The 72,089-nt window shown below is 41.7% G+C and overlaps 3 protein-coding genes and 1 long non-coding RNA gene across 5 annotated transcripts; all 4 read right to left on the reverse strand.

The window, feature by feature from the left end:
* Positions 1 to 15,155: 15,155 nt before the first annotated feature.
* On the reverse strand, positions 15,156 to 16,659 carry LOC118938700. Its single transcript, XR_005035943.1, has 2 exons — positions 16,486 to 16,659; positions 15,156 to 16,033 (listed from the first exon to the last, which is right to left on the reverse strand). It is a non-coding gene; the product is annotated as an uncharacterized LOC118938700 (long non-coding RNA).
* A 12,909-nt stretch (positions 16,660 to 29,568) lies between these two features.
* eif4ea (eukaryotic translation initiation factor 4ea) lies at positions 29,569 to 33,451 on the reverse strand. Of its 2 annotated transcripts, none has more exons than XM_036943044.1 (7): positions 32,921 to 33,187; positions 32,720 to 32,820; positions 31,764 to 31,859; positions 31,598 to 31,661; positions 30,789 to 30,902; positions 30,310 to 30,449; positions 29,569 to 30,201 (listed from the first exon to the last, which is right to left on the reverse strand). In XM_036943044.1, the coding sequence occupies exons 1-7, from the start codon at positions 32,969 to 32,971 to the stop codon at positions 30,087 to 30,089; spliced, it is 681 nt and encodes a 226-aa protein (XP_036798939.1). In that variant the 5' UTR covers positions 32,972 to 33,187; the 3' UTR covers positions 29,569 to 30,086. The 2 variants fall into 2 exon arrangements, with proteins under 2 accessions (XP_036798939.1, XP_021417060.2); XM_021561385.2 differs by lacking the exon at positions 32,921 to 33,187 and adding an exon at positions 33,321 to 33,451 and having other exon boundaries at positions 29,572 to 30,201.
* A 552-nt stretch (positions 33,452 to 34,003) lies between these two features.
* LOC110488919 (alcohol dehydrogenase class-3) lies at positions 34,004 to 41,779 on the reverse strand. Its single transcript, XM_036943045.1, has 9 exons — positions 41,645 to 41,779; positions 40,411 to 40,512; positions 39,638 to 39,779; positions 37,734 to 37,821; positions 36,750 to 36,969; positions 36,198 to 36,458; positions 34,683 to 34,818; positions 34,359 to 34,497; positions 34,004 to 34,223 (listed from the first exon to the last, which is right to left on the reverse strand). The coding sequence occupies exons 1-9, from the start codon at positions 41,660 to 41,662 to the stop codon at positions 34,199 to 34,201; spliced, it is 1,131 nt and encodes a 376-aa protein (XP_036798940.1). The 5' UTR covers positions 41,663 to 41,779; the 3' UTR covers positions 34,004 to 34,198.
* Positions 41,780 to 42,394: 615 nt separating this feature from the next.
* Positions 42,395 to 47,592, reverse strand: LOC110488920 (H/ACA ribonucleoprotein complex subunit 1). Its single transcript, XM_021561387.2, has 7 exons — positions 47,436 to 47,592; positions 44,611 to 44,803; positions 44,230 to 44,384; positions 43,981 to 44,040; positions 43,425 to 43,545; positions 43,191 to 43,313; positions 42,395 to 43,078 (listed from the first exon to the last, which is right to left on the reverse strand). The coding sequence occupies exons 2-7, from the start codon at positions 44,789 to 44,791 to the stop codon at positions 43,068 to 43,070; spliced, it is 651 nt and encodes a 216-aa protein (XP_021417062.1). The 5' UTR covers positions 44,792 to 44,803; positions 47,436 to 47,592; the 3' UTR covers positions 42,395 to 43,067.
* Between the last annotated feature and the right edge of the window lie 24,497 nt (positions 47,593 to 72,089).

Here is a 72,089-nt window from a genome sequence, read left to right on the forward strand (position 1 = left end):
TTTGAAAAATGAGCAAGAAAGATAACATCGCGTCAGTGGATAGCTGGGTGTTCGCAGAGTTTTGCTTGCGCAACAGAGTGGGGCAGCCATTGTCTCTCCCTTGATATATTATTGATTATATATTTTAAAAACAACCTGAGGATTGATTATAAAATACGTTTGACATGTTTCTGTGAACATCACAGATAGTATTTGGAATTTTCGTCTGCGATCTCGTGACCGCTCGAGCCTGTGGATTTTGGAACATAACACGCAAAACAAATGGAGGTATTTTGGATATTAAAATAATCTTTATGGAACAAATGGAACATTTATTGTGTAACTGGGAGTCTCGTGAGTGCAAACATCCGTAGATCATCAAAGGTAAGCGATGTAATCTATTGCTTTTCTAACTTTCTACTTGGCTGCTAGTGTTTGTAATATTTTGTCTACTGAGAGAGATGTTTTTACATAAACGCTTGTTATGCTTTCGCCGAAAAGCTTTATTGAAATCTGACACGCCAAGGTGGATTAACAACATGCTAAGATGTGTTTTGCTATATTGCACTTGTGATTTCATGAAAATTAAATATTTTTAATAATTTAATTAGAATTTGGCACCCTGCAATTTAGTGGGTGTTGATGAAAATGATCCCGCTAAAAGGATGGGTGCGTCAAGAAGTTAACACACAGAGCTGTCTATATTGTGGAGCTACGGGACATTTCTTAGCTACCTACTCATTAAAAACACAGGCTCATCAAGTAGGTACGAGAACGCTGGTGAGCCGTACAGGGAGTTTCCCATCCTCCATTGCTCGTACCCCTGCTCATTGACTCTGGGGCCGACGAGAGCTTTATGGACGCTACCCAGGTGTCGGAGCTGGGAATCCACACACAAGCCCTCTCCATTCCCATGGATGTCAGAGCGTTGGATGGGCGCTCTATTGGCAGAGTCACCCACACTTTGTTTCCCATTAACCTGAGACTGCGCCATCGACCACTACACCTCCTCGGGGTCCGGAGACCAAAGCGATGGAAGGGTAAATTGAGGACTCTCTCACTGCTGGGTTTATGCGTCCCTCTTTCTCCCCCACCGGCGCAGGGTTCTTTGTTGTGGAGAAGAAGTACAAGACCCTGTGTCCGTTTATCGACTACCGGGGTCTCATTACGCTTAAAAAACATTACCCGCTACCACTCATCTCCTCAGACCTTCGGAACGCCTACCATCTGGTTCGGATACGGGAAGGGGATGGGTGGAAAACTGCCTTTAACATGGCTAGCGGGTACTACAGGTACCTAGTGATGCTGTTAATAATTACCAACGCTTCTGCAGTGTTCCAGGCCAAGGTCAATGATGTGCTCCGAGATATGTTGAACCATTTTGTGTTTGTCTACCTCAACGACATCTATTCCTGGTCAGCTCAAGAGTACATCCTCCATGTCCGACAGGTCCTCCAGCATCTCCTGGAGAACCAGCTGTTCGTCTCCCTCCTAGGATACGTCATCGCTGCAGGGAGTGTTCAAATGGACCCTGACAAGGTGAGAGTGGATTGGCCTTAACCCACGTCCAGAGTGCAGCTGCAGCATTTCCTGGGGTTTGCCCATATCTACCGTCGTTTCATCCGGGGTTACAGCACCCTTGCTTCCCCCCTCTCTGCACTCACCTCTCCCAAGGTGCCGTTAATATTACTAGCCTGTTCAACCTCTCCTTCGTATCATCTGAGATCCCCAAAAATTGGAAAGCTGCCGCAGTCATCCCCCTCTTCAAAAGGGGAGACACTCTAGACCCAAACTGTTACAAACCTATATCTAACCTACCCTGCCTTTCTAAGGTCTTCGAATGCCAAGTTAACAAACAGATCACTGACCATTTCAAATCCCACACCTATGCAATCTGGTTTCCAAGCTGGGTCATGGGTGCACCTTAGCCATGCTCAAGGTCCTAAACGATATCATAACCGCCATCGATAAAAGACAATACTGTGCAGCCGTATTCATCGACCTGGCCAAGGCTTTCGACTCTGTCAATCACCACATTCTTATCGGCAGACTCAACAGCCTTGGTTTCTCAAATGACTGCCTCGCCTGGTTCACTAATTACTTTTCAGACAGAGTTCAGTGTGTCAAATCGTAATGCCTGTTGTCCGGACCTCTGGCAGTCTCTATGGGGATGCCACAGGGTTCAATTCTCGGGCCGACTCTTTTCTCTGTATACATCAATGATGTCACTCTTGCTGCTGGTGATTCTCTGATCCACCTCTACGCAGACGACACCATTCTGTATACTTCTGGCCCTTCTTTGGACACTGTGTTAACTAACCTCCAGACAAGCTTCAATGCCATACAACTCTCCTTCCGTGGCCTACAACTGCTCTTAAATGCAAGTAAAACTAAATGCATGCTCTTCAACCGATCGCTGCCCGCACCTGCCCACCCGTCCAGTATCACTACTCTGGACGGTTCTGACTTAGAATATGTGGACAACAACAAATACCTAGGCGTCTGGTTAGACTGTAAACTCTCCTTCCAGACTCACATTATTAAAATGTACAAAATCATATTACAAAATTAAATCTAGAATCGGCTTCCTATTTCACAACAAAGCATCCTTCACTCATGCTGCCAAACATAACCTCGTAAAACTGACTATCCTAGCGATCCTTGACTTCGGCTATGTCATTTACAAAATAGCCTCCAACACTCTACTCAGAAAATTGGGTGCAGTCTATCACAGTGCCATCCGTTTTGTCACCAAAGCCCCATATACTACCCACCACTGCGACCTGTATGCTTTCGTTGGCTGGCCCTCACTTCATATTCGTTGCCAAACCCACTGGCTCCAGGTCAGCTATAAGTCTTTGCTAGGTAAAGCCCCACCTTATCTCAGCTCACTGGTCACCATAGCAGCACCCACCCGTAGCACGTGCTGCAGCAGGTATATTTCACTGGTCACCCCCAAAGCCAATTCATGATTTGGCCGCCTTTCCCTTCAGTTCTCTGCTGCCAATGACTGGAACGAAATGCAAAAATCACTGAAGCTGGAGACTCATATCTCCCTCACTAACTTTAAGCATCAGCTGTCAGAGCAGCTCACAGATCATTGCAGCTAACCGGATGTTTGTCCTGGACTCTGCCTGTGCTCCTGTTTTGGAATGGGACATTCCTCATGACTCACCTGTCATCCTGGTTCCCGTTAGACCTTGGATTGCATCTGACAAAGTGTTTGGTGGCCCAACATGGTTCCGGATGTTCGTTGCTGCCTGTACTGTGTGTGCACAGAACAAGACTCAGCAGCAAGCTCTGGCTGGCCTCCTTCATCCACTTCCTGTCCCTCACCGCCCCTGGTCCCATGTATTCTTGGACTTCGTCACGGGCCTACCGCCGTCTGATGGCAACACCACCATCCTTACGGTAGTGGACTGGTTTTCCAAAGCTGCACATTTTCTTCCCATTCCTAAGTTGCCCTCAGCTAAGGAGACGGTTAGCCTGTCATGGTGCAGCATGTCTTCTAGAACCATGGACTGCCGGTCCACATGGTCTCCATTTGCGGTCCCCATTTCTCGTCCTGGTTCTGGAAGGTGTTCTGCACCCTTATTGGGTCGTCGGCCAGCCTGTGCTCTGGTTTTCATCCCCAGTCCATTCAGGTACTGGAGACGACTCTTTGTTGTCCCGTCTCCACTAATCCCACCACCTGTAGCCAGCAACTTGTGTGGGTGGAATATGCTCGCAACACCCTTCCCCTTTCTGCTACGGGCCTCTCGCTTTTTGAGTGTTCCCCAGGTTATCAAACCCCGCTCCTGTACCTGTCTGACTCTTACCTGATCACGAACCCATGCCTGTCCTCGACCTGCCCTTTACCTGCCCCGTGTTTTCAATAAATAATCTGAGAACTGTACTATCCACCTCCTGTGTTTGCATCTTGGTCATATCCTGAGCGATGATAAAATCCTTGTATTGCTACCGCTGTATCATCAAAGGAGATTATCTAAGTGAGTCTCATAAATGGCTAAGATATTAATGTTATCTGATGTTAGCAAGTTATTGATTTCATGAACCTTATTTCTAAGGCTTCATTAATATGGGCTATTTTCAGCCCTTTCCAGGGTAGCTTGTGGAAAACAGCAAACAAAGCAAGATTTTTTTCAGCAGTCCATTAATCAGTTGGTGTGTGTGTGCTCTGGGGTTGAAGCTACAGCATTTGGGAGCGAGGCTGGACAATTAGCCTACCATAGCGGATGTAAGTAATGTCCCCACCAGTTATTTGTCTCTTCTGGCGCACAGCTTTAATATAGTCTTTGTTGAGGAAGATGTACGTTCCTCTCAAGTTCTTGCCTCTTTCCAGAACAGCTACCTTGTCCTTGAACCTCAAGAACTTGATCACTATCGACCTGGGCCTGTCACCGGGCCGGAAGAGGGGTTTCCAGTCCTGTCGGCGCTCTTCACCTGTCTTCATATGACCTAACAAGACATTTGCCAGGCCGTCCACAGTCGCTCATGCATCAAAATGCCGTTGCAAAACAAGGAGTCCATCAGTGGTGGCAGCGCATCCACAATTCATAACCAACACCAGCAGGTTGGAAAATGCCTATGTGGCACTTTATTTTCCAAATGATAAAATCCAGTGCTGCTGCTCATCATGATCCGACTGGATGGTTCAGAGAGGAGGATTTGGGATGAAGCAATTATTAAATATGAATGGCTGCTGTATTTGGAACCAACATGGTGGTGGCCCATAAATCTTTCATGTGACATGTAATGGAAAAGTGCCGACACGGGAAACCTAAAATTACCTTCTGAGAAACGCCTGAGGAAGTGGATGGTAATGACAAAAAAGTTATTGACAAGGCTTCATGTTTGAGGACAGTTGGAACCCCCAATGTCTATTTATCTAGACATAAAAAGTCTCAGAGTTTAACACATAAAAAATACCTTGTAACCATATTGTTGACATCTACCCTTAAGTTGAGTCATGAGAAATGAGCCCCATGAAAGCATAGTGTTACATCACAAACAACAACCAAGTTAGTAGATTCACAGTGGATACTAATGACAAAAAGTTGAAGGACAGGCTTAAGGTGTGAGGATAATTGGAACTCAGAATGTACATTTTCTTCACTTAGAGTTGAACAAAAGAAAAGCAACTTGTAACATTGTAAACCTTGGCTGTCTGAGCCCCACAGGTGCAATGCCTCAAACAAAACCTCTAACAATGTATTATCATTGGTGATAAGAACCAAGTCTATTATGTTACTCAAGGTGATAAGCTCACAAAACAATGTTTTACTTTTGAGGCAGCTCTGCTAAACACCAACATAGTTAACGTGCCTTGGATTATTGGCCCATACTCTCTTCGACTTCTCCACAGTAACTGTTCACCAAACAGTTGATTATATTGTAAATTATGAATATATTCCTGTTTTGCAGGCAATCTGTTAGCATGTCAGCATGTACTGCAGTAGAGTTAGCCTCCTCTACAAATAAAAATGTATTCCGCACGTACACATTTTACAGCAGATAAAATGTGCAGCAAAATGCGTGTGCTCCCTCAACATTGCAGTACAGTAATCAAGAATCAATATCAATAATAAGAATCAAGTAAAATAATCCAATAAGTAATTGAAGAGATAGTATGCCTGATGTGTACACAATAGGATATGCAGAATAGATCATGTACAAGAGGACATACATAATAGATATTGAGCAACAGGATATACAGAATAGATCATGAACAACAGGATATATAGAAGAGATCATGAACAATAGGTTATAGAGAATAGATAATAAACAATAGGATATACAGAATAGATCATGAATGTGCTATTTCAAGTATGACTGTATTTACAGATCTAATGTGGGTAGTGTCTTGGTCATACCTTAAATAAATATGATATACTGGTGTGTGCGTGTTTGTGTGCGTGTGCGTGTGCGTGTGCGTGTGTGTGTGTGTGTGTGTGTGTGTGTGTGTGTGTGTGTGTGTGTGTGTGTGTGTGTGTGTGTCCAAATAGTCTCTAATGTGCAGGTCTGTTTATGGAGACAACCAGGTTAGATGTTCAGCAGTTTGATTGCCTGGTGGTAGAAGGTCTCAGAGCCTGTTGGTTTGAGACCCAATGCTCCGATAGCGCTCACCAGATGGTTACAGAGTGAACAGTCCGTGGCTCGGTGACTGGAGACCTTGACGACCTTCCAGGCCTTCCTCAAACACTGTCTGGAGTAGATGTCTTGGAGGGCAGGGAGCTCGCCCCCAGTGGGGGCTGTCCGCACCACCCTCGGTAGAGCTTTGCGAAGGAGGGCGGTGCTGTTTCCATACCAGGCGGCAATTCAGCCCTTTAAGATGCTCTTGAGGGTTCAGTTGTATAACTTATTGAGGATCTTATGGCCCATTCCAAATTTCTTCAGTTGCCTGAGGTTGAAAAGGCGCTGTTGAACCTTCATTACTACAGTGTTGGTGTGATTGGTCCATGTTAGGTCCTCTGAGATATGCACACCGAGGAACTTGAAGCTTATGACCCTCTCCTCTGCATACCAGTTAGCTCCTTGGATTTTTCTGACGTTGAGAAAGAGGCTGTTTTCCTGGCACCACTCTGCTAGGGCTCTAACCTCCTCCGGGTAGGCATGCCTGTCACCGTCAATGATCAGGCCCACCACCACTGTGTCGTCGGCAAATTGTATGATGTTGTTGGAGTCCACGACTGGACACTCGTGGGTTTACAGGGATTAGAGGGGGCCGCTGAGCACACACCCCTAAGGGCAGAAGTTCCTCTGTAGGGTTCGTCTTCATTCAAACTTTTCTGTGTGGCTGTTAAATGAACTACAGGTGTAGCACACAAAAACACCAGTCAACAACACCTCTGGGGAAAGTGAAAAAACATAATTCTAGTGGCCAACAGCGAAACCTATTTTAACTCTAGAATAGCCTGCACCTCTCCATTCGTCTCACAACTGCTCGCCAAGAAGCGGAACGCCTCAGTGGCCTTTCACCTCACAGACAGAAAATAAAGGAATTCCTTCTTTAAAAAGGCTAGAACAAGAAGAAACAAGACACTTGAATAATCAAGTCATGTCTCATTGGAAAAGTGCAAAACACTCACTCTGCAAAAAGTAATATTCTAGTGGAAAAGGTCAGAACTGTCATTACCAGTAGAGCATGGGCCCGGGACACATAGTTACCTTTTTAATAGGATTTTACTCTGTAACTGTCAGAACTTGTTAAGCCTTTACACTCATGGGAATTGGCCTATATGGATAGGGCTAAATTCAAATGTTTCTTACAGAAGAAATATGAAAAGCATTTGCATAACCATGTTAGCAATTGAAAGGGAACAGTTTGGAGTTAATGGGAAAATTATTAGACCAAAGGTGAGTACACAACAGTTCACCTGACACAACACTGAATCCAAACATTACACTGTTGATTTTATGTACATTTTACATTTACTGTAGTCTTCACAGCATTTCTTGATAACAAAATCTGAAAATACTCTGTAACATTCAGTAAACCGACGGGGGAAAAATTACCGCCACCCAAACTAATTCCCGTGGCTACGCATAAGGGTACGAGTGTAAACGGTTAATCAAGTTAACAGAGGTGAAACAGACATGCTGTTTGGTGGTATTACTTGAATACTGTCTACACATCTATCAGCAGCAATACAGTCTACACATCTATCAGCAGCAATACAGTCTACACATCTATCAGCAGCAATACAGTCTACACATCTATCAGCAGCAATACTGTCTGCACATCTATCAGCAGCAATACTGTCTACACATCTATCAGCAGCAATACTGTCTACACATCTATCAGCAGCAATAATGTCTACACATCTATCAGCAGCAATACAGTCTACACATCTATCAGCAGCAATACTGTCTACACATCTATCAGCAGCAATACTGTCTACACATCTATCAGCAGCAATACTGTCTGCATATCTATCCGCAGCAATATTGTCTACACATCTATCAGCAGCAATACTGTCTACACATCTATCAGCAGTAATACTGTCTACACATCTATCAGCAGCAATACAGTCTACACATCTATCAGCAGCAATACTGTCTACACATCTATCAGCAGCAATACTGTCTACACATCTATCAGCAGCAATACTGTCTGCACATCTATCAGCAGCAATACAGTCTACACATCTATCAGCAGCAATACTGTCTGCACATCTATCAGCAGCAATACTGTCTGCACATCTATCAGCAGCAATACAGTCTACACATCTATCAGCAGCATTACTGTCTGCACATCTACAGTATCAGCACCAATACTGTCTACACATCTATCAGCAGCAATACTGTCTGCACATCTATCAGCAGCAATACTGTCTACACATCTATCAGCAGCAATACTGTCTGCATATCTACAGTATAAGTACCAATACTGTCTACACATCTATCAGCAGCAATACTGTCTGCACATCTACAGTATCAGCAGCAATACTGTCTGCATATCTACAGTATAAGTACCAATACTGTCTGCACATCTATCAGCAGCAATACTGTCTGCACATCTATCAGCAGCAATACAGTCTACACATCTATCAGCAGCATTACTGTCTGCACATCTACAGTATCAGCACCAATACTGTCTACACATCTATCAGCAGCAATACTGTCTACACATCTATCAGCAGCAATACTGTCTACACATCTATCAGCAGCAATACTGTCTGCACATCTACAGTATCAGCACCAATACTGTCTACACATCTATCAGCAGCAATACAGTCTACACATCTATCAGCAGCAATACTGTCTGCACATCTACAGTATCAGCAGCAATACTGTCTGCACATCTATCAGCTGCAAAACTGTCTGCACATCTATCAGCAGCAATACAGTCTACACATCTATCAGCAGCAATACTGTATGCACATCTATCAGCAGCAATATAGTCTACACATCTATCAGCAGCAATACTGTCTGCACATCTACAGTATCAGCACCAATACTGTCTACACATCTATCAGCAGCAATACAGTCTACACATCTATCAGCAGCAATACTGTCTGCACATCTATCAGCAGCAATACTGTCTACACATCTATCAGCAGCAATACTGTCTGCATATCTACAGTATCAGCACCAATACTGTCTACACATCTATCAGCAGCAATACTGTCTGCACATCTACAGTATCAGCACCAATACTGTCTACACATCTATCAGCAGCAATACTGTATACACATCTATGAGCACCAATACTGTCTGCACATCTTTTATCAGAAATACTGTCTACACATCTATCAGCAGCAATACTGTCTACAAATCTATCAGAAGCAATACTGTCTACAAATCTATCTGAAGCAATACTGTCTACAAATCTATCTGAAGCAATACTGTCTACACATCTATCCGCAGCAATATTGTCTACACATCTATCAGCAGCAATACTGTCTACACATCTATCAGCAGCAATACTGTCTACACATCTATCAGCAGCAATACTGTCTGCACATCTATCAGCAGCAATACAGTCTACACATCTATCAGCAGCATTACTGTCTGCACATCTACAGTATCAGCACCAATACTGTCTACACATCTATCAGCAGCAATACTGTCTGCACATCTATCAGCAGCAATACTGTCTACACATCTATCAGCAGCAATACTGTCTGCACATCTACAGTATCAGCACCAATACTGTCTACACATCTATCAGCAGCAATACTGTCTGCACATCTACAGTATCAGCACCAATACTGTCTACACATCTATCAGCAGCAATACTGTCTGCATATCTACAGTATAAGTACCAATACTGTCTACACATCTATCAGCAGCAATACTGTCTGCACATCTACAGTATCAGCACCAATACTGTCTACACATCTATCAGCAGCAATACTGTCTGCACATCTACAGTATCAGCACCAATACTGTCTACACATCTATCAGCAGCAATACTGTATACACATCTATGAGCACCAATACTGTCTGCACATCTTTTAGCAGAAATACTGTCTACACATCTATCAGCAGCAATACTGTCTACAAATCTATCAGAAGCAATACTGTCTACAAATCTATCTGAAGCAATACTGTCTACACATCTATCCGCAGCGATACTGTCTACACATCTATCAGCAGCAATACTGTCTACACATCTATCAGCAGCAATACTGTCTACACATCTATCCGCAGCAATACTGTCTACACATCTATCAGCAGCAATACTGTCTACACATCGATCAGCAGTAATACTGTCTACACATCTATCCGCAGCAATACTGTCTACACATCTATCAGCAGCAATACTGTCTACACATCTATCCGCAGCAATACTGTCTACACATCTATCAGCAGCAATACTGTCTACACATCTATCCGCAGCAATACTGTCTACACATCTATCCGCAGCAATACTGTCTACACATCTATCCGCAGCAATAGTTGAGGAAAGCTGTTGATTCTGACTTTTAACAAAATACACATTTATTGACCTCCACTAGATCCAGAGTCCAGCTTGCAAAATGCACAAACACTTACGCTCGCAACCACCCACCCACAAAACCAGATGCTTGCTCTCACAAAATCACACACTTGAACGCACACACACTAGCATGTGCACAGATAGGGCTCAACCTGTGCAGAGCACATGCCACTTTGCCCGTTCAGTCTCTAAAGTGCCCTTTTCATTGGTGGTATAATTTCACCAAATGTTTTTAGTCATTGTGGTTCTGAACTAACTAAATTCTCGGGGGAGAAGAGCCTTGGTCGGGGTGGTAAACAAGAACCTGATGGTCACTCTAATAGAGCTCCAAAGTTTCTGTGGGGATGGGAGAACTTTCCAGAAGGACAACCATCTCTGTAGCACTCAACCAATCAGGCCTTCATAGTAGAGTAGCCAGACGGAAGCCATTACTCAGTAAAAGGCACATGACAGCCTGCTTGGAGTTTGCCAAAAGGCACCTAAAGGACTCTCAGACCATGAGAAACAAGATTCTCTGGTCTGATAAAATCAAGACTAAACTCTTTGGCCTGAATGCCAAGTGTTACATCTGGATGAAACCTGGCACCATCCCTACAGTGAAGCATGGTGGCAGCATCATGCTGTGGGGATGTTTTTCAGCAGCATGGACTAGGAGACTAGTCACATTCGTGGGAAAGATGAACAGAGCAAAGTACAGAGATCCTTGATGAAAACCTGCTCCAGAGCTCTCAGGACCTCAGACTGGGGTCAAGGTTCACCTTCCAACAGGACAACGACTCTCTAAGCCAACAACCAAGACAACACAGAAGTGGCTTTGGGACAAGTCTCTGAATGTCCTTGAGTGGCCCAGCCAGAGCCTGGACTTGAACACGATCGAACATCTCTGGAGAGACCTGAATGCACAGCACGCTCCCCATCCAACCTGACAGAGCTTGAGAGGATCTGCAGAGAAGAATGGGAGAAACTCCCCAAATACAGGTGTGCCAAATTTGTAGTGTCATACCCAAGAAGACTCTAATCGCTTCCAAAGGTGCTTCAACAACGTAGTGAGTAAAGGGCCTGAATACTTATGTAAATGTGATATTTCAATTTTTTTTGTTTTTTTAAATATTGCAAAAAAAATCTACAAACCTGTTTTTGCTTTGTGATTATGGGGTTTTGTGTGTAGATTGATGAGGAAACTGTTTTAATCCAGTTTAGAATAAGGCTATATAACGTAACAAAATGTGGAAAAAGTCAAGGGGTCTAAACACTTTCCGAATGCACTGTATATCCCTAGCTAATATTGGCTGCTAAAATGAATGACTTTCAGCTCCAAAGGCAGCTGTAAAACAGTTTATTTCTGTAGCCTATCTTGTGTTTTGAAAAAGCATCACGATTTATGGCTGTAATTACATGCTACATTTGCTCAGCAATTGTGTGTGCATGTTCACGACCCCTCCTTTTTGGGGATCACGGGTCAAAAAGTTAGAAAACATTGATAGTTTAATTGATAGTGGCAACAAATAGAGTTGGGTGGATATTGTCATGATAGGCCACAGTATTTCTGACAATCTTCTATTTTGACTGGAATTGTGTCGATCATTGTTAATAAGTGCCGCATTTATTCCCATTCAAAATAGTCTTGCAAAATAATTTACTCATCAGATTGTCCTACTTTCCCCTCTTCCTGTAGTAATTGCTCAACGAGCAGCAATTGTGGGAATTGTGGGAATTGTGACAGCAATTATGGGAATTATTTTTTTGGGGGGGGTGCCCTTTTTTTTGCTTGAGCACTTCAGTTCTGACCATCGTTCTTGTGTGTTTTTCTTGTTTTAGTGTTGGTCAGGACGTGAGCTGGGTGGGCATTCTATGTTGTGTGTCTGGTTTGTCTATTTCTATGTTTGGCCTGATATGTTTCTCAATCAGAGGCAGGTGTTAGTCATTGTCTCTGATTGGGAACCATATTTAGGTAGCCTGTTTTGTGTTGGGTTTTGTGGGTGATTGTTCCTGTCTTTGTGTCACCAGATAGGACTGTTTTGGTTTTTTCACGTTTCTTGTTTTTTTTTTTTTTTTTTTTTAACATTTCTTGTTTTGTAAATTGTTGTATTTTCATCTTTATTAAAGATGCACAAAAATAACCACGCTGCATTTTGGTCCGCCTCTCTTTCACCAGAAGAAAACCGTTACAAGCACATGCCCCCCAAAAGGTCTGTGCATGGCCCTGCACACACACTTACACCCTTACAAACACACTAGTGCTGAGCAATTAACTGACATGTATGCTATTTCTAACAACAAATTGACCTACATCGGTTCAATCAATTGAATTCATTTTTTTTTTTTTAGCTCAATGTACAGTTTCTCTAGAGATAAATCAGATCAAGCCCGAACTGTGCGATGTAATAGGGAGTTATAGTTTCCAACAGGCCAATGTTCTACATAATTTAGTGCAGAAAACGTGGTAATCAACTACAATAATGATAATCCATTGCACGCTGGTTTGTGTGGACACGGAGAGAGCAGTTGCTTTGTGAGGTATCTGTATCTGAAAATGCCTTTTTCGCTTATTGTACCAACAACTGAATTTTGCTAAAATCCCTCAGGAGTAAATGTCAGTTGGCTTTTCATGGCCGAGCATTCAGAGGTCGAGACAGCAGGTGCGGTATAGAGAGAGTCAAAAACAGCAGGTCTGGGACAAGGTAGCACGTCCAGTGAACAGGTCATAGTTCTATAGAAACAGGCATTAGCACGACCAGGTGGACTGGGGACAGCTAGGAGTCATCAGGCCAGGTAGTCCTGAGACATGGCCCTAGGGCTCAGGTCCTCCGGGATGGAGAGAGGGATTTTAGCAGTCATGTGCATCTTACCAGTAAGCCTAAGGTCTCATGAGTCATAAGTAACCCCTGTGGATAGACGAAGTCCTAGTAGACTACCCCTGGTTAAGAAACACTGATCTAAGTGATTGATAGTTGGTATTCAGCAGTCATAAAAGTATGCCTTATTTACCATGAAGAACTACTACAATTTGATTTTGTCAGACAGCATTCACAGCAGCTCTATAGAGATGAGATGATGACTTGGAATGAAATAATAAAGTCATCAAATAAAACAATAATAAAACAATTAATAAAGTAAAGTCGTGTGAATAAATGATGGTTAATAAGAGATCAGCCGTAATGGCAGTGACTATCATCATTGGACTTTTATTAATTGTTTGATTCTATGTTGTTACAGCATTCAACACACATAATGCATAGTGCATTTAATGTACAAAAAAAAGATCACCGAAATCGAAAACCGTTGTAATAATCAAACAAATCCCGAACCTACCTCAAAAAGTATTAATCGCTCAGCAATAGCACACACACACACACCATGCCTTAATCCAGGAAGCTTGCCGTCTAGCAGATCTGAATAAATACCCAGTTATATCATGTTGTACTTTGTTTATAGCTCATTTCAAACACTGGGTAGATATATTTTCAGAGGCAATGGAGGGGAAGGAAAAAATCAATAGGCAGAATAATGATGCGAGTCCCGTCTGTACTACCTTTTCTCCTTTAAATTCAGAATCATCAGTCAAACCAGCGTTTTCCAAACCAGGGGTCGCGACCCCATGTGGGGTTGCCTGATTTGAAAATGGGGGTTGTGTGAGAAACTCTCTAGATGCAGTTGCAATAAACAGACCGGTTTCAGTTTTCCTCCTACAAATGTGTCTCTATCTTTTTAACAGTTTAAGATACAAAGTATTATGACCCCCATCACTGAACGATAAGACTCTCAGGAACATGTATGTGTCTTCTGTTTCATTCTACAATGCCCACAGGCGACGCAGGACTGATTAGAACAGAGTGGACAAGACCAGGCACTAACTCAGACTGGGGGAAAGAAGATCATACAAAATTGTTGCCTGATGATCTTCTGAACTTCCCAATACCTTCCTGACGCATTTCAGTCACTTCAACCCATACTTTCTTCAGATTTAAATACTGATTTGTAATAGACGGTCATAGCCCACATTAAAAAAGATAACATTGTTCATTCATTACAAGTAAAAACATTTTTTTTCTATCAATGGCCAATGTTCACTTTTTTAATTGTGAGTATGACAGTCTATTACAAATCAGTCTGACAGTACTTTTGACAGTATTTCAATCTGAAGGAAGTATGGGTTGAGTTTTGAGGTCCAAAGTCTTTGTCTTCCCTTAAAACATTTTTGTTGTCGTCGTCAAATATGCAGTTTAACATGCGATTTCCACATGTTAAACTGCACATTTGACGTGTGTGTGTGCGTGCGTGCGTGCGTGCGTGCGTGCGTGCGTGCGTGCGTGTGTGTGAGTAAGAAGGAGAGGGAGTGCGATGAGGAGAAGAGAGAAGCCAAGAAGCTGCTCAGTGTGCGTTTCAAAGCCTCCTCAATGTAGCAAAACAGCAACAGAAAATAAACACCATTTTAGCTAATGAGGTGTTTAGCGGTCCATGGGCTTTCCTCCCTGCATAATGATGGGGGGAATGAGGAAATGTATTTACACAGAGGGAAGATAAAAGGATTTGTAAGGGTATGTAAGTACAGAAGAGGAGCGAAAAAGGCGATCAATAATTAATTTACTTTCAGCCAGTCAAGGGCAATTAAAATGCCCCCCCTCCACCCACCACCCACTAATCTCACTGACCATTGTCCCAAACAGGGATTACAGCATTTAAGGATCGATACTAAGACACACACACAAAAAAAACACAAATACTGTAGAGCTGGATTACAATTGTTTTGATACCATTACAAATGTATAACACACACTGTTGTTGGATTTCTGTTTACCTTGAGTATGTAACTGGAAACAACACCTAGGTACATAGAATGTGCTCACTAACTGTTTATAGCCTATATGCTGTATATTGTACATCACCACACACACACAGGGGCTATGTTACCTTTCTAAAACATTTGAAATATTTAGTGCACAGTAGTAGGCTAGAATAAAAGGCAAAACACAATGCAATTCTTTAAACTGATTTTTTTCCCATTAAACATCATGTTCAGCTTTCATGGCATCGTGTAGGCTAGGGCCATACATTTACACCAATGGGAACATAAGCTATCCTAGTGATCTCTAGACTTCTCCCATATGTTCCAACTTCCAACACATAATCTAAATACATTGACCTACTATGTGCTGGACATGAAACACCACCACTATCTAGACTAGATATCTGACCGCGTCTGTTGAAGATCAGGGGGATGTACAGAAAGCATTTTCACCGCCTCATCCCAGGCATGACCTGATATAAATGTAACGTGGGGGATATACACGTAAAATATCTATTCCTATTGCCATACTATACCATATTTTGTACATGTGAGGTCTTCGGGACTAATCTAAATACATAGGTTCTTTACATCAGGGAGTGGAGCACTGGAATGATCAGGTCAGAAATATATGTTTTATTTACAATCTTAATTACTCAAGCAACTCAGTGAAAGCTTCTCATAGACACCATCTTCGGGCTGTATCCCCGCCTGGTACGGCAAAGGCACCGCCCGTAACCGCAGGGCTATCCAGAGGGTGATACGGTCTGCCCAATGTGATGCGGTCTGCCCAAACTACCTGTCCTCCAGGACTCTTACAGCACCTAATGTTACAGGAAGGATAAACAGATCATCAAGGACAACAACCACCCAAGCCACTGCCTGTTCACCCCGCTATCATCCAGAAGGCGAGGTCAGTACAGGTGCATCAAAGCTGGGACAGAGAGACTGAAAAACAGCTTCTATCACAAGGCCATCAGACTGTTAAATAGCCATCACTAGCACATTAGAGGCTGCTACCTATATGCATAGACTTGAAATTACTTGCCACCTTAACAAATAAAACACAAGTCACTTTAATAATATTTTCATTACTCATCTCATGTGTATATACTGTGTTCTATTATATTCTGCTGTGTCTTAGTCTATACCGCTCTGACATTGATCGTCCATTTATATATTCTTAATTCCATTCCTTTACTCTGATTTTTGTCTACTGTGTATATGTTGTGAAATTGTTAGATATTTGTTAGATTTAGTTGGAGCTGTTACGTACGTCGTTAGAAGGAGACCAAGGCGCTGCGTGGTAAGCGTACATCTTTCTGTATTAAGACGAACACCAACAAAACAACAAATGAATACACAAACGTAACGTACTGCAGGCTACCTAATAACTGTGCAAAAACAAGATCCCACAAACTAGGGTGGAAAACAGGCTGCCTAAGTATGATTCCCAATCAGAGACAACGATTGACAGCTGCCTCTGATCGAAAACAATAACCGGCCAACAAAGAAATAGAAAACTAGAATGCCCACCCAAATCACACCCTGACCTAACCAAATAGAGAAATAAAAAGGCTCTCTAAAGTCAGGGTGTGACAGGTGCTAGAAACACAAGCATTTCACTACACCCGCCATAACATTTGCTGAACACGTGACCAATAAAATGTGATTTGATTTGATTTGACATAGGCATTCAATCGTCAATCAATTTATTATGTTTCTGGCCAACACACAAATTACATACCTAGGGAGGCGTGCCATGGGAGAAGGGGAACTTGTACCAGAGGTCACGGTCGCCACACCCGTCCTCCCAAGGCACGCCATCCTGCACATAGTAAGGGGATCCGCTGAATGACACAAACAAGATGGCTTAATTAACAATCATGCCCATAATTAACCATCACGCCCTTAATTAACAATCACATATGCCTGGCACTAGCAGACTAACAAGGGTGCGGTCACATTAGGGCAACGGTTCTACCCAGTTACATAAATATGAAGCACCTTCAAACATCACCAGTGTAAAAGTGGGTCAGAAAATTCTGACTGTGGGATGGGACTCAAAGATGGATGATAGGGGAGGCTTTGGGGAATATATCTCACGCCCGGGGATAGTTGGCTTTCAGCCTTCCACACCATGGTACCAGGCAGTTACTGTCTGCAGACACTGATGGAGGCTCAATTAACTAAGTAACTGCATGCCCCTGACATCTGATCTGGGCTAGTTAATGCACACATCTGTACAGTTATAGATGGAGAGGAAGAGAGGGAGGTGGGAGGGAGAGAGAAACAGAGAAAGAGAAACTGACAGAGAGAGAAAAGAGAGAGAACAGAGGACAGAAGAGAGAGAACAGAGGAGAGAAGAACGGGAAACCAACCAAGAGAGAGAGAAACAGGCAGAGAATAGATAGAGAAGCAGAGAGTGAGAAAAACAGACAGAGAGAAAGAGAGAAAAACATAGAAAGAATAGATAGAGAGAAACAGGGAGAGAGAGAGAGAGACGCTGAGAAGAGAGTGGGAGAAACAGAGAGAGAAGCAGAGAGAGAGAGAAACAGAGAAACAGAGAGAGAGAAAAAACTGAGAGAAACAGAGCAAAAAACACAGAGCTATGAACTCTCTGTCTAGGGATTTGGGGCAATATAAACTCTCCACCACTCCTTGAACGGAAATGCATTAGTTATTTGTTTCTTTGGAGGTCAAACACTTTTTAAACTTTAAGAGCTTGTCTCTGTGTGTATATAGGCCTGTGTGTGCGTGTGTGCATGCGTGCGTGCGCAATTAGCATAAACCCAAGCCTATAATTTTAGAAACTGCCTTATTTTCTGCCAAGCCCATCCATTACATGTAAATGTAGGTCCCAGAACCAGACGTCTCAGTTACAAGATTAACAAGTAGATGTGCGTTTGTCATCCCACAATGAGAGTGAAACAGGCTGAGATCATTACAGCTGTGAGAAGCTATGAGAAACGGTGAGAAACTGCCAGCTATGTCTTGGACAACAGTAAGTCTAGTGACCCTCTGGGCCACTTCAATCCAGTCTACCGAGACAAGCCAAAGCATAGTGGGACTGAACATCTCACTCTCGAACAGCAAGGCAGGTCCCCTTACATGGGAGCCAGAAGGGGACTTAGGCACACCTCTTGAGGACAGCTAGACTATAACTACTTGGAGCCTCTTATGTTGAGCATGCCTGGATAGTGTGTTAAGTGCATGGGGTTAGAACTCATCTGTGTTCAATCGACACATAGAATTTTAAAAAAATTGCTTGGAGAGCAGTGCAATGCTTGACTCTCTCTCTGTCCCCCTTGGTACGCGGTACACAAGTTGCCCTAGCAGGAAGTTGATAGTTGCCTAAGGCAATGGGGGGAAATTGAAAAGTGGGACTGAAAAAATAAAATGCACTCCAGCTGCTATTTACAGATATCTCTTTCCCAGGTGCGTCAGTGGAAATGGAGACAGTCTGTGATTGGAATCCTAATTTACTTTTTTCAAAGCAAGTCTTCACAATGGAAAGTCATACAAGCTGGAAGAGTACACAGATGGAGTTAGCCGTTGATATAGCAACAGACGCTAACAGCTCATCAAATCCCATTGTGACGCCAGTGTGGACATATTTTGGCAAGTGGACACTATTTGGCACTACAGGCCCATACTGCCTCCATGTGGATGACGGAAATAACATGGGAAAGTATTATACAGTATTATATATATATATATATATATATATATATATATATATATACAGTGCCTTCTCCCTCATGGGAGAAGGTAAGCTGCCTTGGCAAAGACAGACTACACTGGCCCGCTTACTCTGACTTCTACTCATTTATAGCAGGTTTCAACCATTGATGTTGGCTTGTTTATGCTATGTATTGGCCATTGAGAGGCTTTTAAGCCAGTGGTCGGCCATATTGGCACTACCCAATAGGGGCAGTCCTCCATAAGAATGAATGGAATTGTACAGTATTTCAATCAAATGCTTCAAGGACAAAATTAAATGTATTTAAGTATTTTTGTTGTAGTGGGGGACAGTAACATTAGCAATCTCAAAAAACTAATATCTAAGGAAATTGAATTTAAAAGTATTTATTAAGGTGTCTAATAGAATAAATGTGTGGATGTGGGTACGCAGACCCACAAGCCACTGCCACTGCTTGTGGGTCTGCGTACCCTCATGATGAGTTGCCAGATAGTTCAGTCCATTTAAAGCATAATTTAAAAAATAATAAATCTGTCTTTTTAAGCTAGAGATATCTATTTTTTTGCATGGGGTACATCTCAATCTACCGCGTTTGTCAGACCAGGAGATATCTTGAAAATCGGTCTTCTCACGAAAACGTCTGGTATTACCTCTCTATGGAAAGAACACAACGGTGTCAAATAATTGTTTTATATATTTTGTTTTATACCTAGAGGGGTGCTAAATGAAATACAACTCTTGGGGAACATGTCCATTGGTGCTACGTGTTATTTTTGTCACTGTTTTCAGACTGGGAAGGACACATTTTGCAGAAAGTTGTTCTGTATGCTAGTTTGCAACATTGCAGAGAATTGAAGAAAACCTGGAGGCAAAACCTTGGGGGGAAAAAAGTCATTGTTGTCAGAAGTGCGCTATATACACAAAATCGACATACCGGTCCAATGTTGCACCTACGATACTAATCTGCTGAGCACTAATGGAGCTCCGCTCAATCAAGGCATTTGATAGGTTTGACATGTAATGTAATGCCCTTAGAATCTAGGGGGATACAATATACATTTATTTATTAAAAGACAGGTGCTGCTGATAATACTACCATCGTTATCGAGGCAGAGGACATCAAATCAAATCAAATTTTATTTGTCACAATCACATGGTTAGCAGATGTTAATGCGAGTGTAGCGAAATGCTTGTGCTTCTAGTTCCGACAATGCGGTAATAACCAACAAGTAATCTAACTAACAATGCCAAAACTACTGTCTTATACACAGTGTAAGGGGATAAAGAATATGTACATAATGATATATGAATGAGTGATGGTACAGAGCAGCATAGGCAGGATACAGTAGATGGTATCGAGTACAGTATATACATGAGGTGAGTATGTAAACAAAGTGGCATAGTTAAAGTGGCTAGTGATACATGTATTACATAAGGATGCAGTCGATGATATAGAGTACAGTATATACGTATGCATATGAGATGGATAATGTAGGGTAAGTAACATTATATAAGGTAGCATTGTTTAAAGTGGCTAGTGATATATTTACATCATTTCCCATCAATTCCCATTATTAAAGTGGCTGGAGTTGAATCAGTGTCAATGTCAGTGTGTTGGCAGCAGCCACTCAATGTTAGTGGTGGCTGTTTAACAGTCTGATGGCCTTGAGATAGAAGCTGTTTTTCAGTCTCTCGGTCCAAGCTTTGATGCACCTGTACTGACCTCGCCTTCTGGATGATAGCGGGGTGAACAGGCAGTGGCTCGGGTGGTTGATGTCCTTGATGATCTTTATGGCCTTCCTGTAACATCGGGTGGTGTAGGTGTCCTAGAGGGCAGGTAGTTTGCCCCCGGTGATGCGTTGTGCAGACCTCACTACCCTCTGGAAAGCCTTACGGTTGTGGGCGGAGCAGTTGCCGTACCAGGCGGTGATACAGCCCGCCAGGATGCTCTCGATTGTGCATCTGTAGAAGTTTGTGAGTGCTTTTGGTGACAAACCGAATTTCTTCAGCCTCCTCTTCACGATGCTGTCTGTGTGAGTGGACCAATTCAGTTTGTCTGTGATGTGTATGCCGAGGAACTTAAAACTTGCTACCCTCTCCACTACTGTTCCATCGATGTGGATAGGGGGGTGTTCCCTCTGCTGTTTCCTGAAGTCCACAATCATCTCCTTAGTTTTGTTGACGTTGAGTGTGAGGTTATTTTCCTGACACCACACTCTGAGGGCCCTCACCTCCTCCCTGTAGGCTGTCTCGTCGTTGTTGGTAATCAAGCCTACCACTGTTGTGTCGTCCGCAAACTTGATGATTGAGTTGGAGGCGTGCCTGGCCACGCAGTCGTGGGTGAACAGGGAGTACAGGAGAGGGCTCAGAACGCACCCTTGTGGGGCCCCAGTGTTGAGGATCAGCGGGGTGGAGATGTTGTTGCCTACCCTCACCACCTGGGGGCGGCCCGTCAGGAAGTCCAGTACCCAGTTGCACAGGGCGGGGTCGAGACCCAGGGTCTCGAGCTTGATGACGAGCTTGGAGGGTACTATGGTGTTGAATGCCGAGCTGTAGTCGATGAACAGCATTCTCACATAGGTATTCCTCTTGTCCAGATGGGTTAGGGCAGTGTGCAGTGTGGTTGAGATTGCATCGTCTGTGGACCTATTTGGGCGGTTAGCAAATTGGAGTGGGTCTAGGGTGTCGGGTAGGGTGGAGGTGATATGGTCCTTGACTAGTCTCTCAAAGCACTTCATGATGACGGAAGTGAGTGCTACGGGGCGGTAGTCGTTTAGCTCAGTTACCTTAGCTTTCTTGGGAACAGGAACAATGGTGGCCCTCTTGAAGCATGTGGGAACAGCAGACTGGTATAGGGATTGATTGAATATGTCCGTAAACACACCGGCCAGCTGGTCTGCGCATGCTCTGAGGGCGCGGCTGGGGATGCCGTCTGGGCCTGCAGCCTTGCGAGGGTTAACACGTTTAAATGTCTTACTCACCTCGGCTGCAGTGAAGGAGAGTCCGCATGTTTTCGTTGCAGGCCGTGTCAGTGGCACTGTATTGTCCTCATAGCGGGCAAAAAAGTTATTTAGTCTGCCTGGGAGCAGGACATCCTGGTCCGTGACTGGGCTTCTTGTAGTCTGTGATTGACTGTAGACCCTGCCACATGCCTCTTGTGTCTGAGCCGTTGAATTGAGATTCTACTTTGTCTCTGTACTGACGCTTAGCTTGTTTGATAGCCTTGCGGAGGGAATAGCTGCACTGTTTGTATTCGGTCATGTTACCAGTCACCTTGCCCTGATTAAAAGCAGTGGTTCGCGCTTTCAGTTTCACGCGAATGCTGCCATCAATCCACGGTTTCTGGTTAGGGAATGTTTTAATCGTTGCTATGGGAACGACATCTTCAACGCACGTTCTAATGAACTCGCACACCGAATCAGCGTATTGGTCAATATTGTTATCTGACGCAATACGAAACATGTCCCAGTCCACGTGATGGAAGCAGTCTTGGAGTGTGGAGTCAGCTTGGTCGGACCAGCGTTGGACAGACCTCAGCGTGGGAGCCTCTTGTTTTAGTTTCTGTCTGTAGGCAGGGATCAACAAAATGGAGTTGTGGTCAGCTTTTCCGAAAGGAGGGCGGGGCAGGGCCTTATATGCGTCGCGGAAGTTAGAGTAACAATGATCCAAGGTTTTTCCAGCCCTGGTTGCGCAATCGATATGCTGATAAAATTTAGGGAGTCTTGTTTTCAGATTAGCTTTGTTAAAATCCCCAGCTACAATGAATGCAGCCTCCGGATAAATGGATTCCAGTTTGCAAAGAGTCAAATAAAGTTAGTTCAGAGCCATCGATGTGTCTGCTTGGGGGGGGGGGGATATATACGGCTGTGATTATAATCGAAGAGAATTCTCTTGGTAGATAATGCGGTCTACATTTGATTGTGAGGAATTCTAAATCAGGTGAACAGAAGGATTTGAGTTCCTGTATGTTTCTTTCATCACACCATGTCTCGTTAGCCATAAGGCATACGCCCCCGCCCCTCTTCTTACCAGAAAGATGTTTGTTTCTGTCGGCGCGATGCATGGAGAAACCCGCTGGCTGCACCGCCTCGGATAGCGTCTCTCCAGTGAGCCATGTTTCCGTGAAGCAAAGAACGTTACAGTCTCTGATGTCCCTCTGTGTAGCCAATGGGTTTGATGCTGTCTGGCCAAAAGGAGTATGGTGTGTTATACTCTTTTTTGGCCAGACAGCATCAGATACAGTGGGGCAAAAAAGTATTTAGTCAGCCACCAATTGTGCAAGTTCTCCCACTTAAAAAGATGAGAGAGGCCTGTAATTTGCATCATAGGTACACTTCAACTATGACAGACAAAATTAGAAAAATGTATTTATTTACAAATTATGGTGGAAAATAAGTATTTGGTCACCTACCAACAAGCAAGATTTCTGGCTCTCACAGACCTGTAACTTCTTCTTTAAGAGGCTCTTCTGTCCTCCACTCGTTACCTGTATTATTATCAGTATAAAAGACACCTGTCCACAACCTCAAACAGTCACACTCCAAACTCCACTATGGCCAAGACCAAAGAGCGGTCAAAGGACACCAGAAACAAAATTGTAGACCTGCACCAGGCTAGGAAGACTGAATCTACAATAGGTAAGCAGCTTGGTTTGAAGAAATCAACTGTGGGAGCAATTATTAGGAAATGGAAGACATATAAGACCACTGATAATCTCCCTCGATCTGGGGCTCCACGCAAGATCTCACCCCGTGGGGTCAAAATGATCAGTGAGCAAATCAGTGAGAACGGTGAGCAAAAATCCCAGAACCACACGGGGGGACCTAGTGAATGACCTGCAGAGAGCTGGGACCAAAGTAACAAAGCCTACCATCAGCAAGGGCATTGAAGATGAAACGTGGCTGGGTCTTTCAGCATGACAATGATCCCAAACACACCGCCCGGGCAACGAAGGAGTGGCTTCGTAAGAAGCATTTCAAGGTCCTGGAGTGGCCTAGCCAGTCTCCAGATCTCAACCCCATAGAAAATCTTTGGAGGGAGTTGAAAGTCCGTGTTGCCCAGCAACAGCCCCAAAACATCACTGCTCTAGAGGAGATCTGTATGGAGGAATGGGCCAAAATACCAGCAACAGTGTGTGAAAACCTTGTGAAGACTTACAGAAAACATTTGACCTCTGTCATTGCCAACAAAGGGTATATAACAAAGTATTGAGATAAACTTTTGTTATTGACCAAATACTTATTTTCCACCATAATTTGCAAATAAATTCATTAAAAATCCTACAATGTGATTTTCTGGATTTTTTTTCCTCATTTTGTTTGTCATAGTTGAAGTGTACCTATGATGAAAATTACAGTTCTCTCTCATCTTTTTAAGTGGGAGAACTTGCACAATTGGTGGCTGACTAAATACTTTTTTGCCCCACTGAACATGGGACACATACAGTAAGACAGAGGGGCGCTGTTTCGCGGTGTGTGTGTGTGTGTGTGGGGGGGGGGGCTCAGATCTTGTCATCCTGAAGTCTGCGGCCGGTGTGCTCACATTGAGACCTGTCTAGACCCCTCCCTGTCCTGTGCTTTCCAGATGTGTTGTGGCCGGCCTGTACAAGTTGCATGTCGCATCGTAGTACCCCAGTAGTACCACCCCACTACACAAGATACAACAAACATTTCTGGCATGTCAGAAAAATAATTGGGACCTAAGATGCGGATTGGGACAATGCAAGACCCATAATCGCACATCTTTCACCCGCTCACATTATGCGACCTACGACGTCTTGGTCGGAGTTTACGTCCGACGTTAGGATTTAAGTTGGCTGTACACTACACGATTTTGGCTCCGATTTAGCCGTCCCAGACAGTTTGGGATATTGGAGACAATATCCCCATGTCTTTGCCTACATCACCAACAGTCGTTTTATGTGAGAGGGTCAGAGCATTTGAGCAGTCCCAGATGTCCCAATATTTTCAAATATGTTTGATTTTATCAGCACAAAATCTGCAGTACTCCTGTAGTGTGAGATGTGCAGTGACAAGATTTGAGAACGATGGTCAGCAACAGTCAATGAGAGCTCGCCAGAGAAAAGCCAGTGAGTTGATGACGTTGTTTCGCATCACGCAGAATGTGAAGACCAGGGATGGGCAACTTTAATGGTCTGGGCCACAAAAAACCTCAACTCATAATGAGGGGCCGCAGTGGCTTGCGGGTCTGCATACCCACATCCATACCACACCCCAAACCCCCTGCTCCCCTACTTGGTGAGCAATAGAAATGTGCGATCCCCCCCTTGACAGCAGAGACATCCTTTTTTTCATGCAATTCTACTCATTTTGACATGGGGTGGAGAGAAGATTTAGTAGTTTTATAACTGATTTCATGTAATTCTACTCGGCAGAGAGGGAAATTAGTAGTTTTAAAGCTAATTTCCTGCAATTATACACATTGTTTATATGATATCTGAGTGAAAGTGACTAACAAAATCAATGGGGAACCCCCCAGTCGGTAATTTGACAATGATTAGGCCTACAACAAGTTTTGATAGCTGGCCGCTAGACTAATTTACCAATCTCCTAAAAACGTTTTAGCTAACATGGGCTAATTGAGTGACTGTCAGTGGCTGACAAGATAAAAACTACTGATGCACAACCACTATTTCAAAATTGCACCCTGTGTATTCTACTGCTCTAACTCGCAACAGTAAGTTGAGACCTCGACTGCGTCCGCAGGCCGCCATTTGCCCACGCCTGGTGTACTCTCAAACTATGACTACGCGTTTGTACTTGCCTTTACCCAAAGCGTCGAAACGTTACAGCTATGAAGTTCACAAGCAATGTTATTCAATTCAAAATGTTGGCTAGATATTTCAAGTCTGTATGCCAAGTGTGAATGTCTGACAGAGGAGCATCACTGTTTTCACGAGTCAGCGAGATATGGAGAATCCTCACAATCAATCAAGAATCTTATAGTGTGTGACATCCTGTCTGTGCCAGATTGTTAAGTGCACACATCACTACGTTGGCAAGACAAAAAACTACAGGAAAGACGGTTGTTTAATGCGAGATGCTCAGCGATGTTAGGACTTTGAAAGTCGTGTCGTGTCCACCCGGCATTACATGCAAGCCCAGAAATGTGTGATGGATCTCAAATCACAGTTTAAAAAAGTGTAATGCATGGCCACACAACATTCAGATCTAAGCCTGCGTTTACACAGGTAGCCAAAGTCAGATTTTTTCCACTAATTGGTATTTTGACAGATATTTTTCAGAACTGATCTGATTGGTCAAAAGATAAATGAGTGAAACAAATATCATAATTGGGCAGCATGTGGATAACATTTCAAAGATTCTGAATGTTTCATAGTCTATATTTTATACACTATTGGCTAATCTGCAAACAAAAAGGAAAACTTAAACTAGCTGGATGACTTCGGGTGGTTACAGTTAAACGTACATAAAAGGTTGCCCTCTATAGCTTTATTAAACAAGTTCACACGGATTAACACCATAGTCGCTCTTCTGGTCTGTTCTCAATTGGTCAGATATCAGAAATGATTAAAGACATGTTTTGTGGAAGGAAATGGCTTGTCATTAATTATAGGTGTTCATCAGGGCTACCAAGAAATCTCAGGTATTGCAGTACATCCACACATCAGAAAGGAGCAGCAGATTTTTATTTGGTAAATGAAAACTTAAGCGAAAGAGTAAATTTTGTGTGCACTACATCATCACGCATGGACTTTTATCCACAGCAAGTCTGTTTTGTAGAAACAACCACTGGTGGGAAAATCCACATTTTCCTTTTGCGGATTTTAGAATACTTGCATGAAAATGAGAATGAACAACGCACTCTGAAACTTCAGTATAAATTCAGCCAGACAGTAGTTTTGAAAGTGGTGCTGAGGAGCTAAAAGTGGTCCCTGTTTTTTGTGTAGTATGTCAAATTGTGCACCAAGTCATCCATATCTTATATTACACCCTGCAAAAAAAAATATATATTTGGGTGATTTGTTACGATTCGAATTCAAATGACATGTTAAACATTTTTTTTGTGCTTAAGATCCTGGAGTGCATCATTAAGAGGTTTATCTTGATGTGCTCTTTTGAATGGCTCATGGAAAATAAATCAAATACCTTTATCACCTTTTTTAGGCATACAATTGCACTGTGAATGAGTCTGGTGGGACTTGATACAGATGAAGAAAGCTTCTCTGAAACAGTAGTTTTGAACAAGACTACGGGCATCAACATCCATTTAAACAGAATGATCTCTCAATTTCCAGCTTCAAGACAACATACATGTATTTACAGTCATGTTTTTTTGTACCGTGTTCATAGGAGCAGGACAAGGTGCCAAAGCAAGGCATTCAGTTACACCTTATACACCTCCAATGAATACAAGTACAGTTTAACATACACTTTATTAAAGCATCTTGATGCGCTTAGAAAATGTTTTTAAAAAACAATACAGGTTTACATGAAGAATACAATATTGTGAGAGAAATAAAAAAATAACACTAAATAGATCTGCAATACCAAAAGTTGTGAACATTTTACTGAAAGCAAAACTATAGTATCGGTCAACTTTCACCACTTTAAGGCTAAACCAATTGAAAATAATGAACTGAGATTCAATGGAGGAAACTACAGCACTTCTTTAGATCTGGTAAAACAAACTACATTTGGCAAAAAGATAACCCTGGCTGCGCTTTTTTGGGATGAAAAAGGAGCTTAGGTGGTGGGCTTGGAAAGGGGGCGTGGTCAGTGCTGCTGAATTTAGTAAACATTTTAGGCCCCCAATATGGATGTTTTTTGGTTTACATTTTTGCAGTTTTAAAGTTAATTTCTTCCAATTCTAAACATTTTGCTATGGACCCGAGAGAACATTTAGCAGTTAAAGAACAAACTACAATTCTATGCATTTTGCCATGGCTAATACGGTCTTATTCTGCTCAAACTTAAATACTGATAAATTGTTTTGGGAATTTTAAATTCCCCTGACTGTTCAGTGTTTATTTTGATAATTGTTAGTTCTCAAAGATTATATTATATTGCGACTTATGTTTATATTCCGACAATGTAGATCTCTCTCTACATTTTACACATACACTACCAGTCTAAAGTTTGGACACACCTACTCATTCCAGGGGTTCTGTATTTCTACTATTTTCTACATTGTAGAATAATAGTGAAGACATCAAAACTATGAAATAACATATGGAATCATGTAATAACCCAAAAAATATCATTTACATTTGAGATTCTTCAAAGTAGCCACCCTTTGCCTTGATGACAGCTTTGCACACTCATGGCATTCTCTCAACCAGCTTCATGATGTAGTTACCTGGAATGCATTTCAATTAACTGGTGTGCTTTGTTAAAGTTCATTTGTAGAATTTATTTCCTCCTTAATGCATTTGAGCCAATCAGTTGTGTTGTGTCAAGGGTGGTATACAGACGATAGGGCTATTTGGTAAAAGACCAAGTCCATATTATGGCAAGAAAAGCTCAAATAAGCAAAGAGAAATGACAGTCCATCATTACTTTAAGACGGTCAGTCAATCCGGAAAATATCAAGAACTTTGAAAGTGTCTTTAAGTGCAGTCGCAAAAACCATCAAGCACTATGATTAAACTGGCTCTCATGAGGACCGCCACAGGAAAGGAAGACCCAGAGTTACCTCTGCTGCAGAGGATAAGTTCCTTAGCTAACAGCCTCAGAAATTGCTGCCCAAATAAATGCTTCACAGAGTTCAAGTAACAGACACATCTCAACATCAACTGTTCAGAGGAGACTGTGTGAATCAGGCCTTCGCCAAACAGAAGAACAGACTTGCTTGGGCCAAGAAACACAAGCAATGGACATTAGACCGGTGGAAATCTGTCCTTTTGTCTGATGAGTCCAAATTTGAGATTTTTTTATCCAACCGCTGTGTCTTTGTGAGACAAAGTGTAGGTGAACAGATTTTCTTTGCCTGTGTGGTTCCCACCGTGAAGCATGGACGAGGTGGTGTGACAGTGCTTTGCTGGTGACAGTCAGTGATTTATTAAGAATTCAAGGCACACTTAACCAGCAGGGCTACGACAACATTCTGCAGCAATACGCCATCCTATCTGGTTTGCGCTTAGTGGGACTATCATTTGTTTTTCAACAAGACAATGACCCAACACACCTCCAGGCTGTGTAAGGGCTATTTGACCAAGGAGAGTGATGGAGTGCTGAATCAGATGATCTGGCTTCCACAATCACCTGACCTCAACCCAATTGAGATGGTTTGGAATGAGTTGGGAATTTTTATCATTCTCCTGACAGTTCAGCAATTATTTTGATGACTGATAGATTATATTAAATAAATAAAAAACACATTTTATATTTTCTACATCCTTATTTGTTTTTTGCTGTTTAAGTTTACACTGAAAGCAATTTTACATTCAGAAAATGCATTATAGTGCTCAGCATTTGTGGGAACTCCTTCAAGACTGCATTCCAGATGAAAAAAAGCATGAAGCTGGTTGAGAGAATGCCAAGAGTATGCAAAGCTGTCATCAAGGCTACTTTGAAGAATCTTAAATATAAAATATATTTTGATTTGTTTAACACTTTTTTGGTTACTACATGATTCCGTATGTGTTATTTTATAGTTGATATCTACACTATTATTTTACAATGTAGAAAATAGTAAAAATATAGAAAAACCCTTGAATGAGTAGGTGTCCAAACTTTTGACAGGTACTAATATATATATATTTTTTATATATTTTTTTTTACAGTTTGGAATTAGGAGTCCCGAAAACACAGACAAATCCCTGGCAGCTACGAGTGTGATGCTGTTAAACATAAAATATATCAACAAAAAGCCTCCTAGTATATCCTCAGTAATAAAACGGAAATGGCGCATTAAAAAAAGGAACATGGATAACTTTTTGGGGGGTATTTCAATTCTCATGGTTATTCCCACCCTTCATCGAAGGTATAGGTTTGTTTCAAGGCAAATATGAGGGGAAAATTTTGAGGGCAAAGGGCAAATTTTGTCGTGAAATCATATTGCAATTCATTGAATAAAGGCAATCGTCTGTGTTGAAGCTTTGGTTTCAATTGGGTAGCAGATTAAACTTCGCAACAGCATTTCAACAAACGCCATGGAAACGGAAAGGAAAAACAACCAAAAAAAACAACTCCTTAGACAACAAACTTGTTCTTGGTGGTGGAACCACTCTTGGTGGCAGTGTCAGCGTGTGATTGATATCCGATGATCACCTTGTGTGGCACGCCTAACCTCTCCTTCCACCCTTGTCTAGAGGAGGGAAAATACAGTCTAGTAAAAATATCTGGATATGGATAAAAACAAGAGATGGTCAACATCTTTCAGGGCTAACTAAATGGTATAGCGACGCCGGCTCACCCTATGTGTGTAATAGCATCCTTGTTTTCGTAGTCTGTTGTCCAAATCGCAAGTTTGTCTCCTTTCGTTCGGATGTTAACTACTGCCCCGCATACATCATCACTGTGGTCATCGAAGGCTTCGCCCACTAGGCACAGGAGCTGAAATGCACATGGACAGCCAGATGTTTTAATACTTTAATGACAGCTAGACATAATCAACTTTGAGACATATATTGCATGTCCAAGTAATGCACTTGTAGATGTGTACTTCTGGGAAAAAGGCTGTGTGAATATATATTGTGTGTGTGTGTGTGTGTGTGTGTATGTCTGTGTGAGTGAGAGACAGGCCACTAGATAGCAGAGTTATGTCCCACACACTTAACATGAGATAGATACACCAACTTGTACAGAGTAGGGTTACATACAAATAGTTAATACATCTTTGTGTAGTTATGCCCTTTGTGCGTGTAATCAGACCTGTAGGGATGGGGTACTAACCGTTTCCAGCCAGAAGCGGTCGAGGTCGGCCCTGCGCTGCTGTTTGGAAAGTGTGATGAGCCACCTGCCACCACGCTTGTTCCTCTCGTCCTCCCACATGGGCTCGATACCATCCTGCAGCACAAAAACAGACCAGGCTCAGGGGTTAAAGGGCAAAGTTCAATTCATTACTTTTTTTTTGCCTTTAAAGGTCAGGGGTTGCTTGTCTGCAAAGATGAGCCCCGACATTTGCTTGTTTTGTTTGCAGAACTTGATACTACATGATAGATGAGCTTTGGATTAAACTTGTTTTCAGATAAAGGGATTAAGCCAAGAACAACTCGGTTCGTTTGGTTGTTACTTAAGAGGAATAGATGAAACCTAAAACTGGAAATCTAGTTCGACATAAGGAATGGAAATTAAAGCTGACTGACGTGAAAAGCAGCCAACCAATACTAGTATAAGATCATGACATTGAATTATGACTGATAGAGGCTGTTTAACAGTCAGAGGAGTGGTCTATTTAGGGCAGACTGACCTCCTTGGGTGGGGTCATAACCCTTGCAGTGAAAGCTAAAGCCACAGGCTGAAACGAGACCTTGGGAGATGTGACAACTCCCTGTCACAGTGTAGCCCTCTGCCTAAAAGGCACTGTGCAAGTCAATAACTCAACTGAATTTGTGAATTAACATAATTGTTTTATGGACAATTTCATCGGTTGCTGCTACTGGCCACAACCTCAACAAAAATGTGCTGTTATGGATGTAGAAATGGGTATGGATGAAAAAGGAGCATGTGTGAGATTACAGATAGGGAAAAATCATCCTTACCTTGAAAAGTGAGTAGTCACAGCCGGAGATCAAGTTACTTGATAGTTGGATGTGATTATACAGACTGGGAAAACAGGAGGACAGGCACAGTAGTGACGCAGTAAGACACTCAGAGTCTGAATATATGTAAGATGTTGCAGGTGACTTTCTACAATAAAATACTTACGCCCAGAAGTCTTCCACTGTGTCAAACTTGGAGATGAGACGGAGGTTTGCTTGCCAGGTTTTCGTTTTGTCATTCTTAAAGAACCACAGAGCCCATCTGCATAGCAAACAAAATTCGACGATTTTGTGTCAACACTATAGATGGATTGGCTGACGTCACAAAAATAATGTGTGAGCATCAATGTGGCCGGAGGCCATGATTGGTTATGATTCTGAACGGTCAGATATCTAACAACAGGTGTTTAGACTGATTTCCTGGCAATGCTAATATGGCAAGAATTCACTAGCTAGCTAACCAACAACAATGTATTTGAAAGATAAGAGCTTATTGTGCAAATGTATTTATATTTTCAATGAACATTTGCAGACTAAATATAGTTTACATGTCAACATTCTAAGCCAACCCTCAGTTTTGCCCCACAGTTGCAAATGCGTCAGTTTTGTTGCTTAACAACCAACCTGTCTATAGCCTATAAGCGTATATTGACAATGCATCAGGCAAAACACACTCCACGTCAACCTTGACAGTTTTCAGTTTACTATGTACGTTTCTTACACATTGTGTAGCGATTGAGGGGGAAGATGTTGGTCCTGTGTGGCTGGTAGAGCATGGAGCTTGCAATGCCAAAGGTTGTGGGTTTGATTCCCGCTGGGGCCACCCATATGTAAAATGCATTCACTCATGTCTGTTAAATGGCATATAATAAGATGAGCAGTACTTGAACCTGCAACCTTGTGGTAACGGGGCAAGTGATCTGTGGATAATGGTGCAGATAAGCGCCACAGTACACTTTTAGGGATATACAGTGCTTCCTGTAATATTTTAACCCATGCCTGACAAGACTGGTATAAACTATAGTCAGGCATTAACACTAGTGGATACTGATATCCCAATGGATATAGTTAGTTGTGTATTTTCATGTGGAACTAGCTAGGTTAAGCAGCTATAGTACTTACCTATTTTGTAGTGGATGTTTGATGTAATCTTCAGGATTTACAATTTCTTGACCAGTTTCACTTTTTTTCGCCTCGGAATTAGGGGGATTCAAACTTGATTCCTGGAGAGATGGGGAAGAGATCTCAAAAAGCGACCTAGCATTTGAGATAAACCTTTTAAATTGTTACTCCCAACTGGTGCAACTTATCCCTGGAACGCACCAAGAAGGTCAACTCGCTAGCCACCTTTCTTGAAGGGGCGGTGGCGATCATGCCTGTTAGTAGTACTGTTAACGGTTGACACTGCTGGGCATGGATCTTTTTAACCTTCAATACTTATGAAGGTATAGTGACTAACATTGAGACGTCTTGTAACTTGCTATATCCCCAACTCCAGCATGCACAATCGATTAGCTAGCGACAGCTCGTGGTTCACTTAGGAGCCCTCGAAGAGTCGAACATTCCAACAATCATTCTCACATTTGCGGTGGTCGTGCACTCGCAGCAACACCCACCATACATTTGCATCACTAGCTAATATATCACGTTATATATTTGAGTATAACTGTAACCGAAAACTGCCCATTATCTTACAAAATGTAGAGTTAATGCAATCCCTCACCGACTCAGCTGTCGCCATCTTCTGATTATCGGATTCACAATTCTGTAATGTGAAACATAAAAGCGGATTGGATTGCGTTTTCCAACATGACAACCAAGTATGGTAAACCTAACTGCGCATGCTCAGATGTGAGCTCTTCCAACTTCAAATTTGCTTGGAGCACTTGGAAAGTACAGTAATTAAGTCTATGACCACTATTTATTTTGTTTATCGTTTTATTTTTACACTAGTTTAAGGCATTTACCCACCTATTTTATTACCACTTCATCAGTACACAATGCAGACATTTTATTTAGTCTCCATTAATCAGTGCATGCATTTTCATATGCTTTGATACCAGGGTGACTCAGTGACAATCTTACTGCATCAGTCAATATCAAAACATGCCAATACTCTGCTCAAAATAGTGCCTAAGTTGTTTTGCTCCATCATATTTACCTGTTAAGTCTCTTTCAATGATGCATCCATGATCATTCAAATCAATGTCGCATAAGTAAACCATTTGGTTGTGGAGCTCTGGATGATTGCCAGACTTCAATAGGATTAAATGGTTGAGCTTTAGTCTGGAAAGTCCTTTGTCCAATTTCTGAGTCATCCAGAAAAATATATTTTTTCAAAGTTATAGCCGGTACCTATGGCACATTTCATTTCAAAAACTGTAAAGAAAACACAAGAGAGGACTATTGCTTTTTTTGAAATGTTTTATTGATCCTAATTGACATGGACAGAGCTACATATGTATGCAACTGGACTGGAGAGCTAATTCTGAAAGTTGAATGACATTAAGTGCACAGGGTTAAGTGCTACAGTGTATGAAAGGTGATTGTTTTATAAAGGCCTGAAGGTGAATGTGATGCTCAACATGGCAGGGAGGCACTTCAGAACTTCAAGACGGTACGGATACTGTAAAGGACACATTAAAATACGGTGATTAGCATACAGATTTAAAAGCCTTTAATATACTTTGTGTTGGAAGTATATATTTTTATAAACTAACATCACACTGATGTAATATGATGCAACACCTGATCTATTTACCTCTTTCCAGCATGCATGAGGTCAAAGCCCTCATTGATCTGGTCAAAGGGCAAGGTGTGGGTTACAAACTCATCCACCTTCAGCTTCTTGTTCATGTAGTCAGTCACTAGTTTGGGGACGCTATCCACACTCTTCCAGCCTGGGACAAAGGAACAGGAAAACATAATGGAGGAATCTATGCATTACCTTACTGCATTATCATACTTCCATAAAAAAAAGTCTCATAACTACATATTTATCCAAAACATAGGTGACTTTACAGAGTAAAATACATTTACGTCAAAAAAGGCAAGGTTCCTTATGAAAATCATCCATGACATTAACCTCCAAATGCTGTGCCCCTCCACACACGGCCGGTAACCAGCTGGAACGGACGTGTGGAGATCTCCTGCCCTGCGCCGGCCACCCCGATGATGATGCTCTCGCCCCAGCCTTTGTGGCACGCCTCCAGAGCTGCCCTCTGAAACAACCAATTGACCATCATCAGAAGATTGGATTCCCTAAATACTCATCTGCTTAGCAAAGTGACATGTATTTTGGGGTTGTGGTCCAAGCCTGAAGTATCCCCTACAGTGACCTCTGGTGGTGAAGAGTATAACACCTTCCATAGTGTTGGAGAGTGTCTTTATTTTGTTAGACAACCATAAGAACTGAGGACAATGTACATAACAATAGACAGACACAATACAACAATGCCATGGTGTAGCCTAATACAAAAAGAAATGAGGACAAATTATTGTTAGCTTACATTCCATGGCATATGGAACATTTTGCCCTATAATTACACAGTATATTTGCTTTAATTAACATTGTTCAATAGAACTCTAGTCAACTTAGTCAAATAAATATGCCTAAAGAGTTAACCAACACTCCCACTTTCTTTGATGCTGTTGAATTTTCTGATTTCTAATAGTAAATTGTACATTCATGGATGAATCGGTGTCTTAACAAATTGTTTAAAAAAGGTTGGTTGTTTTGGATATTCATATTTTACCTAGCAGAAAATATGGTGTTGTTAATTGAATACCTATGGACATTGAGGTCACCAAAGATGATAAGCTGAGGGTTAATATGTTGCTTGATGGAGTGATGGGAAAGCCAGCCTTGAACCTGTAGCAGGGACGGCACACAGTTATGTTGTGATTTTCCATCTTCATCTTAACCTTCCATGTGGGGGGTATAGCAGACACCAACTCAGCATACATGACTTGTTTAAATATCCCCATAGGTTCGACACAATGTTCCAAAATCAAGCAACGTTCCATCCTTGTCCACAATGTCATTTAGAAAATAAATGTGTTTTTCAATAAAAGGTTGCCAACAAAGTGGTTGTCCATCAATTTCAATATTTGTGTTGTACCAAATAAGTTGCTGAAGAATTTCCTCAGGGTTTTCACGTAGATAGAATTGTAACTGTAACCATGCTTTTATTGCCTCCTGGAGGAATGGAGATGCACTGCTAAAAATACTGTTGTTTTGGTAGAGAAATCTTTAAGAAAAGGTAGGAGGTTGTGTGTGAAAATCAGAATGTCGCATTTAGTTAATTTAGCTGAAATCCAGTTTGGATTGGAATATAGTTTCTGTATCCAGGACACCCTCAAGGTCACATCCAGGGCTTTTAAATTAGTCAGTTTTAGCCCACCCTTTTGAAATCAGTAATATATTTTATAAAAATATTCTCAGTTTTATTGTTCCATACAAATATAAAATATTTTCTGTTCATATCGTTTGAAAAAAGTATTCTCTGGTGAAGGAAGAGACATAAGATAATTGAATTGAGAGATAGCAAAATAATTTATTAATGTGACATTATTCACTTTATTAAATGGACAGTCTTACCATAATAGCCACGTTGCCGATGCATTCAAAGGAGTAGTCCACCCCCCCGTCGGTCATCTCCACCAGCACCTCCTGGATGGGCTTGCTGTGGTCCTTGGGGTTCACCAACTCGGTGGCCCCAAACTCTTTGCCCTTGTCAAACTTGTCTGGGTTTATGTCCACGCCGATTATCCTGGTCGCCCCGGCAACCTTGCAGCCCATGATGACGGCAAGGCCGATGGCGCCCAGGCCGAAAATGGCACAAGTGGAGCCAGGCTCAACCTGGAGGTAGGTTGGGAACGCAAGAGTTACAGAATGGCTTTTGTCAGTAAAACAATGTCATACAATTTTAGTGTCTGATGTGTGTTATTATGATCATTGCCTATTCATTTGCTTTCCTAAATTTGAAACCAGTGGACATATTAACTAAGTATTTGCATGAGTGGAAAGTTAATTTACAGAGGATAGAAAACAAAGTGATACAACCAAATGACACAAAGCTGTAACTCATGGCTTGTGCTTTCCACTTCTAGACTAGGTACTTTGTTTTGCAGCCTGGCGTCTCCCACCAACCTTGGCAGTGTTGAGGGCAGCTCCGTAGCCCGTGGAGATGCCGCAGCCCAGCAAGCACACCTTGTCCAGGGGAGCCTTCTCATCCACCTTGGCCACCGATATGTCGGCCACCACTGTGTACTCAGAGAAGGTGCTGGTCCCCATGAAGTGGAACAGCTGCTTGCCCTTGCAGGTGAACCGCGAGGTGTTGTCAGGCATCAGACCCCGGCCTTGGGTCATTCTGGAGAGGGGGCGAATGATTATCAGTAACAGCCAGTTGCAATAGTATAATGCACACGGTGCAATTTCGAAATTGGGTAGTACATCATCTGTTGATCTTGTCATGTTAGTCATTGCATAGCTTAGAGGGCTAATTATAACTTGTCCGAAATGTCCAGATCAACTGGCCCATGTCAGCTAACCTTGTTTTATTTAGTTTTTTTAGCCCACAGATATTGTAGCAATTGTCACCCAAATATCACATGAATACACATTAGACGTGGAAAAAAAAGAACTTTGCGCCCCCATGACAAAACACGTAGAATTGCAGGAAACAAGCTTTAAACCTGCAAAATTCTCTCCACCAATAGGGGGGTAAACTGTTTCTGTCATGGGCTTGTGCCCATAGAAATAGACGTGGTGTGTGCGCACGCGCGCAGGATGTTCCCCAATGCTGAATGGGGGCCCCCCCCGAGTGAAACATTTTTGTCAACTATTTCAGGGGCTATTTCAGACCTCTGCCTGACAGAATTTGGTTTAAGTTGCAATGTTGGTGTTCGCAACACTGGTTACTTCTTCGCCCGCACAGCAGCTATTTCAATCCCAAGACTGGAGTAGCATACGGTCCTATTATATCTGAGATTATTCTAACTGTCATTACAGATATGCTCAGTCCTTCACTGCCTACCTGGCTGACTTTGAAAATAGAATGAGCTTGTCCTCAACCTTCCAAGCTATAATGGACTCATCCTGCACTATTGACAGGCCAGATTCCCTTCTAGTTACCTGATCTTCCCGCAGAGGTTGGTCTTGGGGTTTTTGCAGAATTTGCACTCACCACACTGCGGCACATACAATGGGATGACGGTGTCACCTAGGAGATAAAAATGACTTTTAGTGATTTCATTCAAACATAATTTAATTCCAGCCCAGTACCTAAACATCTGATTCGACTGATCATCCGATTCAACTGATCAAGTCCTGGTATTAGTTGATTCTGGCATGTTAGTTCTGGCCTAAAATAAAATATCATGTATTGTCACATACACCAGATACAGAGCCTTCAGAAAGTATTCGCAGCCCTTGACTTTTTCCACATTTTGTTGTGTTACAGCCTGAATTTAAAAGGAAATACATGTAGATTTTGTGTCACTGGCTTAGACACACACACACACACACACACACAATACCCCATCATGTCAAAATGGAAATATGTTTTTCGACATGTTTACAAGCTAGCAAAAATGAAAAGATGAAATGTATTGAGTAAATAAGTATTCAACCCTTAGTTATGGCAAGCCTAAATAAGTTCAGGAATAAAAATGTGCTTAACAAGTCACATAATAAGGTGCAAGGACTCATAATAATATTGTTTAACTTGATTTTTGAATGACTACCTCATCTCTGTACCCAACACATACAGATAATTGTAAAATCCCTCAGCCGAGCAGTGAATTTCAAACACAGATTCAGCCACAAAGACCAGGTAGGTTTTCCAATGCCTCGCAAAGAAGGGCACTTTTTGGTAGATGGGTAAACATTTTAAAAGGAAACATTGAATATCCCTTTGAGCATGGTTAAGTTATTAATTACACTTCAGATGGTGTATCTATACACCCAGTCACTACAAAGATACAGGCGTCCTCTAACTCAGTTGCCGGAGAGGAAAGAAACCGCTCAGGGATTTCACCAGAAAGCCAACGGTGACTTTAAAACAGTTACAGAGTTTAATGGCTATGATAGTTTTCTCCTAAGGATGGATCAACAACATTGCAGTTACTCCACACTACTAATCTAAATAGAGTGAAAAGGAAGCCTATACATAATAAATATATTCCAAAACATGCATCCTGTTTGCAAAAAGGCACTAAAGTAACACTACAAAAATGTGGCAAAGAAATATTTGTTCTGAATACAAAGCGTTATACTTGGGGCAAGTCCAAGAAAACACATCACAGAGTACCACTCTTCATATTTTCAAGCATGGTGGTGGCTGCATCATGTTATGGGTATGCTCGTTATCGGCGAAGTACTAGGGAGTTGTTTTAGCATAAAGCCAGGTTTTCCTCTAAGATGTTGCCTGTGCTTAGCTCTATTCCGTTTATCTTTATGCTAAAACAACTCTTTCCAACAGACACTAGGAGACAAATTCATCTTTCAGCAGGACAAGATCTTAAAACACACGGACAAATATAAAATGGAGTTTGTTACCAAGACTACATTGATTGTTCCTGAGTGGACAAGTTACAGTTTTGACTTAAATCAGCTTGAAAATCTATAGCAAGACTTGAAAATGGCTGTCTAGCAATGATCAACAACCAACTTGACAGAGCTTAAAATACTTTTTTGAAAAATAATGTACAATCCAGGTGTGCAAAGCTTTTAGAGATTTACCCAGAAAGACCCACTGTTAAATCCATTTTTAATTCAGGCTGTAACACAACAAAATGTGGAATGAGTCAAGGGGTATGAATACACTATAGGTGCAGTGAAATGTGTTGTTGACAGGGTCAGCCATAGTAGTATGGCGCCCCGGTGCAAATTAGGGTTAAGTGTCTTTCTCAAGTACACAGACAGATTTTTCACCTTGTCGGCTCGGGAATTTGAACCAGCGACCTTTCGGTTACTGGTCCAATGCTCTAACCGCTGTTTTAGGGATAATACATTTGTTGATATTCACAGTCCCTCACCTGGTTTGAACTTGGTGACTCCCTCTCCTACGCTTTCGACTGTCCCGGCACCCTCATGACCCAGGATGACAGGGAAAAGTCCCTCAGGGTCGCTGCCACTCAAGGTGAAGGCATCTGTGTGACAAACCCCTGTCGCAAAGACCTGAAAGACAACATTGCCATTAGTTAATTCATCCATCACACCCAGTAGGCTATGAAGGACGTGTGCCAACTAGCCTAAAACATCCCTAATTGTTGAACCACATCTCAACCCACCAGGACTATTCCCTACAGTACAATACCAACAACTGCACCTGCTATGTTGATCATAGAAACTATCACATGGTTGTCTAAATGGTGCAAGACAGGCGGCTAGCTATTAGAGGAATGTGGTAAAATGCTTATAGAGTATACCATAAATGACGCTCTCTAGTCTAAACACTGGGCCAGATAGGCCCTGTTGAACATATTCCAAAGATGACTTCCTCACAGCTGGCCCACTGAATCTATTTGGGCCGGGAGACAGGGAAACACAAGCAGCTCCCCACGGTATTCCAGCTGCTGAACAGTTCATCCCTGTCTAAGAGCAGCCTGCATCAAACAGTATGTTATGTTTTACAGAGCGAGTGCTCACTGACATGGTTCTAGGAATATATATTGTATCACACACACAAACCAAAGATACAGCCGTCTACTACAGGATGAGGTTGTTGGTTATGTTGTTGCTGGACATGTAATGCAAGTACAATACGAGTGCATTAGTCTTAGACATCTTTGGCAAAGGGAAGGGTTACCTTGATGCGCACTTCGTTGGCCTTTGGTGGGGCCACCTCCACCTCCTCAATGGACAGAGGTTTCCCAGCCTCCCAAGCTACTGCTGCCTTGCACTTGATCACCTGGAAGAGAGAAGCTCAATGTGTCAACAGTCAACTTCATACACAGAAAATATGAATTTGGAAGATTGATTGGGGTCTGTGGTGAGTGCAGTTGAAGAGAGGAGGGTGGTCAGTGATAGAAGATGGAATGTGCAGTGACTGGGCCTCTTAGCAGTTGGATGGACTTTAATCTGTAGTCTAGAGCCAGGCCTACTAAAGCCAGTATACAATCTCTAGTTTAATCTGGAGGGGACTGGTTCAAACATGAGACAACTTGAAACAGCAATGAACCGTTTGTGATTCTAGCTGATGTTACCGTCCCGAGGCAAAAAGAAGTGGTCTCTACTACACTCTATTTTAGTTATGGTCACAAAAATACCCATAATAAATTGTAGTATACTGAACAAAAATATAAATGCAACAAGGAACAATTTCATTGGTTTTACTGAGTTACAGTTCATATAAGGAAATCAGTCAATTGAAATAAAATCATTAGGCCATAACCTATTAAAATATACTTTATATTTAAGGTTTTTCAAAGTAGCCACCCTTTGCCTTGATGACAGCTTTTCACACTCTTGGCATTCTCTCAACTAGCTTCATGAGGTAGTCAGTGATGTGCACACCGATGAACTTGAAGCTTGAATCAGGCCTAACACTGTTTTGTCGTCAGAAAACTTGATGACTGAGTTGGAGACGTGAATCGTCATATTGAACGTCTACTGTAAATCCATATTATGGTTCAATTGCGGGCTATCTTCGGGTGCTGAAATCAAGTTTTTCATAACTTAATTGTATGTGACATCGGAGATCCAGTCCGCCCACAACTCCATCGTAAATAGTGGAGTTAAGTCGGCTATTGCCTACCTAGATTAATTCAAAGCCCATGACCCCTCTAATTGCATAACGGTAGTTTAACTTGATTCACATCCGCTTAAAATGAAACAGACTAACTTCACAATGTTTATTTGAATCTCTCGCTGACTATACGTGGAACTTCTACGGCCAGGTCAATGTACATTCAAAATATGTCTTTGCGAGCAAAATACACGCTTTAATGTCGTTTCAACGGCACAAATGTTAACATTGCACATTTTAAAAGCGCAAAATGTAAACGTATACAATGTTGATTTTTCATATACTTTGAGCTTACCTTCCCAGCTGCCTCCATGTTCTTTCTTCGGCACGAGAGAAAGGGTTGGTTGCAGTGGCAGTTCAAGAACTACCGTCTCGACCAATCAGGATAGGTGTTGGCGTCCATGACGATGTGTTCCATGATTTGTGGAAACCCATGAAATCCTCAGCCAACCGCATATGCAGTGAATGCACACGATCCTGGCATTTATTGGAGGGTATTATCCAATTATAGCAAACCTTATTATACAGTAGATCACACTGTCCATTTGTGAAGGGGTGTTCTTGAACCAGCAACCATGTAGGTTTATGGGGGGGGGGGGGGGGACGATGACTACCCACCTAGCTGCGCCAAAAAAGCCTTGGCCTCTCTACAGATAGTACTCACATAAAGGGCATCATGCACACAAACTGAACATGGATATCGACCCCTGAAGTGAGGCATTGACATTTGACACCGCAATGTAATTTCCTCACTGTGGAGTATATCTCATCTGTTGACCACACAGCTATTATTACAGCAAGGAGAAGGATCTCACAAGATTAGACACATTACAGCTTGATATGGGACACCAATAAGAATGACAAATGTATGACGAAGACATAAATTATCACATTTAACCCACACAAACAGCTAACTAATTTCAAAGATGAATAATTTGCCTTTGCAGAGAACTGCTGGACTATTTGCTTTCGGCAGTGGTACTAGCAACCTTTCGGTACATGACCAGTTGACAAAAGGTGTTGAAACAAACAAAATCACCCTGAATTTGAAGGAGGTATTGTTCCAATTCCAGAACACTTGTTTATTTTTGCATGAGCAAAAAAATAAGACATTAAGTTATATGTCCAAATAAAAACAGGAGAAACTTCTACAGAATACTATTTAATCAAAGGCTTTTCTTTACACAAGGTGCCAGTACTCTAACCACATTAGATTTCTGGGGTAAATACAATATTTTCCACTGATTGTAATGAATACTAATGTCCATCATATCTTCCACTTACCAAACCAAGCCTTATATGTCTTATAAAATTCCAGGTATTATCCATTTCTGTCTCTTATCAACATTGCACTCCAACATGAAAGCTCTCAATCATATTCAACAGTATAACACCGTGACACATCCAAATGCACCCCCAAACCATCCATTGTGAACAATGTTGAAGAGTTGCAAAAACTGGGACATTAATGATACTATTCCCTGTGACAGCAGAGTGCTTTCAAGGTTCATTAAATAAAAAGCCATTAATTCACACATTCATCATAGATTGGTATACAAAAACAAAACAAATTGATAATTGAGCAGTATAAAAAGATGAAATGTTCATTCTCCATGGCAAGTCCAACAGAGCCAAGCTCCAGCATCGCATTGCACTGATTTGCTTCCTGTAGGGATTGACACTTGGTGAGGATCCCACGGGGCATACAGTGTTTGTCATCATCTGCCACCTGGATGACAGAAAAAGGCATCAATACCACAGGAACACACATCATGAAATCTAAAAACAGCAAACTGTCTATTCACAGTCACTTGGATTCCTTTTCCAGGATTTGGACTCACCTCTGAATCCTCGTCCGCCTCCGCCTCCTCTTCCTCTGAATCCTCCTCCTCCCCGCCCACCACCGAAGCCTCCTCTTCCAAATCCACCACGGTCACCACCACCCCTGCCACCACGGAATCCACCTGGGAGGACAAATGTATTTTGTTTGAATATCAATTGACTAACATTCCTCCACTTTTAATCACAAGAGAAAAAACACCCATGGGGCTGAGCGGTTGGCATTTCACTCTTACCTCCGCGGGGACCTCCTCTTCCACCTCTACCTCCTCTGCCTCCCCTTGGGGGACCCTTCTCACCCGGGGGTCTGGGAAGAAACCTCTGTAGTGGTAGGAGTTTCATTGGGTCTACGTAGAACTGTGGACCAGAATATGCTGTTACACAATACAGGTCAAGACATTTCTATGCAATAACTAAAGCAGATTTATGGTCAATCCAGTGTCCATGGCGCAAAGGTTCCACAGGGGAATTATGATAGAACTGTGGCAAAAACAGAAGTACACATTGGCTGTGCAGAGGGGTTGCACTGAGCTCCTGCTAAAAAAAAATAAACAAAGATTTGTGAATCCGTGTTTGATTCACAGATGATGATTGGTTGACAGGAGAGTTGAGAGGTATTTCTGTAATTTCTGTTCCAAAAAGCATGAGAAGCATGAATGCACTGCCCGTCACAAAGCTCCTCATTCTCAGATAACCCCACGGATGCCAGATTGGGTATCATAGACAAGAAAGAAAGTACTTAAGCAACTACTGGTCAAGCTCTGCTACATTTAACAAACTGATATCGCTTACCTTCTGTAATTTTTTGAACGAGGAAGCCTTCATATTATCAGAGAGTTTGACAGAGAAATACTGTAGCTTTAGGTTAAGGGGCCAACCAGTGTCACAAATGACATGAAATTCAGTGTTAAACAGTAGAAAAAGTATCATAGCATGCAACTTTTTACATTGAGATTAGTATTTTGTATCACTGAAGAATGTAATGATATAAACCAACCACAAATACGATACAGGTTAGACAACAAAACATTGAAAGGATACAAAGTCACGTAGCTGACCGAAGATTTCATCCACCTTCCCGATCTGCTCCTTGTTTTCCAAGTACACAGGGGCGTTGAAGTAGGGAACTTTGTTCTCCTCCGTTACACACTTGCACACAATTTCATCCTCACAGGGGTGCATAAACTCCCCTAGTGCTGGAGGAAAGAGCAAGGACATATGGTCAGTACAGAAAAAATCATGGATCATCACCTGCAAGTAAACCCACGACAACAGAGGTTGCAACGCCTGGCAGACAACATGGACATTAATAGACAACTGGAGTAAATTCAGGATGCCAAGCATCAACAATGCCCCCTGCATCACGAGAAAGTGTTTAATCAATATGGGTGCATCATCACATTGCCAAATCAGTCATCTTACCAACAACATATTCTGGAGGGCCATAGTCCTGGAAGCCTCCTCGTCCACCTCGGAAACCACCGCCGCCACCTCGACCCCCATATCCTCCACCACCACCACCACCGTATCCTCCTCTTCCCCCTCCACCACGGTTGAATCCGCCACCACGGCCACCTCTTCCACCACCTCCTCGGAAAGACATGTTCTTGTACGCCTGTGATAGATAGATGATTTAGCTAAGTGGCATTGCAACAATTCCTTGCATTTCATTCTCAAAGACAAGATATGTTTTTCAAACAATGTCAGCAATAAACTTTTCCAAATGCCTGGCTATTTCAATGCCATAATAAAACTAGCTAGCTATGCCAGTGTTTCTAAAATGGGGTCCCATTAAGGTACTGCAGGGGGTCTTGCAGCCAGATGTCAAAATATTTTGTTTTAAAAAATCTACATTTTTAAATGAATTAATAAAAAAACATTTTTCAGTTTTTAAATGAATATTTATATGAACATATTACATTTTGTCCAAGGGATTCATTTTCACCTTGCTGGCTCCGTAATTCTAACCAACGACCTAACAATACAATGTATTGTTCCACGAAAAGTGTGCTTTTTGCATCCTTTGATAAGCAGAAATTGTGCACCAATATTGAACTTGAAAAGCCTGTTATATTAAATTAAGTACCCTTTAATATAGACCACATGGAAAACGTTTTTACAAATTGGGGAATAAAGCCTTGCTAAAGTGCCAAAACTCAGCATTTTGACTAGCGGACTAAACACCACCTCCATCGTGAAGGAAGTTTATGATGAATTTCCCCAACAGAGTGGAGCAGAGACCAGGCTTTGTGGAATCTAGCTTCTACTACATTGATTCTCCCAAGGTCAATACTTAAATCCGTATCTTTTCAATAAAACGTTAATGAAATACAAGCCCCAACTTTTTGCTAACTTCTGTTCCTCAAAGATGGCAACTCGGTGTGAATGTGCATGTGTCTATTGAATCTCCAATGTTTGAAAATGAAACCTAGGCTATGAAATGATTGTAATATGTAAAAACACTATGATTTCACTCTCTCTCTCGTTATTTTTCAGTATCTCTGTAGAGAAAATATGCCAAGTGAATAAAGTTATGCGCCAAATTTAGTGTTTGGCGCATAACTTGATAAAAAAGCCGTTCTTCATAGAATTATATTTTCACATTTCATTATTTGTCCTGAAGAGGACACTCTTTGCATGGCTATAAGCCTATGTTGCTTTTGCCCTCTACTGCAAGACTGGACACTATACCAACAATGCAACTATATACACATCAGTCAGAGAGGTGAGTGCTGAATAGATAGAAGCTTGCCAGGTCATGTTGGGTGAGGTGATAAACAATGGATGCGACGCCCAAAAGTAAAGCAAGTGCTGTGCTAAGAACATGCACCGTTACAGCGGTGAAGCCCGCAAAATCTGGTGTCTTACATTATCTTTTTTGCAAAGGGTATTCCTCAAGCTCAGTAATTAAAATGTTTTGGGAGACAAAAAAACACAGCAGGTTACAAAGCATCACTTCGTAGCTATGTTTTGATGCTTGTGATGTCATTGGTCAGGGACTGGTCCAAATTCACATTTTGCCACCATCTAGCCTGCTAACTAGCTGTGAGTGTACTTGATGCCGTTCACTTAGGGTTAGTGCTAAATACCAATACATTGAAAATGTGTCCTGTGTCGTTGTTTTCAAGGTGGCTGATATGAGGCAGTTCAGTCTTCAGAGCCGTGAAAGTGTTTTTGCTGGAATCAGTGCAGTATCTCCTCCTTTCACTAGAGTAACACATTTTCTATTTTAAAAGACTGTCATACCGGTGACCCCAAATTTTATGTTGTGCTTACATTGTTAATTCCTCTAATTTATTTAATCAGGTTTATGAGGGTTTTTTTTAATTTATTTTTTATTCCAGATATTTGTATTATTATATTAGCAGATATCGGTTATTGGTTAATATTTTCACTCGGATCCAAAAGTCCCATGTCAGTCGTGCTCTAGTTTTCATACGGTGAAACTATTCCTTATAAAAAAAATATATAATAGAAACATTTTAGATCAAACTCAAATCATAGAGTAAAAGCAGGTGAGCTGATTCTATGTTTCGCCATTTGCTTGTGAAAAACTGAGCAGGCAGAGCATAACAAATCAACCCCGAACCCTAGATAAAGTAGAAATGTGTAGTATTATGGCAGGACTAGCTTTAACGCTGCAACAACAAAGCTCGCTGACAAGGGACAAAAATGCCAGAAAATAGTTTGAAAACTCTAAACTCTCCGATGCAAAGAGTTCCTTCCAAGGCCCGAGACTTGGTTCATCCAGCCATGCACTGCTAACGTTATAGTAAAACTACAGTACTTGTATGCTATGTTTTCCTCTCTCAAGTTGTGTTCTGATTATGAGGGGGTCCCTGATAAATTTATAACAAATGGGGTCCCCAGCCCCAAAAAGGGTTGAGAACCCCTGCGCTAACTACGTAACTTAGCTAAGGTAAGCTTAGGTAAGTTAGCTAATTAATTGACCTGATCGATGCATTATATCACGTTTCCGACTGATACCAGTACAGTGACTTGTAATGGCTGTAACATTTTCATTGATATTAACAAATCAAGCTACTACTGTTACACTGCAAATTTACAGAAGGGATCAATAGAACAAGCTAGCTAACAGTTAACTCGACTTAGCTAGGGTTAGCCAACATGGATTTCTTATTTACAACAAATCAAAATACTATCACGTTATGCTTTGCTGAGCACATTGTGGTAGCCTCTTGCAACTGATGAAATAGAAAAAATATATATTTGAAAAACATAGTTACCTTCGTAGAACAAATAAGATCAGCTGCCGGAGCGAATTGTGCTAAAAACTATTTCCACGGGATGCAAACGCATGTGGCTTTTTTGTGGCGCTGTAAATCAAAACCTGAACTGAAGCACTAGTTACCACAGCCACAAAGTTAAATTGTCTATATCGTAAAAAGGAATGTAAACAAAAATTAGTTTTTTGGTCTTAATTTAAGATTAATGTTAGGCATACGGTTAGCAGTGTGGTTAGGTTTAAAATCTGATTTTAATCAAATAAAATGTAGGAATGGGCGGGGGTTTTGACTTTGTGGCTGAGGTAACTAGCGACCATACTGAAAAACAGAAAACTTAAACTATCGTAAAACTTAGACTGTCGTAAAACAAATGTGCTTAATTCACTCTGAGGAAATGCTCACAACACATGCACGAATTGATACCAAAAAGAAAGGCTCACAACACTGGAATTGCTACCAAGTTAACAATACTTTTGATACATAAATCTATACTTTACATAGAGTAGGCTAATTTAAATAAGACTGTTTCACAATAATGCTTAAAAAAAAAGACATTGTTGTACAACTGCAATTTTGTACAGCTCTGGTGGTCCAGAGCGTTACATGCATCTTGACCCTCAAGCCACGTGTAACAACCTGTACCAGAGCTATCGTGTGTAATGTGTACATGTTTGACATATTTATATTCATCTGCCTACTTGTTGATGTGCATTTCCTCTCTACTCACATCTAGAAGAAGCCATAATTAATATTGAGGGCCAGGTAAGCAATGACGTGTCTGTCTTGTTAGGGTCAGATCGACATTTACAGAATGGTTACCTGGAGGATTTTTTTTCCTTCTCAATTTCAGTCATGGGAGGATTTAGTATTATTTTAATAGGGGACGAGGGGCGGCAGTGTTTTAGAATTACGTTCTTATTAGGCTATGTATCGATGTGTGCCTGATGCCGCCCAGCGTCCCTGATTATCCGATGGGGACTCAATATCATGTTCACCTGTAGGCTATTAAGTGTGGTCTCAATCAAATGATCCATAGCCTATAGCCTACGAAGTGCATGCTTTGAGAAGCACAGAGCAAAGTTATATTTCGAAGATAGCTGCTGGGATGGTATAAATACAACTAGGCTGCATGAACTCAAATTTAATTTCTCACATGCGCCGAATACAACTGGTACAACTGAATACAACCAACAATGCCGTTTTAAGGAAAATAAGTGTTAAGTAAAAAATAGATGTTAAAAATAACAAATAAATAAAGAGCAGCAGTAAAATAACAGTAGCGAGTCTACATACAGGGGGTACCGGTACAGAGTCAATGTGCGGGGTCACAGGTTAGTCAAGGTAATTGAGGTAATATGTACATGTAGGTAGAGTTAAAGTGACAATGCATAGATAATAAATGGAGAGTAGCAGCAGCGTAAAAGGGGGGGGGGGGGGGTGCAATGCAAATAGTCTGGGTATCCATTTGATTAGCTGTTCGAGAGTCTTATGGCTTGGGGGTAGAAGCTGTTCAGAAGCCTTTTGGACCTAGACTTGGCGCTCTTGTACTGCTTGCCCTGCGGTAGCAGAGAGAACAGTCTATGACTAGGGTGGCTGGAGTCTTGTTTAGGGCCTTCCTCTGACACCGCCTGGTATAGAGGTCCTGGATGGCAGGACATTTGGCCCCAGTGATGTACTGGGCCGTACGATCAGGCCTACCACTGTTGTGTCCTACCACTGTTGTGTCGTCAGCAAACTTAATGATGGTGTTGGAGTCGTGCCTGGCCATGCAATGTATATATTCCAACACTGAGCCCCCTCCTGCTCTGCTCTAGCTGATAATTATTATTTTTTTTCGTGCTGCTTAACCAATGACTGTGCTGTGTAGGGTTATGGTGGCAGTTCAGGAGTAGAGTCAAAGGTTTCTCCCCAAAATATGTTTTGATTAGGCCTAGTCCAGAAAATGCACTATCTTGCAAGGAACTAGTTTATAGCCTATGTTCTGTTCAGTTTGAGAAGAGTGTGAAGATGAGGAAGACATGGAGGTATGCTATTCAGGTGGGATACAGTGGGGGGAAAAAGTATTTAGTCAGCCACCAATTGTGCAAGTTCTCCCACTTAAGATGAGAGAGGCCTGTAATCTTCATCATAGGTACACTTCAACTATGACAGACAAAATGAGGAAAAAAATCAAGAAAATCACATTGTAGGATTTTTAATGAATTTATTAGCAAATTATGGTGGAAAATAAGCATTTGGTCACCTACACACAAGCAAGATTTCTGGCTCTCACAGACCTGTAACTTCATCTTTAAGAGGCTCCTCTGTCCTCCACTCCTTACCTTTATTAATGGCGCCTGTTTGAACTTGTTATCAGTATAAAAGACACCTGTCCACAACCTCAAACAGTCACACTCCAAACTCCACTATGGCCAAGACCAAAGAGCTGTCAAAGGACACCAGAAACAAAATTGTAGACCTGCACCAGGCTGGGAAGACTGAATCTGCAATAGGTAAGCAGCTTGGTTTGAGGAAATCAACTGTGGGAGTAATTATTAGGAAATGGAAGACATACAAGACCACTGATAATCTCCCTCGATCTGGGGCTCCATGCAAGATCTCACCCCGTGGGGTCAAAATGATCACAAGAACAGTGAGCAAAAATCCCAGAACCACACTGGGGGACCTAGTGAATGACCTGCAGAGAGCTAGGACCAAAGTAACAAAGCCTACCATCAGTAACACACTATGCCGCCAGGGACTCAAATCCTGCAGTGACAGACGTGTCCCCCTGCTTAAGCCAGTACATGTCCAGGCCCGTCTGAAGTTTGCTAGAGAGCATTTGGATGATCCAGAAGAAGATTGGGAGAATATCATATGGTCAGATGAAACCAAAATATAACTTTTTGGTAAAAACTCAACTCGTTGTGTTTGGAGGACAAAGAATGCTGAGTTGCATCCAAAGAACACCATATCTACTTTGAAGCATGGGAGTGGAAACATCATGCTTTGGGGCTGTTTTTCTGCAAAGGGACCAGGACGACTGATCCATGTAAAGGAAATAATGAATTGGGCCATGTTTCGTGAGATTTTGAGTGAAAACCACCTTCCATCAGCAAGGGCATTGAAGATGAAACGTGGCTGGATCTTTCAGCATGACAATGATCCCAAACACACCGCCCAGGCAACGGAGGAGTGGCTTCGTAAGAAGCATTTCAAGGTCCTGGAGTGGCCTAGCCAGTCTCCAGATCTCAACCCCATAGAAAATCTTTGGAGGGAGTTGAAAGTCCGTGTTGCCCAGCAACAGCCCCAAAACATCACTGTTCTAGAGGAGTGTGAAAACCTTGTGAGGACTTACAGAAAATGTTTGACCTCTGTCATTGCCAACAAAGGGTATATAACAAAGTATTGAGAAACTTTTGTTATTGACCAAATACTTATTTTCCACCATAATTTGCAAATAAATTCATTAAAAATCCTACAATGTGATTTTCTGGATTTTTTTCTTCTCATTTTGTCTGTCATAGTTGAAGTGTACCTATGATGAAAATTACAGGCCTCATCTTTTTAAGTGGGAGAACTTGCACAATTGGTGGCTGACTAAATACTTTTTTGCCACACTGTATGTTTTACTGGGGGAGCTCAGGTAATTTAATTATGTGCATGAGCACAAATCGCCACATCTGTAATTTTAGTCCAGTCCGAATCTGCCATGTCAGTAATTTTTACTTGGCAGGAAGGTTATTATCCCAGCCCTAAACCCTATTCGGATGGGATTAGTTTTACTCGGGAAGGTCAGGTAATGTGAAAACCGACATCTGTAATTTGAGTCCCGTCCAAATCTGCCGTGGCAGCAGTAGCGGTGCGTGGGTAAAATCAAGAGCCCCCCCCATATTACAACCTACACTGTATGTGTTGCCTTGTTTGCTATTAATGCATATGCCTTGTGACGTGATATATCGTGATATATAGGCCTAAAGGCTGAGACAATAAGACAGTTGCAGAATAATCACACCTTGCAAGTAGAAGGACATGTTGACTCACCCTAATTGTAGAGAAGCACCAATGCCATCCTCCTCTCATGTTGACAAAGCCATCTATCACTCTCTTACAGTATTTTTTTGTTGTCCTAGGCTACCTGGCTAAAATCTTTGCTCGCTAGCCTAACTTCCATTAATGCAGAAAGTTAGCTAGTTAACATTAGCCTTCTACATCTAGCTGCTGTACACATTGAACTTCCATCCTAAGGCCAGGGGCACTACAATGTATGAATGAATGGTTGGATCAAAATCACCATTATAATCATTACTTTACTGACTTTATTGTCCCCATGGGGGAAATTTTGTTGCAGTGTCATGTACACGTTTAAAGTGGCATTTTAATACAAAATCTAATTGACAATGCAACTTTCATAACAGTTACCTACCAATAAAAAGGGACTAGCCTGCTGGCCTTACTGGGTCGATAGGAACATTAGGAGGGATATCACACTTGGCACAAATTATTGTCTAGTTCTGTTTTTCCTGCCGAGGGGTGCCCTATACCTGCGCCCAGAGGGGAGTAGTTCAAAGTCCGGGTACAGGGGGTGTGTAACGGTCGTCGAATGAAGAAGGTGTGGACCAAAGCGCAGCGTGGTAAGTGTTCATGTTATTTTTATTAAACTGAACACAAAACAAAATAACAAAGGGAATGAACGAAAACGAAACAGTCCTGTCAGGTGCAGATACAGAAAACAACTACCCACAAGTCAGAGGTGGGAAAAGGCTACCTAAGTATGGTTCTCAATCAGAGACAATGATAGAGAACCACACCCGACCAAACACACAGAAATAGAAAACATAGAACACAAAAACATAGAATGCCCAACCCAACTCACGCCCTGACAAAACCAAAATAGAGACATAAAAAGGATCTTTAAGGTCAGGGCGTGACAGGGTGACTTGGGTCTAAAATTATTTTGTGAGCCTTTCGGAGGCCCCTGACCTTAAAGATCTCATCCAGGCCTGTCTGTTTGACTCCAAGTACTTTGCTTGCTCTGGTGATAATCCTTCTCAGCATATTTCTCTGGCTGACCAACAAACAATACTAAAAGTTAAAATACTCTCAATGTAAGATTTGTAAAACAGAGTCAGTATAGTACAATTAACATTAAAAGAGCCCAGCTTTTTGAGAAAGTACAGTCTCTGTTGACTCATTGTCCAGGGATAATTAAGTAAAACCACAAGTCCAAATCCCTATCCCCATCCATGGCTAATTTAGGAAAGGGACACATTTAGCTACCTGAGGACAACAACACAAAGAGATATAACAATTCAAGTTGTTTCTGTTAATGATGTATGCTCTCAAAGGGATTTGATAGGGGAGATGCCAAATCCAAGCTGGATTCCCTTAACCAATTTTTTTCTTGCCAGGACATTCAAAGTTGAGCTCAAAGCTGATTGGTTAATTTTGTACACTTTTTTTTTTCAAGGGAGGCCAAATGCTTGCTTGCATTCAATGCAACGGGCGGCAACAATGTCATACTCGTTTGAACCAGACAGCACCAGATAGATGGCTTACACGTAGAGAGACAGAGGGATGCAGTTTCGCTCGCTCCAATGCTTTCTCCTGTGAGATACATTCAGCCTCTTGCGAATTGAAGGAAAATTATGAAACACAGAGACGAAAGATAAAATATTTTACGTGTTATTATTTATTTTGTTGGTAAATTTACCCTTGGCGTCCATGCATACACACCACTGCATGGCAGTTATTTTTACATGGCAGAAGATTGCCAATTCCAGACAGTTTTGGCAAACTCCAAAGTCCTCTGATAGCCATAGTTTTCCAGTGAGAATTGACATCCCTGTGTTTTGAGAGAAATTTCTTAGTTTGGTAGTAGTGCTGGGAAAAGAGCCGGCTGGTTCGGAACAGCTCAACAAAAAGAGCCGGCTCTTTTAGCTCCCAAACAGCTCTTTTAAAAAATATCTTATTTTTATTTTTTTCAAGTTAAACAGTTTGTGAGAGTCTGACTATGATCTGTGTTAAAATAATTCTAATTAAATTATTAAATGAAATCATACTCTACCTTAACCACAATGTATTTAAAAATGCATTGGTTTGTTATGAAAAAGAATGCTATTAAACATTTGCATTTAAAGTATAACTTTTTAATGTATATCAACAAAGTGCATATAAATGTAACAATTCAAAACAAATACAATCTGAACAACATAATAATAGAATATTGCACCATATCAAAGAAAAAGTATTAACAATGTGCAAACTGCAGCATCCCACTTAAAACATTAAACTGGTCCCTCTTTTCTCTCTCTTCTTTATTGCCATGTTATAACCAGCAGCACACCGCAATGCTGACCATGTTTTACTTTTATAAGAGATTTGCATTTAGAAATGCAAGCTGCCTCACTTTCGAGGGGCTGATGCGGTTTCTTCTCTCAGTAATTATTTGTCATGTTTTCGAGAATACCATCTCAGAGGGAACAGATGTGGCCTGTCACGACTGTTGTTTCCCTGTCACGACTGTTGTTTCCCTGTCAGATGTTTCCCTGTCACGACTTTAGTAAGACGTGGGTAGACGGAGGCCTTGTTCTTCCACCAGCTCAAATGATGTCAATTAGCCTAACAGAAGCTTCTAAAGCCATTACATAATTTTCTGGAATTTTCCAAGATGTTTAAAGGCACAGTCAATTTAGTGTATGTAAACTTCTGACCCACTGGAATTGTGATACAGAGAATTATAAGTGAAATAAGGACAACAAAGTCAAGGTTTTGGAGTGGTCATCACAAAGCCCTGACCTCAATCCTACAGAAAATGTGTGGGCAGAACTTAAAAAGTGTGTGCGAGCAAGGAGGCCTACAAACCTGATTCAGTTACACCAACTCTGTCAGGAGGAATGGGCCAAAATTCACCCAACTTATTGTGGGAAGCTTGTGGAAGGCTACCCAAAACATTTGACCCAAGTTAAACAATTTAAAGGCAATGCTACCAAATACTAATTGAGTGTATGTAAACTTCTGACCCACTGGGAATGTGATGAAAGAAATAAAAGCTGAAATAAATCATTCTCGCTACTATTATTCTGACATTTCACGTTCTTAAAATAAAGTGGTGATCCTAACTGACCTAAGACAGGGCATTTTTACTACGATTAAATGTCAGGAATTGTGAAAAACTGAGTTTAAATGTATTTGGCTAAGGTGTATGTAAACTTCCGACTTCAACTGCAATACTGGATTAAATAATGATGTAGTAATAACTGCATACTGTACCTTTCTCCACTGATCTCCACAGTGACCTGCTCAAAGGGTTCCAGGACTCTGCACACCTCCTCCACCACCTCCCATTCCTCTTGGGTCAGAGCATCAACAGGTGCATTGACAATGGCCAGGGTAGAGATGATGGCATCCTTTGACTTAAGAAACCGCTTCAACATACAGGTATAACATGTTGAATTCCACCTTGTAGTGCAGTCTTGTTTAGACCTCAGCTCAGGCATCCCCACCTGGCGTTGTGTGGACTTTAGTTTTTCAAGTATTCCACAGCTTCTTTCACTTTGTACACAAAGGGCTTCATCACCTTCAGTGCATATCTTACAATCAGGTTGTTTGTGTGGGCAAGACATGGATGATGGGTCCATTTTGAAATTTGCATGGCTTTGGTTATGTTAGCTGTGTTGTCGCTAACACAACTTTTCCATTTTCTCTGGCCACTCTCAACAGTTCCTCTGCCAAGTTCTCTGAGTTGTGTCTGTCGCTGAACTCAAAGCAGTCCAGAAGCAGACAGCTAGACATTGAAAACCTTCAATGAAGTGACATATCACCAACATGTAAGAAGTAGTTACCCTTGATGTTCTGCAGTCAGTGGTAAGACAAACAGCAGTAGCTTTTTGGACTCTTTCCAGGTTTGAAGCCTGTGTGCTCTCGTACAGTAGTGGAATAAGTGATTTTGAAAGGGTTTTCCTGATTGGAATTGGGTACATTGGATTTAGACTATTGCTATAATTTCTAAAACCTCTGTCCTCCACGATGGAAAATGGCTGGAAATCGGTGGCAATTATTTTAGCCAATGCAATATCAATTTGGCCTTGTTTTGCTACAGACATAGACTTTGGCATAAACTGGTCCATAGAAGACTGCGTTGCTGTGGGTCGCGGAGTAGGCCTACTTGACTGAGTGGATACGCTGGCTCCACCATCATCACTAGCCGGCCCGCTAGTTTCTCAAAGCTCCGCTACAGCTAGCTTCACACTTGGGTGCACAGTTTGCATATGCCAGTGTCGGTTGTGTGTAGAACAGGCTTTATATGAGATTTTGTTTTGGCAAATTCTCTGCTCTAACATTGACAACATTATTCAAATGCATCCAAATGCTACTGTGCTTCCGACTCATTTTCCAGCTGTTGTTTTCACAGCTGTCCTTCCTCTCTCTCCTCGGCTGCTAAGTGTGTGACTGTGAGTGAGTTGGCTCGGCACTCCCTCACGCATCTTTGGTTCATTGGTTGACACTGCGTGTCTGATTGACAGGAACAACAGGTGAGGCTGTTACACGAAACCCAAACCGGCTGCGCGAGTGCGCTATCGTGCATAAATGTATTTTGTCCCCCTACACCAAACGCGATCACGACACGCAGGTTAAAATATCAAAACAAACTCTGAACCAATGACATTAATTTGGGGACAGGTCGAAAAGCATTAAACATGTATGGAAATTTAGCTAGTTAGCTTGCACTTGCAAGCAAATTTGTCCTATTTAGCTAGCTTGCTGTTGCTAGCTAATTTGTCCTGGGATATAAACATTGATTGTTCTTTTACCTGAAATGCACAAAGACCTCTACTCCGATAATTAATCCACACATAAAACAGTCAACCGAATCGTTTCAAGTCATCTCTCCTCCGTCCACCCTTTTTCATCTTTGATCCTATATGGTGATTGGCATCTACACTTTCAAAGTATTACCACGACAACCGGCAAAACAGTTCATCTTTCAATCACCCACGTGGGTATAACCAATGAGGAGATGGCACGTGGTTACCTGCTTCTCTAAACCAATGAGGATATGGGAGAGGCAGGACTTGCAGCGTGATCTGCATCAGAAATAGGAATGACTTCTATTTTAGCCCTTAGCAGCTTGTTGGCTTGCACGAGCAGTGTGGGTGCAGTAATTGAATAACATATATTCCTACATTTATTTTGCAACGCTCGCATACACGACCCGAGCTGTGTAGTCAGGGTATGAGTCTGAGCAGATAATCAGAACGAATGTGTGTGCCCTTGAGCATTTAGGACTATATTACTTTATTTATTTTTTTCGTTCTTTGAATTTGTTCATTCTATTCATTTAAATATTTTGATTATTCATATCTTAATTTTCATATATATTTTTTTTTAATAGATTCGGCTCTTCTGATATGCTTACAAGAGCCGGCTCTTAGACCCGACTTGTTCGTGAACAACCGACCCATCACTATTGGCAGGTGTTTCTCGCGGTTTGAGCAAGAAAACAACTGATTCGATAAATTGGACGAAGTGCTGCGCATTGTCTATATATGAAGGGCCTACATGTACCAACTTTCCCAGCGAATACTTTTGTTTATGTTATGTGCAAATGAATTGAACATCGTCAAATGCATCATATAAAATATTGCGCCTATTTAATGCAACTCTTCTTAATAGATCTCAAAGCAGCATACAACTGAGTTAAACATTTGGAAATTACAAGTTAACTTTCTCATTCATAGCCTAAAAAATGCATATGAAGTGCAAGTGCAAGCATTTAGGACGTCTACTGCGGATCGCTAAAATATCCTAATGATTACGATCACACTTCCCCAATTCAGATATTATGGCAACACTATACCAAAGATGGTTTGGAATGGTTTATGAACTTGTTCGAGTTATCAGTGTTGTCTGTTATCGCCCGGAAATATCTTCACGCCAAGAAAAAAAACTACAGGCTTTCGTCATCTTTCAATATATTGAGAAAAAAAGAGAACTAATTACATGGGTAGTTTGGAAACTAATCCCGTCTTTTATCGTCCTCTGGAATTACGGAAATTCTGGGGTAATACATACAGTACATAACCAACCTTCTCTAGTGATACGAGTCCCGTGCGAATAGGGCTCTAAAACACTTTCATCCCTGTGTTTTTAGGGATATCCCAGAGTTTAACTAGGTGCTGCACCCAGTTTGGATAAAATAAACATGGGACTGAAGGCCATTAGCCCAACATTAGGCTATCCCAGGCTTCCGTCATAATGGTCGATTTTGGAATGAGGAAAAAAATCATATTACAGGGGCAGTATGGTAAACTTAATCCCGTCCGTATTGTCAACTGGAAAAACAGACATGCTATAATTACATAACCGACATTCTATAGTAATGCTATTCCCGTGCGAATAGACCTATTAAAACCAAGACTCGAATTTATGGGGTATGAGGGTATGCCATAGGCGTACCTTTTATTAAAGAATACAGCACACACGTCTAATTCAACTGATTTGATGGAATTGACCCCCACTACAAAGTAGTCTGTCAGTAGTTCACGTTATTTGCCTCTTACAGCAACATCAACAGTAATTATATTTCAGGGATAATTATGGAGTGATTTCAGTGCCAACAGATTGTTTTTTGCACGAATTGAATAATTGAATTAATGTTTTTTACCAAGATGTAGTCTCTGGTTTTTAATCTAAATTTAGAAACCTGAATTTGAAAACTGAATCTAAAGTGCATCTGGTTATGGTGCCGCTCTCAACACTGCCAAGTTAGGAATTTCAGACTTCCGCCATACTCATGGGCGTGTAATCATGACAAACTTAGCCAACGTATGAATGGCAATAAATAAGGCTTCAAACCCCATGCATTCATGCTAAGACAAAACAAAATAAGTATTCTCAGTGCTGTTAATTGCTTAGTGCAGTCTTGTGTCTCAACAGGCTTAAATGGGATGTCAATATAATTATAAAGTTGTTCCTTATCCCTCTTGATGTCGAGCCCGGCTCCAAATGTGGAGTGTTCAGGTAGGAGGCCGTGGGCCTAGCTACAGTCATGGGCTGCAAGGTGGATATCAACCCGGACAAGTTTAACAAGGCGGAGGCCACTGAGTTTGTGAAATCCAAGGGCCACAGCAAGCCCATCCAGAAGGTGCTGGTGGAGATGAACAACGGAGGGGTGGACTTCGCCCTGAAGTTTATGGGGAATGTGACTGTCATGGTTGGCATTCAGCAAGTCACATTTTTATTCCATCAAATGGTAAAATACAAAGCAATTAGGCTACATGTAAGACGGATTGTGTGGCCATAAACCTTCCTTGTAAATCGGCAAGCTGAAGTCTAGTGGTATCAGTGTGGCTCCCGAGCCGTGCAGCGCTCTAAGGCACTACATCTCAGTGCTAGAGGCATCACTACAGACCCTGGTTCGATTCCAGGCTGTATCTCAACCGGCCGTGATCGGTAGTGCCATAGGCCGGCACGCAATTGGCCCAACGTCACCCGAGTTAGGGTTTGGCCGGGGTAGGCGGTCATTGTAAATAAGTTCTTAATTTGTTCTTAACTGACTTGCCTAGTTAAATAGATTTTAAATTAAAAATGCATCAGTATCCAAAAGGGCCAGATATACACTGAGTATACAAAACATTAACACCTGGGGCCTGTTGCACAAAACTAGGATAAGGGATTAAGCCAGGATATCTTGGTGATCCTGGCTCAATTGATCCGTAATCCGGTTGCACTAAAGATGGATAGGGGGCAGGAGGATATGTTATGGTATAAATTACCATGGAGATTTATTCTGTGGAGCTAGCCTGCTCCAGACCAGGCTAAATTCCAGGATCTATTTAATCTCATCCCTAATGTCAGTCAGCAGTCACCACAAATGGAAACCAATAGTTATTTCACTGCTCACTATACATTGTTATCACATATAACTAGACCCACTGTTATTTAAACGTTTGTGATCATTAATTTCAATGATTTTGGATAAAAAATGATTTTTAGATGATGTTGCTATCATTAGATAATTTACAGTTTCCCATAGACTATAAGGCTATATATAAAATGCTAGAATATTAGGGCCACAGAGGGGAAAAAAACACAAGTCATAATATTGTAACCAGTTGTTTTAAAGGAGGACAGTTGTTAAAATGACAGATGTGGGGCATTTCGTGAAATTGTACTTCAGTATGGTTTCATAAACAAAGACATGCTGATGTGCCAGAATATTAAGTATCACATTGTCATAAGTATCAAAACTGTAAAAACAATATGTAGCTTTTCTGCAGAAAGAACCAGCCTCATAAATGTATGACTTTATCCTTTTTCTTCAGTGTGGCCCTAGTACTCTGTCATATAAACAAATACACATTCCATATGAATATAAAAACACAATGTGTAACATTATGTTCCTTTATTGAATAAGGACAAAACAAAGCAGGTAAACCATCAGCTCCTTTCAAAACTGAAGTCACAGTGACTCTACAAGATGGAAAGCACAGAATCTAAGCATATTATACAAAATGATACATATACAGACCTTTGAATGTGTATAACACACCCTGCATGTCTGCACACTAAAATAAATGCAGGACAAATCCATACACATCAACTGAACAGACAAATGAATGGATGCAGTAGCCTCCCTGCAGCCTTGTATTACACACAGTATACCGCACAAACATCATAAGAGGCCAAATTCGTCAAAAAACGAACCCAAAAAAACCCAAATTCCTCTGCCACCGCAGGACATATTTAACCAAAATTGAAAGCACACATACTAACTAAAATAATTCAACACATATTGGTCCCTCAGCAGCCGACCACTGTCGTCATCAGGGAAGATTGCCGGATTGTCCCAGTCCATGGCTGGTGGCACTCTGGGGGCCCTCTCCTTCCTCAGGCAGGCCACATTGTGGAGGACAGCACAAGCCACAGTAATATCACATGCCCTAACAGGGCTGACCCTTAATTTGTGAAGGCAGTGAAAGCGTGCCTTCAGGAGGCCAAAGGTCATTTCAACTCTGGCCCTGGTCCTGGCATGGGCATGGTTGTAGGCCTGCTGTGCTTCCTGGGGGTCTGTGAAAGGTGTCAGGAGAAAAGGCTGGCAGCCATACCCCCTGTCTCCCAGCAACACACCAGAGAATTCACCTGTCAACACAAAATCTCATCATTACTACCTCATAAACACAGTGATATTCTTGACACAGCCATGATGGTTATAAATAGGGGTTGTGTGGCTTACCTTGTGATAGGCACTGATAGATTTCAGAGGCCCGAAAGATTCTGGAGTCATGGACTGAGCCAGGCCATTTTGCCACAACATTGCTGATCACACAGTCAGCATTGCAGACCATCTGAAATCATAAGATGAGGAATATTACACCAATCAATGCACATCACTGGCAATGCAGAGTGTTCGTCAATGGACAATATCAAAAAGTTATGTTCACCTGAACATTAATGCTGTGAAAGGATTTCCTATTCACAAAATCGGCCTCATGGGCACCTGAGGGGGCTTTTATCCTTATGTGTGTGCAGTCCACTGCACCAATGACATTGGGGAAACCTGTCACACAAAGTAATGAGTATCCTACTATGTGTTAACAGTTGTCCTGTAATTTGTAGATCCTCTTACCTGCAATCCTATAGAACTCCTCTTTGATGTCACAGAGTCTTCTGTGGCCAGGGAAGGAGATGAAGACATCTGCTAATGCTTTGATAGCCAGACACACACTCCTTATTGTGCGGCAAATTGTGGCCTTGTTCAGCTGTTCTGCATCCCCCACTGAGTACAGGAAGGCTCCACTAGCAAAAAAGCGCAAGGCCACACAAACCATTTGCTCCACACTCAGTGCATGGCTCCGTGCAGTGCGGTGCTTAATCCTGGGACCCAGTAGTCTGCATAGATACCTGATGCCATCTGCAGAAAACCTGTATCTTTCATATAGATGGTCATCAGGGAAGGCCAGTGGGTCCAACCGGTCCCTGAAGACCCTTTCTCACCTGAAGGCTCTCCTCAGCACAAGTGCTTCTTCATCCACCACATCTCGCACGAATGGGCATGCCATTGTCAGAGCAGAAAGGAACACACAATTTTGGGCCTTCATATAGGCTAGTGGCCACACCTGGTGCTGGGGGGGGTGGGCAAAAGAGGGCGATGCCTTATAACGATGACTTGGTTGTACTGATTGCTGGGAAAATAAAAAAAACCTTAGAAAGATGCCACCGTCCTGTGTGCTCACAATAAGAGCTCATATGTCATGGCTCACTTGACTTTACGAGAATATACCTAATTTTTATTTTGAGCTGTGTCATCTTCTTGGAGCTGGGGGAGGAAAGAAAAATAATGATTAATACATTTGTGTTACAGTTAGCATACAGTGTACATTGAAGGCATATCTCACCTCCCTCTCAAGTTTTTTTATTTCAAGGTCCAGTTTCCTAATTGTCCTCTTTTTTATTTAGAACTCCAGTGCAAGATTTTCCATCTTTTTCTTCTTGTACTGAATGTCTATGTCTGCCAGTTCTATTTGGCACCGGAGGTGGTTGCCATACAACTTTCTGATAGCTTGTGAGCTCTGTGAACACAATACAATTAGCGCAGCTGGAATTTGGCAGGATGTGGTGTCCTTTTATTAATACGCACTATGTTGCCAGGCTGGTTTTCCCACTGTATAGCATCTGGGTCCTGTAAAAGAAATTAGATTTTTTGATTTTGATGAGGACTCCTCACCATTGTAGAGTAAATAGTACTTTCACAGTCTTAACATGATACCTCATGCCTTCTGGAATCCAGAGAGATGGTCTCCTCCTCATCATCGTCTCCATCATGTGCTGTTGCTGCTGCACTGGGGCCTTCACCCTATCACATTTAATCAGATTCATATTGAAGCTAGTAGACAAGACATGCCAGGCCTACAGTATGCCTTTGATGGAGTACTCACTGGATCAGCATCGTCTGGTGCTTGTGCTGGTGGCTCTAACAGGAACACAGTGCTGCCAGACACTGCAAGGCAATAGGTAAACCAAAGTCAGACAGTCCAAATTGATTCAATATGAATGTGGTTGTATCCCATGTAGAGATGGAAGGACATACCTTGAATGAAGCGGGTGGCATCTTGGGAGGAACCTATGCTCGTCTCTTTCCCCCCAGGGATCCCCTCTAAGACGGGCCTGCCTTTATTTAGCTCCAAGGCCATGTCCTCTGCTGGGGTAAGGTCAGCCTTTGGTGACCCACCACCCGTGCCTTGTCTGTGGGTATTCTTTTTCACTGCTAAAACAGTACAGACAATGTGTGAGCAGGCACCTTCTGGGTACAATATATGCTTGTGCTTTGTTAAATATTAGTCAGGGACCATACCATTCTGCAGAATGTTCTTGTATTTGATTTTGACCTGCTGCCATGTCCGTTTTGGCCCGTTCATGTTTAATCTACACACACACACACACACACACACACACACACACACACACACACTTAATGGAGTCACACTGCAAAAAATTACTTGGTATTTTTGTCTTGTTTTCAGTAAAAATATCAAAATTTTTATCATAGCTTTATACAGTGTGATGGAGTTACTTTACACAATTTCACTCATATCTGCAGTGCATTTCAATAAAAAAAATTAACCGTTTCATAATTACAGTACAACTGCATTTTTGGAGATGTGAATTAAATATTTGAATTGTAATTGTGATGTTTCAGCGGAGCGGTGAGTGTGTAATTGTGCACTACTTACGCATTCAGGCGGTCTGCAATACTTTGCCACGCTTTTTCTCTTTGCTTTATCACTGTGGCGGTGTTGCCTTTCTTCTTAATTATATATTTTACCTCCTCGTATGCCTCCATGAGGATTTGTGCTTCCGACGGGGAAAAGTACGCGGCTCTAGTTGCCATGGTAAATCAGTTAATCTGTGATCTGTGGCGGGGTCTATTTGAGTGAGCCGTGAGCGCGCACCTATCCAGGATTGGTTTCACCTGGCTTAATGAATCCGTGTCTGCTCATCCTGGCTTGGTCTTTGTGCAACCAATTAAGCCTGGACGCACATGTTTTGGCTTCATTGAGCTCAGCTGAGTCATTTATCCCGGATGTCTTAATTCTACTTTTGTGCAACAGGCCCCTGCTCTTTGATTTGATTTATTAGGATCCCCATTAGCTGACGCCAATGGCGACAGCTAGTCTTACTGGGGTCCGACATATAACAAAAAATACATTACAGAGAAAATACTTTACAATTGACATATATTTAAAAACATTAACATGTAGTGTGTGTGTGTGTGTGTGTGCGTGCGTCTATCAGTTACACATACACTGTACATGTCAGTACATACACACAACAAGGGGGTCACATGGGGGAGATGTGTTGTGCTGTGAGGTGTTGCTTTATTTGTTTTTTGAAACAAGGTTTGCTGTTCACTTACGCTAAATGACATGGAAGGGAGTTCCATGCACTCGTGACTGTATAATTCTGTATGATCCCTTAAATATGTCACTTATTAAATTCACTTCAATCAGTGTAGATGAAGGGGAGGAGAAAGGTTAAAGAAGGATTTTGAATCCTTGAGACAATTTAGACATGGATTATGTAAGTGTGCCATTCAAAGGGTGAATGGGCAAGACAAAATATTTAAGTGCCTTTGAACAGGGTATGGTAGTAGGTGCCAGGCTCACCGGTTGGTGTCAAGAACTGCAACGTTGCTGGGTTTTTCACGCTCAACAGTTTACCATGTGTATCAAGAATTGTCCATCACCCAAAGGACATCCAGCCAACTTGATACAACTGTTGGAAGCATTGGAGTCAAGCTGGGCCAGCATCCCTGTGTAACACTTTCAACACCTTGTAGAGTCTAAGCCCAGACGAACTGAGGCTGTTCTGAGGGCAATGGGGGGGGGGGGGGGGGGGGTTGGAGGGACATGTAAAATCTAGACTAAGTTTAGCTGATCTAAACATTGTTATTGCCATTGAAGCGCGTCCCCAAACTCGTTGAGGAGTACATGAACAAGAAACTGAAGCTGGATGAACTCTGTCCCTGGATCAGATCAATGAGGCCTTTGACCTCCCGCACAGCGGGAAGAGGTGAGGGTTCTGAAAGTGTGTGTGTGTGCTCAGTCACTGGATAACTTGAGTTATGTCCCACACACTTAACATGGGATAATTACATCACAGCTTCAGAGCAGGAGCTGTAGAGTAGAGTTACTTACAAATAACTCATATTATGTCTTAGTGTAGTTGTGCCTTTAGTTGTTGGCTAAAGAGGATGGTGTCTTTCAGTGACTGCCTTTTATTAAGTCATAAGGGAGAACTTCCACATCAATACACTACTGTATGTGGTAGCATTGTAGCTGTCTCAAATAAATGCTCTTTAGCTCACCTGTGGGTTTTTGTTCTTTGACCACTTTCTCCCCATCCCCGTCTATCTTTCGAACAATTATCAAAAGGTGGTACTGACAGCCCTGAGCCAGCTGGGGGAAGATGAATTTCGTAGGTTGATTATTATCCTGACCAGGGGCTTCATATAAGCCATATGCTTGTTGAGCCATATCGCTTATAAACTACCTTCTAATTACTATCTAGGCTCCTGCGGTCCAAATATGTTTAATTATCTCTACAAAGTGCACTGAAACTTAGGAAATGCCCAATACCGACCTCATTGTATTCCCATAATTTCACTGTAATGGAAGATTTTAATAGTTTGATATTTGTATCGACATGTATTGATTTAACTGTTATTTAATCAGGTTGTTTTAGTTGTAGGTCTGGATGGACCTATTAAGGGTCCAGATTCTATTATGGGATTCTGTTATGGGGAAATATATCAGATATGTTATAGCATGACTTTAAATGCATTACATGTTCTGTGCACAGCTGATTTTTATGTTGTTCCTGCATTGGCTGTATCTACCAGTAGATGGCAGGCACACCTCACAAAAAGCCCCTGATGACAACATCCTCAAGCACAGAATGAATCAAATACTGACGGATATATTAGACCCTACTGTGACTAAATTGATTGAGACTCAGTGTTGAAATGTGTAGTATTGTCATTGATAGAGACTTCATTCATTGTGACAATCAATGGTTTTTATTCAATCACGGAAAATGATCAACTAATAATTCAGGCAAAAGCTATTCCCTTGATACAATCAAAGAACTTCAACATTCCCTCCTATGTAACACTTTAATAGAGCTTGCTAGTATGTGATGCTACTCTTGTTTAATGGGAGACACAAGACAAATTTCCCCAAGGGGAATCAGTGTCAAATAAATTAAAGTATTACATACATTTGCGTTGAGGAGAAGGTGGAAGAAGCAGCGAGAATGTTTTGCCACAGAGAGACAAATGGGACAGTGTCACCAGCGGTTGAGAAATATATGCTTCATGTGGCCGGGGTATAGTTTCGACCTTGGTAATATTACATATTGATTTAATATAGAGCGCTCTGGCGGGAAAAAATAACAGTTGCAGCCTGTCATGGCCCAAGACAAAACGTTGCTTGGGGAATGCCTCCCAATGATGAACTGAAATAGCTGTCTCCAAATGTGCTTTATTGAAGTTCCATTCAGATCAAATGAATACCCTTGGCAGTTTCCCTGCTTTTCCATCTTTATTTAAAATGGAAAATGAACCGGTGCCTCCCCTCTCCACATTCAGCTCCGTGTTCTGTGTGTAATCAATCAGAGATCCAAAGCTTCGAAAGTTAGCAAAAAAGAGAAGAATGGAGAGAGAAGGGGGTATGGGTACGAGGGGGGAGAGAGAGAGATCAAAAGGCGAGAGAAGAAAGGAGGAGACAAGTTTTGACAGGTGCTTATGTGACTTGGCACTCTCATTTATAAATGTTGGATCAGCCCACCCTTCCAGATTTATAAAGCTTGCTTTGGGGACAAATGTCTATGTGTCTGTCTCATCTGTGGGAAAATATCCATGTTGAAGTCTAGAAGTCTGTCTTCCTTTCTTTAGGGTGTGTTTGAATTTCTCAACCTTTAGATTGTCACTGTGCTAAGACACTGATACACCAAGGAACTGGTGTTTGGATTACATACATCACTACCGCACTACATGTTTGAGAGACCTGGGCCATATCTCGTTCCCTATTTCATCATGTATCTCGCTGCGTAATATGCTGAGGAGTCACGTCTCTTAAAGCATCAACCATCTCAACCACTGATCTCCTTCAATCCCTCCATGTTTTTATCTTCTTGTGAATTATGAGATCTGCCTTTTTTGTTTTACTATGAGAATGCGTAAGGCAATGTATTGCAATGCAAATGATTTCACTGCTTGATCAAAACATGCTGTTGTAATTTAATGATGAGTATAGTAGAACATGCATTTCAAACTTCAATAGTATTTCCACAGGAGAAGTGACAATCCTGAGGAAGGTACCATTCGGACTCGAGTCTATGTTTAAATAATAATGAATAACGAAATGTAATTATATTTTCTGTTTTCACACCAATATCAAGCTTTCAACCTGCAGTCGAGGTGTTGTTAGTGTTTGCTTCATTCCCGACAGATATTAGAGACTCATAAGGAAAATTTACAAACAACAGAAATGCCAGCGTGGGTAAATACTGCATGGTGAACAAACAGTCCCTCGTAGGAAAAAAATGTCAAAGGGCTGCATTGTCTTCCACAATATTTAGATTGGGATCAAGAGATTTCCTCCTTTAATTATAATATTCTTGTATATATGACACAGACAGATGGTGGCACAAACCAACCAGGTTCTAGACTTCAAAACTATGGGCACTTTATGATGTTGAGTGGAAATGTAAATTAAAGATTGAGCACTGTGCACTTATGGCCTTCTTAGTGTGGGTTAGTCAGTGTATGAGACTTTACTGATACCAATGATTGCATGTGTGAGATGCGCACATTTCCAGGATGTGCAAAACTCCATAAGACCCATTTACTATGCTATTCTACGTTCAGGCCTGCTGCTCTTTTAAAGACCTGGGATATTTAATGCCACATTCCATAGAAACGGCATCTTTTTAATGAATGGGTAAATGATGAAAGATGATGAATGACTGACCAGACAGTGGTGATTGTACATCTGGTACTGAAGCACGACAATGAATTCAAGAGCATCCAATACTGTAGTATTATCTGGTACTGTAGGCCGTTAGTTGTGGTTCACATGTAGACACACCTTGGTGATTTCTCTTCTGATGAATGTCTTTGTCTATTTTCTACTATTACATGTAAGTTAAAGATAAAGTTAAGTCACAGTTATTCACATGGGTGTGACCCTGTATGGTAAAACATTGCATGCAAATTCAGACCCAGGTACGTAAAGAACATGTATTGTTCAGTCTTCAGATTGGATTGGATTAGGAAAATAAATCCACAGTGGTAAAAGATTACCCATTTTGCCTGGGATTTTTAGCACCAAAACAAAATATTTATGGAGGTTGAATTTGGTTGCATTACCTTAAACCCACAAAGTAAAACAACAAATGTGACATGTTTAATGAACACGGAGTAGAGCATACTCACTGAGCTCTCACCCTTAATCGTCATGAAGGAGGAAATACATGTGCCTGTTTGAGAGAGTTTCTTAAAGAAAGAGAGATGAAAGTGAGAGAGAGAGAGATAGTGGGATAGATACAAAGCCGCAACTGCTATGGAAGAACACGTAACTTAAGTCACTAAATACTAGCAGTGGAGGCCCCTGTTTAATCAGCAGATCCTGGCCATTACTGCTAAGGCCAGGCATAGCCTGTGACATCCCCAGCCTTGCTCTTAAACCGTTACAAGGCTTTAGCTTCTTTGTCACTGGCACACTCTGCATCAATGGAGGAAACCCCAGGCCAGAGCATAGAAATAGAATGATAGAATATAGAATATAATCCTATATTATAGAATATAATTATAATTAAATGGACTCAAGCCTCTCTGTGTTGTGTGAGGTCAAGCCGTTGGATTGTTTTGAAGACGTGGACATTGGAGGAGTGTATTTCTTGTCATATCTATTCTGTTTAGTCTGTTATGTTGTTAGTCAGAATATAGCTTTAGCCTATTGTGCATGGACCACTCTTTATATACCTATTTCAGACTGTCAGCTTCTTATTGTGAGTCAGCAAAGGATAGACAACAAAGGCCTTAAACAGGATTATAGCAACCCACACTTGGTTCACAATGCATATTCTTTCTCTTTGCACACACACACACACACACACACACACACACACACACACACACACACACACACACACACACACTTTTCTGCATGACAGGCTAAGCTGTTGTTGTGTCTGTCAACAACAGTAAAGTAGTAATTGTGAGATTACTACTGTATGTCCGTGCCACGCCTCTGTCTGGTTTGATCCCTATCCCTCGCTGTAATTGACGTAGTAAATAATGAGTCACCTGAAGACATTGTTGCTTGTTGTCAATATGGTCTGTGATAGGCTACTCCCTTTTTTTTTACACTGGGGACATAAAAACAAACACGAAAATTCAATACAGTTAATATACATTTTAAAGTGTGATTCAAATATGAAGTAATATTTACTTGCTTTTACCGTTTTAAAAATATAAGTTATAGGTAAAACACAAAATGACAGACAGCATATTAAAAACAGATGCAATTTGAATGGAAATGTTTTTGAATATGAGAAAAATATTGAACTATGATTACCAAACAAATACATTTTTAAACTCAAACTCCATATTATTGTCATACAAATGTCATCCAATGTCACAAAATACTACAATTAGCTAGCATAATTTAGCAAAATTGCTAGCAAAGCTAGACGGTCACTCAAGTTCAAATCTCCAATGGTCATTTTGAAAGATGTTTGAGAAAGTGTTTTAGCTTGCTGAGTGAGGTGAGAAAATACTATTTTAGATTTTTTTTTAACCTGATTTGGTGAAATGTTTTTAACTAGCTAGATCCCAATATGGTCTGACTATGCCAAGCGACAGTAAAGCCAACTAGCTAGCCACCATAGGCACAACTGTACTTTTTTAAATGTAGTATTTGTTTTCATTTAAAACTAAAACTATAGTTCAACTCTCCTTTGACCTTGTCAACTAAGAGCTGGACAGCTGTATGGACGTGAAGTTGGTTAGAGCTGTTTGAAAGTTTCGAAGAGTAGACCTAGTGTTCTCAGAACAGTCTGAAAACTGGAGAAAGAAATATAATTTTGAAGAGCATTATCTCCAAACCCAATCTTAAACATTCTGGGAGCCACAATCTCTATCTTCTCATTTGTGTAATATTCACCTGAAAGGCTAGAAGATGAGAGAGGGAGACTATTGTGATGGCCTATAGGCCTACTCAGTAAACCCTTCTTCTCAACTGTTCACTCAACATCATCATAGCATGTGGTTGGGAGATGGAGTGGGATAAGACAGCTTTCTCAGCCTTCCGTGTTTACCCCCTAATCCTGGGGAAGAACTTCACAAGCCAGGGGAATACTGAGTTTCTTTACATCCCAAAACCAGGCATGCCCCCTTTTTAATGGAGAGCAGGAATTTGGTTAATTACGGGGAATGTTTTTTAAGATCATTAGTGGGAATTTACATTCTAGTCATTTAGCAGTCACTCTTATCCAGAGCGAATTACAGGAGTAATTAGGGTTAAGTGCCTTGCACAAGGGCACATAAATTTTCACCTAGTCGGCTCGGGGATTCAAACGACTGACCTTTCGGTTACTGGCCCAATGCTCTTAACCGGTATGCTTCCTGTCACTCTCATTTGTGTGTGCATGTGTGCAAGCATTACAGTTGTATTTTTGAAATATGACGCTTAATACACTCAAATTGGTAACATTCATCACAAATTAATTTAATTGTTGTGGTACGACAAAACAAATATTGAGATGAGTAGATCATGAGTAATGGATTCCCCACTGACAGATCAGTGTAGTCCAAAGATGAGCTTCCCAAAACACTATTCCTTGGCCTTTTTCCAGTCCACAAAATGGATTAGCGCCCGTCCCTAAATACGGTTGCAACTAAATACAGTTGAAATGTTACTTTGGCTTGTGGTCATGGTAAAAACAAAACAAAACCCAAATTATACGCAACAGAGGCTTGTGGCCATCACTCACTGTCTGCCTCCCACAGATTTAAATTATACACAGCCTAAACAGAACAATTGCACAATTTACACAATCAATACGTTCAGTTGAGCTTGTCCTCACGCCAAAGAGGTGTCTCAAGCTCAAGGTAGGCCTATACACCTATTGCATGTCTTTGTTGTTGATCTGTTGTTGTTGTTGCCTGGCATTTGTGTTCAGGAACTAGGCCTACATTACAGCCAGGCCCACTTAGCTTTGATTCGTTTTTGAGAAGAACACAGCAGAAAGATTGAATGACTTTTGGAAAATGGTTGGTTTCAGGCAATGCACAAAAAGGACAGTCAACTTGAGTTATGTTAAAACACAAACACATTTAACCTTAAAATAAGGATTTAATCTTGAATGTGAAATTCTGGCAGGGGACTTTAGGATGTGGAGAGTACTCTTACCACATACAGTGAAAACCAACAACTCATCCAGCCTCTATCCGAGCTATGTTGTTTCAGCAAAAGCGGATCTGCTCAAGTGAGCTGGAACTTCTCCTGTTCATGTTTGCTTATACTTTTAGATTCCCGCTTGGAGCATCGGCAGATTTGCTTAATATCATCCCGGGCACAAGATACACAGACAGGGAATGTCATTCCAGTCCCAAGGTACAGAGTCAAAATCAAAAAGTCAAACAAGCAGTTTGTGAGAAGAACCGTATAGGCTGGAAGTTAGAGAAGGTGAACACAAACACACGATCCTCTGTGCACCCGCCCCTTCCTCCCCTCATCCCCTTTCACTTCACCAACACAACTCCATTTTTCCTGGCTGGATTAGTTAGAGTGAAAGCCTCTCATATTAAATTGATCATATTTGAGGTTAACATAAATTAGCACTGCTACGCAGACAGCATAGCCAATGATGCCCCTGAAAAGGAAGGAAGCGCCTCAGATGGGCGCTAAAGCTAATAAGCAGGCCAATCACTAATCTTGTAAACAAACTCACTATGTGGCCCTCTCCTCTCTCGCCTCATAAATAATGTATATTTTGCCAGCCTCCCAATGTCTCTTTTGACTTTTGATTTGCCGGTAGAGTTCAATCTGTTCTCCAAACACATCTCTTTTTACGTCCCCCCTCCTCTTTCTTACTCCTATTGGTTTACTTTAATTAGTGATATGGAAGGTGTGGGGGGGGGGGGGGGGGGGGGGGGGTTGGGAGGAGGGCAAATTCTGAAAACAAACACTGCCTTGAATGGTAGGATGCCGGTGGATGGAGCCAGTGCCATTTCACAGACGGCAGGGACACATGGTTTAAGTCAACACTACTAATTACATTAGATCCCCCTGGCACATGGGGTAATTTTGCCTCCGTCCCATGGTACAATAGCACTGATCCTTTTTTACCCAAAGCAGTGTCTCTTGAAAGATTTTAACAATCTATTCGTAATGGAGATAAGGGCCACCACAATCCAGGAACTGTACTGGGTGAATATGTATGTGTGGGGGGTGTTGTGTCTGTATATGCACAGGAGTTCTTTCATCGTGTGTGCACGTCATGCACATCCCATTAAACAGTTGTCCTGTTTGATATTTCAGTCCCCAGCCCACATGTCTGGGGAGTATGAGCAAACACATTTGGTTGAGAGGATGTTCCTCGAGCAAA

Source organism: Oncorhynchus mykiss, chromosome 14 (assembly GCF_013265735.2).
Source record: "Oncorhynchus mykiss isolate Arlee chromosome 14, USDA_OmykA_1.1, whole genome shotgun sequence".
NCBI lineage: Eukaryota > Metazoa > Chordata > Actinopteri > Salmoniformes > Salmonidae > Oncorhynchus > Oncorhynchus mykiss.

Bases quoted from the DNA above. Each gene is read 5' to 3' on its own strand.
- eif4ea (XM_036943044.1), bottom strand. From the start codon at position 32,971: ATGATCGCCACCGCCCCTTCAAGAAAGGTGGCTAGCGAGTTGACCTTC. The intron at 31,662-31,763 runs GTAAGTATTTTA...CTGTTTTCCCAG, and splicing joins ACAGTGGAAGACTTCTGGGC to TCTGTATAATCACATCCAAC. The intron at 30,202-30,309 runs GTGAGCCGGCGT...TCCCTCCTCTAG, and splicing joins GATGCTATTACACACATAGG to ACAAGGGTGGAAGGAGAGGT.
- LOC110488919 (XM_036943045.1), bottom strand. The intron at 37,822-39,637 runs GTGAGGGACTGT...TTTATCTCCTAG, and splicing joins AGTCACCAAGTTCAAACCAG to GTGACACCGTCATCCCATTG. The intron at 34,224-34,358 runs GTAAATAGATCA...TGTCCTTTACAG, and splicing joins CTCATGCATGCTGGAAAGAG to TATCCGTACCGTCTTGAAGT.
- LOC110488920 (XM_021561387.2), bottom strand. From the start codon at position 44,791: ATGTCTTTCCGAGGAGGTGGTGGAAGAGGTGGCCGTGGTGGCGGATTC. The intron at 44,041-44,229 runs GTATCCTTTCAA...CTAAAGCTACAG, and splicing joins TCGGTCAGCTACGTGACTTT to TATTTCTCTGTCAAACTCTC. The intron at 43,546-43,980 runs GTAAGCGATATC...TCTGGTCCACAG, and splicing joins CGTTCAAAAAATTACAGAAG to TTCTACGTAGACCCAATGAA.